General features: G+C 41.7%; 3 protein-coding genes across 5 annotated transcripts in view; 2 read left to right on the plus strand and 1 right to left on the minus strand.

Annotated features, from left to right (window-relative positions):
• Window positions 1-704: 704 nt before the first annotated feature.
• On the plus strand, window positions 705-32,066 carry osbpl11 (oxysterol binding protein-like 11). Of its 3 annotated transcripts, none has more exons than XM_063006024.1 (13): window positions 705-916; window positions 3,897-3,965; window positions 4,617-4,792; window positions 7,337-7,416; window positions 8,334-8,507; window positions 9,460-9,658; window positions 11,334-11,521; window positions 17,419-17,559; window positions 21,329-21,782; window positions 25,262-25,448; window positions 26,452-26,634; window positions 27,671-27,824; window positions 31,355-32,066. In XM_063006024.1, the coding sequence occupies exons 1-13, from the start codon at window positions 813-815 to the stop codon at window positions 31,439-31,441; spliced, it is 2,196 nt and encodes a 731-aa protein (XP_062862094.1). In that variant the 5' UTR covers window positions 705-812; the 3' UTR covers window positions 31,442-32,066. The 3 variants fall into 3 exon arrangements, with proteins under 3 accessions (XP_062862094.1, XP_062862095.1, XP_062862096.1); XM_063006025.1 differs by having other exon boundaries at window positions 17,425-17,559; XM_063006026.1 differs by having other exon boundaries at window positions 11,382-11,521.
• Window positions 32,067-40,999: 8,933 nt separating this feature from the next.
• tgfbr2l (transforming growth factor beta receptor-like) lies at window positions 41,000-59,192 on the minus strand. The gene is made up of 9 exons (XM_063006643.1): window positions 59,134-59,192; window positions 53,389-53,412; window positions 52,923-52,945; window positions 49,239-49,395; window positions 47,389-47,591; window positions 45,293-46,122; window positions 44,217-44,358; window positions 42,814-42,941; window positions 41,000-41,376 (listed from the first exon to the last, which is right to left on the minus strand). The coding sequence occupies exons 1-9, from the start codon at window positions 59,190-59,192 to the stop codon at window positions 41,083-41,085; spliced, it is 1,860 nt and encodes a 619-aa protein (XP_062862713.1). The 3' UTR covers window positions 41,000-41,082.
• Window positions 59,193-61,104: 1,912 nt separating this feature from the next.
• The window catches only part of snx4 (sorting nexin 4), an 18,334-nt gene continuing 7,349 nt past the window's right edge, over window positions 61,105-72,089 (plus strand). The window contains exons 1-10 of the mRNA XM_063006425.1: window positions 61,105-61,197; window positions 62,879-63,003; window positions 63,832-63,970; window positions 64,091-64,240; window positions 65,125-65,172; window positions 65,966-66,021; window positions 66,130-66,202; window positions 67,868-67,929; window positions 68,082-68,147; window positions 70,929-71,018. Coding sequence (XP_062862495.1) covers window positions 61,108-61,197; window positions 62,879-63,003; window positions 63,832-63,970; window positions 64,091-64,240; window positions 65,125-65,172; window positions 65,966-66,021; window positions 66,130-66,202; window positions 67,868-67,929; window positions 68,082-68,147; window positions 70,929-71,018 — 899 coding nt within the window. The 5' untranslated portion in view covers window positions 61,105-61,107. The remainder of the gene's footprint in view (window positions 61,198-62,878; window positions 63,004-63,831; window positions 63,971-64,090; window positions 64,241-65,124; window positions 65,173-65,965; window positions 66,022-66,129; window positions 66,203-67,867; window positions 67,930-68,081; window positions 68,148-70,928; window positions 71,019-72,089) is intronic.

Genomic DNA, 72,089 nt, shown 5'->3' on the forward strand with positions numbered 1-72,089 from the left:
TTCCTCCCACAGACACAGTCCAAAGACATGCAGTCATGTTAATTGAAAACCTTTATTAATTGACCTTTGTTAATTGACTTTTTTGTCTGCGTTAAGTGTGTCCTCAGTTTCCAAACTGTTAATAAAGGGAGTGGGGGGCGGCATGGGTGGCTCAGTGGGTAGCACTGTCGCCTACAGCAAGAAGGTCATGGGTTCCATCCCTACGTGGGGTCTTTTCTGTGTGGAGTTTGCATGTTCTCCTTCTGTTTCCTCCCACAGTCCAAAGACGGTGCAGTCATGTTAATTAGAGACACAAAATTGTCCATGACTGTGTTTGACTTTAAAGCCTGTGATCTGATGAATCTTGTGTAACGAGTAACTACCGTTTCTGTCATGAATGTAACCAAAGTGTGTAAAACATGACGTTAAAACCCTAATAAATAAATAAATAAATAATATTATGCATTATGTTCCAGTAAACATGAGGCATTTTGATAGTGAAGCCACGCCCCTGACACTCACACATCACGTGAGCTAGATGCTAACGTTCAGACTGTCATGGTAGCCGGGAGCCCGAGAGGAGCAAAACATTTACTCTTATTATTGTTTCTGTGTATTAATGTAAAATAAAAATGTCGCTCCTCGTTAATATATCAGCCTTTATGTCGCCTACGAGAACTGTCTCTCAGTGTTCGGTTTGGTAGTTAAAAGTCCTGTATTGTTACTCGATATTTATCTAATCTAATCTGTGCTAGGCAGTCTTTCTCCGAGGCCACTGTAGCTAGCCGGCTAAGCTAAGCTAAACTAAGCTAAGCTAAGCTAAGCTAACGACAATGCAGGTTGAAACAGCAGGAATCCGAATGTCCGAGAGTGACGGCAGGCTGGAATTACACACACACAGCTCGTTCAGGACGACCTCCAAAAGCTGGCAGTACAGGTATGCTTTTATTTCTGACTGATATGTGGTTTAAAAAGTCCTATCAACACCAATAGGAGCACTTTGTAGTTCTACAATTACTGACTGTAGTCCATCTGTTTCTCTACATACCTTTCTAGCCTGCTTTCACCCTGTTCTTCAATGGTCAGGACCACTGACATGGTGGTGGTGTGTTAGTGTGTGTTGTGCTGGTATGAGTGGATCAGACACAGCAGCTCTCCTGGAGTTTTTAAACACCGTGTCCACTCACTGTCCACTCTGTTAGACACTCCTACCTAGTCGGTCCACCTTGTAGATGTAAAGTCAGAGACGATCGCTCATCTATTGCTCCTGTTTGAGTCGGTCGTCTTCTAGACCTTCATCAGTGGTCACGGGGCGCTGTTGGCTAGATATATTTGGTTGGTGGACTATTCTCAGTCCAGCAGTGACAGTGAGGTGTTTAAAGACTCCAGCAGCGCTGCTGCGTCTGATCCACTCATACCAGCACAACACACACTAACACACCACCACCATGTCAGTGTCACTGCAGTGCTGAGAATGATCCACCACCCAAATAATACCTGTTCTGTGGTGGTCCTGTGGGGGTCCTGACCATTGAAGAACTGCGTGAAAGGGGGCTAACAAAGCATGTAGACAAACAGATAGACTACAGTCAGTAATTGTAGAACTACAAAGTGCTTCTATATGGTAAGTGGAGCTGATAAAATGGACAGCAAGTGTAGAAACAAGGAGGTGGTTTTAATGTTATGGCTGATCAGTGTATATAAAACCTTGTGAACTGATAATACGCATAATAGTACGACACGGTTTGTTTGTAATCCCACATTTAGTGGTTGTTTTCTATTGCTGTGTGACGTGTACTGTACTTAAGAACATATGCTTAATTTGGTCACCCTTCTTGACCAGTGAACAAACGTACTAAAATGGACTTATACAAGTCATTGATGGTCAGATAGAATCACCACTGAAGTGAGACAGTATCTGATTTAAAGCCCAACTGCAAGAGATTTTATTAGAGCCATGTCATTAAAAAAAACATAAAATGAAACAGCTCAATAGCTGCTGCGGGTCAAACTGAAAATCATCCTGTTGTTGCTGCTACTGTTGATAATAATTCTCGTGGTGTGTTTGCTCTCAGTGCCAGGTCGAGAATTCCATCACAGCCTCACCTTCAGCAAACTTCTAGTTTCATAAGTACTGTTGTGCAGTTGGAAACGGAAAAGCACTTTAGGTACAGCATGGATCGTTCTGATTTGGATAAGTGCCATAAACACTAATAGCCCTCGTCGACCGATGTGGGACGAGTTCTAGTCCAATTTGAACAGTTCGGTGCATTTTTACCAAAAATAAATAGGTCCCGAACTGGGAATGTTCGTTCCCAGCGTCACCCAAGGAACAGTAGGTTTTCCAGTGAAGACATCCGTAGGCATGACAGGTTTTAGAGGAAAGGAAACGTCTTCTTATCACCAGTAGTTCATCCATGCTTGATTTTTGGATCAAACAAACACCTGTAACAACAGCACAAATGCTCACAGGTAGTTTATGTGCTCTGTCAGATTGCTACTACTGTTTACTTCTGGTGTGCGATGTGCAGCACCTTCGGTTGATGACGCATTCTTGGTTCCACTAAAAACTGGTGCAAATCCTCGACGGTTCTCTGAATAGCACCAGGATTCTAAGAAGCCTGAATGGAACCGGTTCAAGATTCAGAGTTGTTTTGGTTAAACAGGGCTATAAGAAAACAGCATGGCTTGTTTACATTCCTCCTGTCGGTCAAATTATAGAAATGCGTTCAGGAGACCTTCTGTCCACCTCCATCGTTACCAATCACAAATGATAACATGTTATGGTGGAGGGGTATAAAACATTCTGTCAATGTGGTTGAACCGGTTAATTACTAACATCCCTAGTTTTACTTTCTGTTCGTCATTACTGCTTCTACTAACGTTTAAATGGTCTGTGAGAATAATTAAATTTGACTTTCGTATTCATTATGGATCATTTAAAGACTACTTTAAATGAATTCTTGATCAGTATTCAACAGAAGCCTTCATATAGATCAGACCTGGGCATAGTAGAGCTCGGCCCACGAGACATCCCCAACCGGTCCCGCATGAGGTCAGTGGCAATTAAAAATCAGACGTCAATAAATGTACATCACACACGCCATATAACAGGATTGTATTTATTTTGACGGGAGCGCTAGTTCTTTAAACTTCCGCAAGTGTGTGTGAGACGAGTGTATAAAGCTTCAGCGTTATGTGTCGGCGAACAGAACCGAGTGTGATTGATAGAGATGGTCGAGTTTTTAACAAGACATGAACTTCTAAAGTATTTATTTACTAAAGTCAGATGTAAAGCTGTTTAAGGATCACAACTTATGCTTTAAATCGCTGTTACGGTACTAAACAGAGAAATACAAGAACATGAACGATGCGGAGCGTCACACCTGAAGCTTCTCTAACTAAACTGCAAAGCAACAAGGACCTTTTAATTAACACATCCAGAAATGAAGCAGTCAGGACCAGCTTAGTGATTTTAAAAAGAATATCCAACAATAACAGAGGACTAAAAAAAAGCAAATGAGGTGATTAGACTCCAAACAAAATAGCAAAAAAACTTTGTGTAAAGTTTAAAAACCTGCACATTTTGTTCACATTTGTTTTTGAGAAATTAGTTGATTAAATAGTGAAATAATGTTGATGTTTTTACTCTGCCTACTTTTCATTTTCTGATTGTAACATTTAAACAGTAACAGATGATCAGAACTGTATAATTTACTGCTTTTTATAAAGAGATCAAATTAAAATTGAGCAGAATGAAGTTCACCCCATTGGTTCGGCCCTCCACAACAGTCCCAGTTTCTTATGTGGCCCCTTGGAAAATTTAATTGCCCACCCCTGAAATAGAGACAACATATCAGTAAATTGCGTGTTATTAAAATAAAATTAACATTTAAAATTTCTGTATCTGTTTTTAGTGATCACATGGAAAATGTGGACGGGTATTTAATGAAGTACACAAATCTGGTGACTGGATGGCAGTATAGGTAAGTACTTTCTGAGAAGCATCAAATATTTTGCTTAGATTTGCATCATGTTTTGAAGTAAAACTGATAATACAACACATTTACGTTTACGAGATTCTCAACTCCTCGGTTCGGCTGGGTGCCATCTAGCGGGCATGATTGGCAGTGCCTGCACGGAGGGATGATCGGACTATGTGGGTGGGGTCTTCAAGCGCTGTGTAAGGACCCTGATTGGCGGATAGAGGCGCCCGTGCAGCGTGAATGTGTGGAATAGGGTTCTGTTAAGGGCTACCCACCTCGACTGCAAAAAATCGGGGATCCCCTGCAGCGGAAGATAAATTGACTACGCTAAATTGGGAGAAAAGCTCAACACATTCACGTAATAAACACTGAGGACCCCAGAATGGAAGCACCAAGTCAGGTGTGCAAACTAGCTGCTTTTTATTTTGATTTAGTCAATGAAACAGCCTATATGTGAATGTAAGCAAGAGTTTACACATTTGAACATTTAATGCAGCAAAAGACTTGACATGGTTCATGCCCTGCACATGTAAAGTGAACGGGTCACTGAAGTATTTTCACTTGTACTTGTGAGCAGACTGTTTAAGCAGATGTCAATACTGTACCAGATTTAAAGGTGACAACTGTTTATTTGCTCTCTATCCTGTCTAGATTCTTTGTGCTGAACAACGAAGCGGGTCTGCTGGAGTATTTCGTAAACGAGCAGTCCAGACAGCAGAAGCCCAGGGGCACGCTGCCTCTAGCGGGTGCAGTGATCTCCCCCAGCGACGAGGACTCGCACACCTTCACCGTCAATGCCATCAGCGGGGAGCAGTACAAACTCAGAGGTGCATTTCTCTTTTTATTCTACTTGCTCGCTCAGCAGGATTTTGTGCAGCTCATTAAGTTCCGGGCTGCACATAAGTGAAGCAATAATGGAAATGTCAATACTTCCCCTTTTCTATTACAGTAGAGCACTAAGTCTTACCCATAAGCTTCTCATACATTAAAGAACTTTTTTAAATGTTTATGCTGCCAAACTTTCACATAGACAGATAGACAGACAGACAGATAGACAGACAGACAGATAGACAGACAGATAGATAGATAGACAGACAGACATATAGACAGACAGACATATAGATAGATAGATAGACAGACAGACAGACAGACAGACAGATAGATAGATAGATAGATAGACAGACATATAGACAGACAGACAGACATACATACAGATAGATAGATAGATAGATAGATAGACAGACAGACAGACAGACAGATAGACAGACAGATAGATAGATAGACAGACAGACATATAGACAGACAGACATATAGACAGACAGACAGACATATAGATAGATAGATAGATAGACAGACAGACAGATAGATAGATAGACAGACATATAGACAGACAGACAGACAGACATACAGACATACATACAGATAGATAAATAGATAGATAGATAGATAGACAGACAGACAGATAGACAGACAGACAGACGTATAGACAGACAGATAGATAGATAGACAGACAGACGTATAGACAGATAGATAGATAGACAGACAGACATATAGACAGACAGACAGATAGATAGACAGACAGACATATAGACAGACAGACGTACAGACAGATAGACAGACAGATAGATAGATAGACAGACAGACATATAGACAGACAGATAGACAGACAGAGAGACAGACAGACATATAGACAGACAGATAGACAGACAGACATATAGACAGACAGATAGATAGATAGACAGATAGACAGACAGACATATAGACAGACAGACAGATAGATAGATAGATAGATAGATAGATAGATAGACAGATAGACAGAGAGATTGTTAGATAGACAGACAGATACTTTATTTGTTTCGAGGGAAATTACACTGGTCAACAGAGATTTTGTTTCTTGAACACTTTTGGGTGTGTCTTAGGTATTTTGAGCTGCTGATAACAAAAATCACCTCAAATTTTTCCTATCACCATTTTATTGATTCATGCCTCAAGGCTGTCTTGTTATACAGTGACAATGTCTATCCTTCAGTACCTGTTGGTATGCTTTACACATGAAGGAAACATACCAGGACATGGAACTGTTGTTGAAACACATCAAGTACAGCAACTACAACTGAAACAGCTGGAGATTTAGAGTGGCACTGCTTCTTGGATTGCAGCTCAGATATACCAAGTATTGCTGCTTCATTTGCAATTGGGACAGTCATAAGAAGAATCATATTACACTAAAAATAACTGGCCAATTCATCAGAATTTGACCCCAGGGCAGAACAATATTGCACATAAACCACTTGTGGACCCAAAAAAAAAAAGATATTCACTTCACTTAAAACTCGGGCTGATGAAAATTTTTATAAAGGCAACGAACAAATAAAAAGCAAGAAGAGTTCGCAAGAATAACTGATACCATGATTAGTGAAGGCATTTCTGTTGGTCCACAAATGTGACACATCATGAATGATCAGTTCAAAGAGCTGGTGGTGAGACCTGAGAAAATCACTTGGAAATCATTCCAGGATGTTGTTGAAATTTTTTTTTTTGCAACTATCGAGCGCCAAACTTCATCAAGCTGGGTGACAACCTTCTTCAAGCTTACAAAGTGATGAAGTGCAACGTCACTGAAAATTAATTTCCTGCATTTCTTCCCTAATCTTGGTGCAGTAAGTGATGAGCATGGCGAATGCTTTCACCAAGACATTGCCACAATGGAAAAATGTTACCAAGGCCACTGGAATCCGTCAGTGCTGGCTGACTATTGCTGGACACTAATACGAGATGCACCAGATGTTGAGTAGAAACGAAAATCAGCAGCAAAACACTTTTAGCTCAGTTGAACTAATGACACGTATAAGATTTAAATGTGTTATAATCAGTAAAGTTAATCTCATGTTTCTCAAAATTTCTATGTGATACAGACAATCAGAAACTACATTTGTGTTCAGATCAAATGGGTCTGTCACAATCACCAAAAAAATTCAAGGAAACAGAACTTATTGGTCTCCAGTAGTTTAACAAGCAAAAGAAGATAAATTAAAACAAATAAAGTAAGTAAGTAAATAGGATGTACAAGGTACTAGCAAATGTACAACTTGCATATATACAATCCTTAAAGAGAGTAGTCGTTCCCTTAAATAAACCTGTTTTTTGCCGCCCTCTTGTGAAAAAGTCAGATTCATGATACAAAAAGCGAGAAAAAGTGACACAAAATAAAGAATAAACACAATAAAAACGCAATAGAAGTACAACACCGATTACATGGCGGCGCCTAGATGGTACACATAAATTGAAGCACGATTTCGTATAACTCGCTGATCCAGCTCTCAGGGTTGCATGATGAGAGATTGTTTTTGTGTTTTGTTTGTTCCTCTCAGCTGCCAATGCTAAAGAGAGGCAACACTGGGTGAGCAGGCTGCAGATCTGCACCCAGCATCACACAGAGGCGATGGGCAAGGTGAGGACGCTCGCTTCTTTTACTGTTGGTACAAACCCCATCTCTAGAAATGTCGAGTCGACTTTTATTTAACTGATGGGCGACTCGGTGGGTAGCAGGTCCTGGGTTCGATCCCCAGGCAGGGCGGTCCGGGTCCTTTCTGCGTGGATCTCCCGTTACTGTTGTCACCTCACCCCCAATCAAGGAAGACCACGGTTGGCCCACTGCGACACAGACAAGAGGCCCACCCACCCTGCAGTAGTCACAACCGGCCAGCAGAGGTCGTAATTGCAGCAGCAACGAGGAACCCTGGGTTTCCTCCCACAGTCCAAAGACAGACGTGCACGTGAGATAAATTGTAGATACAAAATTGTCCATGACTGTGTTTGATATTAAACTTGTGACTACCTCTCCTGTCATGAACCAAAGTGTGTAAATCATGCAGTTAAAATCCTAATAAATAAATAAAAATAATTCATATTTGTCTGAAGAAAGTACAAAAGAATTACTTGGTTGTATTTTGTTAATATAAAGGCGTTTAATTTGGACGTTTGAAGCAGCGTTCCTCGTTGCTGCTGCAATTACGACCTCTGCTGGCCGGTTGTGACTACTGCACGGGGGGGTTGCTCATCACACATGGCAGTGCGAGGCTCTTTGCAGCCCTCATTGATTGGGGGTGGGGTGACAGCAGTGACGAGAGACAGATCCAGTTGGACACGACTGGATCGGGTGAATAAGAGAACAATGACAAAACAGTGGATAGAAGAAAGAAAAAAACAAACCAAAGGCACCATGACTGGTATAACTAACCCCCAAATTACTGGGTTAACTAGTTAGAAAGTACTATTTGTAGAATGAAGTGGATTTTTTCATGTCTGTGCCCGTTGGGTGCACTGTTTGTGGTGGACAGTTTTATATGATTTGCTTTCGTCCTGAAGACAAACCCACCACTAAAGACCCGCAGTCTCTCTGCGGCCTCGCAGGGCAGTACCAGTTCCCCGGCGTCCCAGCGCAGGATGAACCAGAACACTGGCTCGCTGTTCAACCGTGGATCCTCGACCTACGCCAGCAAGCGTCTGACGATACGTGACCATCTGGTGGAGGCTCGGGAGGTGAGTGCCACGTATATGCAGTTTACACCGATCAGCCATAGCATTAAAACCGCCTCCTTGTTTCTACACTCACTGTCCATGTTATCAGCTCCACTTACCATATAGAAGCACTTTGTAGTTCTACAACTACTGACTGTAGTCCGTCTGTTTCTCTGCATGCCTTGTTAGCCCCCTTTCACCCTGTTCTTTAATGGTCAGGACCACCACAGAGCAGGTATTATTTAGGTGGTGGGTCATTCTCAGCACTGCAGTGACACTGACACGGTGGTGGTGTGTTAGTGTGTGTTGTGCTGGTATGAGTGGATCAGACACAGCAGCGCTGCTGGAGTTTTTAAACACCTCGCTGTCACTGCTGGACTGAGAATAGTCCACCAACCAAAAACACCCAGCCAACAGCGCCCCGTGGGCAGCGTCCTGTGAGCACTGATGAAGGTCTAGAAGACGACCGACTCAAACAGCAGCAATAGATGAGCGATCGTCTCTGACTTCACATCTACAAGGTGGACCGACTAGGTATGAGTGTCTAATAGAGTGGACAGTGAGTGGACACGGTATTTAAAAACTCCAGGAGCGCTGCTGTGTCTGATCCACTCATACCAGCACGACACACACTAACACACCACCACCATGTCAGTGTAACTGCAGTGCTGAGAATCATCCACCACCTAAATAATACCTAAATAAATAATAAGAACAAAGCATGCAGAGAAACAGATGGACTACAGTCAGTAATTGTAGAACTACAAAGTGCTTCTATATGGTAAGTGGAGCTGATAAAATGGACAGTGAGTGTAGAAACAAGGAGGTGGTTTTAGAGGGTTAGACATTAGGTTAGACTAAAGATACTGGGGGTAACAGATGTTAAGTATATATAATATGATACAAACCTTTCATCCCTGCATTACTTATTATTAGTAAGTGATGTAATTACATGTGTATTTTTGTCGTGCAGATGATGAGCCAGGCGCAGGACCAACACAGAGACTTAGTGCAGTGCATCGAGCGCCTGCCAGCCAGCCATAACCCCTCCCCGCTGGATCAGGACCTCCTGCTGCTCAAAGCCACCTCCCTGGCCACGATGAGCTGCCTCAGTGATTGCCTGCACATACTGCAGCTGCAGCAGGTGGCTCGGCACAAAGTCCCTCTGGGAGGTAACGACGCACCTTCAGCAGTGTTAATCTAATCAGTTTACCATGTTTGTGTAGTCATAGACTCATAAAGTAATAGAGTGAATGTACAGCGCTGGATAGTACAGCGGGTATATCTGAATACATACGTAGACTACTTACACCGATCAGCCATAACATTAAAACCACCTCCTTGTTTCTACACTCACTGTCCATTTTATCAGCTCCACTTACCATATAGAAGCACTTTGTAGTTCTACAATTACTGACTGTAGTTGTTAGCCCCCTTTCACGCAGTTCTTCAATGGTCAGGACCCCCACAGGACCACCACAGAGCAGGTATTATTTAGGTGGTGGATGATTCTCAGCACTGCAGTGACACTGACATGGTGGTGGTGTGTTAGTGTGTGTTGTGCTGGTATGAGTGGATCACACACAGCAGTGCTGCTGGAGGTTTTAAACACCGTGTCCGCTCACCGTCCACTCTATTAGACGCTCCTACCTAGTCGGTCCACCTTGTAGATGTAAAGTCAGAGACGATCGCTCATCTATTGCTGCTGTTTGAGTCGCTCGTCTTCTAGACCTTCATCAGTGGTCACAGGACGCTGCCCACGGGGCGCTGTTGGGTGGCTATTTTCGGTTGGTGGATTATTCTCAGTCCAGCAGTGACAGTGAGGTGTTTAAAAACTCCAGCAGCGCAGCACAACACACACTAACACACCACCACCATGTCAGTGTCACTGCAGTGCTGAGAATGATCCACCACCTAAATATCACCTGCTCTGTGGTGGTCCTGTGGTGGTCCTGACCATTGAAGAACAGGGTGAAAGGGGGCTAACAAAGCATGCAGAGAAACAGATGGACTACAGTCAGTAATTGTAGAACTACAAAGTGCTTCTATATGGTGAGTGGAGCTGATAATTTGGAGAATGATAAATCCTGTAGCCCAGCATCTCATGGAAACATGGTGATGATTTCCTTTCACCTGTATTTGTAGAACGTGTGTTCATGGTAGCAAATCAGTTAATCCAAGGCCACGTTCTTGTAGTATTAATGACCTGTGGCTCGACCACGGAGTGGAATAAAGTTCCATAATGGATGAGGAACTGTATCCCTCTCGATAGGCCAGTGCAGGTAACCAGAGCTTCGAGGGCGTCGCTCGCGTGAGCCGTTCGCCGGCTTCCCCAAAATGTGCTGCCGTGCGTCTGTCGTGAATCTATTTTACTAATGAATCGAGCAACCTTCTGTCTCGGAGTCTCCGAGTGGCCAGTTTTCCTCCATCGACGTGTATTTTTGTTGCTTCAAGTATCTTACAAGCCCTATCATCAATGTTGCAAGCCACAATGCTACTCATAATGCTGCAGAGCTTAGTACAGGTGTACTTGAAATTCAGCACTGACGTTAAATTTGATCCTGTCGACAAGCATGCATATTTTATCGCTCGCTGAAAGAACGAGAACACACGAAGCGTCCAGCAGTCGGTGGGGTGGAACGGTATTTTAGCTGCTCCGTGGCTCCTGTTAGATTAGCAGGTCTGCGCTCGGATATAAAATGTAATGTAGCGTTTGCGATGAGTTAATCGTAGTCGGCGACTTATTCCTCCCGGAAAAGTTGATCTGTGTGCGAATGTGAACGTCTTGCCATCAGACACGTACGGTTGTGGTTCTAAGCTCTGGCTTGTTGCCCCTGCCGCACGTAGGGTCCGGTGACATGAGCAGCTCAGAACAAGGCTTCGTTTGCCCCGCAGGGCCGACCATCGAGTGGCTGGAGCCCAAACTGCCAGAGGTCCTGAACAATGGTGGCACCCTGGCCAGCATCGGAGACGACGGCAAGACGCGAGGCGAGGATTCAGAATCGGCCGAGATGGAGTCCTGCGACATTGCTGGGGTAGGAAACGTTCTTCTTCACTAACTGTTTGTAAGACTAAAATAGCTAAAATGTCCATAAAAAAAAAAAAAAAATGCTTATAGTGTAAACATCAGTTTAACACTTTAATGGTCTGCTTAACCATGGAGTCTAAATACTTGGGTAAAAATAAGCTGTATTTTGTTTGGGCCGGATCTACTGCTTGGTTGACGTGTGTTAAACTCAAAAATATTGGTAGATAACATTGTGGTAAACTTGAAGTTTCATCATTTTTGTGATCGTCTCAACTGTTTAGTAAAGGCTCATTAAAAAAATACAGTGTGCACTTATTAAAAACTATTAATTGGTTGTTGTTGGTATAGTCCCAGGAATAGTAATTTTTTAAACACTATTTACTTGGTGAGACCATTAAAGGGTGAACTGAGCTTACTAAGCTAAAAGTCTGCACTGTGTGACATGGATCAGTAATATAAAGATTTCCTATTCATACCCATCAACCGTTTATCCTAGTCAGGGTCGTGGCGGGTCTGATTTCCAGTACAGTCTATGCCAGTCCAGGGCTTGGGCCACCCCCTCCTCAGACACAGCCAATCGTGTCTATGTCGATGCCCGATCGGGCGGTAGCACCTCCGACATTCAAACTATTATAACCGACCTTATATTTCTTTTAATTTTTTAAGGAACGGGAGTTTCTTGGGAAAACAGACACATAGAAAAAGTTTAGTTGGAGTCACCTGTTACAGTTTAATGTGCACATGTTTGTTAAATAAAGGTCATAATGCTGTTGTCAGCAGATAATACTGCACAGAGTTGTACTAATACTGTGTGACAGTAATTTAACGAAGGTTTTTTTATCCAGAGCGACTTACAGTACTGTGACAGTATGAAGTCTGAGCGATTTAGGGTTAAGGGCCTTGCTCAAGGGCCCAACAGCAGCAACATGACAGTGGTGGGGCTTGAACCAGTGAGCTTTTGATTACATTTACATTTTTGGCATTTAGCAGACGCTTTTATCCAAAGCGACTTACAGTACTGGGACAGTATATTGTCTAAGCAATTGAGGGTTAAGACCCTTGCTCAGGGGCCCAACAGCAGCAACCTGGCAGTGGTGGGGCTTGAACCAGTGAGCTTTTGATTACTAGTCCTGTACCTTAACCACTAGGCTACGACTTTCCTGTTGTGACTAAATGGAACATTAGTACAATCTGACCTTGGCTGATGTGTTATTATCTTATTTAGTCAGATGTCCGGTCATTATTGTAAAGTCTTAATGAATAAGATCACCTGGCTTTAAAAAGCAATATTTAATGACGGGCGTTCTCTCAAAAAGGAACTTTATATGCTTTGTATGGGGTTCCAAGTAACGTACATCTATTTACTGATGACTTATACAGGATGAATATAAAACCGGACTTGCCGTGACCCCGACCAATATAAAGTGGTTGATGAAAACAAAATGAAAGTGAATTAAATATTAGTTTGTTTAAGGTTATTGTGTGAGTGAAATGTCTGAAGAATAACAGATTAAACCTGTCGCTCCTTTTTATAGCTCATATTAGTCATTCCTATTTATTCATTTATTCAAGTCTTTTTTTAGTTGTTTTGTCCTGAGGAAACGGGAACATCTGGAGTCAAGACCAGGGTGTGGGCACGAGCTGGATTTGGAAAGAATCCTGCTATAGTTTTTAGGTTACAGGAAATGTCAATAAACCAACCCAAGCCAAGTCAGAGCCGTAGATATTTCCAGCAGATTCTCCCGCAGTGGCTCAGAAAATCCAATGTTTATAGATTTACTGCTGTTATTAACAGCTACTCAGAGTGCATTACTGAAAAGGAAGAAAAACAAATCGATGAATAGATCGAGGAATAAAAAGAGCCACCCAGCCAAGCGTCCAGTTAGGGGGGGTGGCATGGGAGGTGTGTCACATGGAGCTTAGTCCACACACGATGGATTGGCGTCCTGTCTGGGGTGTGTTACTGCATTGCGCATAATAATTTTGGGGAAATCGGACCCACACAACCCTGACTAGGATGAAACATTAAAATGGAACATAAGAACGCTTATAAAACAGGACCCTTTAAAAAAAAAAAAAAAAAATATATATATATATATATACAGTGTATCACAAAAGTGAGTACACCCCTCACATTTCTGCAGATATTTAAGTATATCTTTTCATGGGACAACACTGACAAAATGACACTTTGACACAATGAAAAGTAGTCTTTGTGCAGCTTATATAACAGTGTAAATTTATTCTTCCCTCAAAATAACTCAATATACAGCCATTAATGTCTAAACCACTGGCAACAAAAGTGAGTACACCCCTTAGTGAAAGTTCCTGAAGTGTCAATATTTTGTGTGGCTACCATTATTTCCCAGAACTGCCTTAACTCTCCTGGGCATGGAGTTTACCAGAGCTTCACAGGTTGCCACTGGAATGCTTTTTCACTCCTCCATGACGACATCACGGAGCTGGCGGATATTCGAGACTTTGCGCTCCTCCACCTTCCGCTTGAGGATGCCCCAAAGATGTTCTATTGGGTTTAGGTCTGGAGACATGCTTGGCCAGTCCATCACCTTTACCCTCAGCCTCTTCAATAAAGCAGTGGTCGTCTTAGAGGTGTGTTTGGGGTCATTATCATGCTGGAACACTGCCCTGCGACCCAGTTTCCGGAGGGAGGGGATCATGCTCTGCTTCAGTATTTCACAGTACATATTGGAGTTGGTGTCCCTCAATGAAATGTAACTCCCCAACACCTGCTGCACTCATGCAGCCCCAGACCATGGCATTCCCACCACCATGCTTGACTGTAGGCATGACACACTTATCTTTGTACTCCTCACCTGATTGCCGCCACACATGCTTGAGACCATCTGAACCAAACAAATTAATCTTGGTCTCATCAGACCATAGGACATGGTTCCAGTAATCCATGTCCTTTGTTGACATGTCTTCAGCAAACTGTTTGTGGGCTTTCTTGTGTAGAGACTTCAGAAGAGGCTTCCTTCTGGGGTGACAGCCATGCAGACCGATTTGATGTAGTGTGCGGCGTATGGTCTGAGCACTGACAGGCTGACCACCCACCTTTTCAATCTCTGCAGCAATGCTGACAGCACTCCTGCGCCTAGCTTTCAAAGACAGCAGTTGGATGTGACGCTGAGCACGTGCACTCAGCTTCTTTGGACGACCAACGCAAGGTCTGTTCTGAGTGGAACCTGCTCTTTTAAAACGCTGGATGATCTTGGCCACTGTGCTGCAGCTCAGTTTCAGGGTGTTGGCAATCTTCTTGTAGCCTTGGCCATCTTCATGTAGCGCAACAATTCGTCTTTTAAGATCCTCAGAGAGTTCTTTGCCATGAGGTGCCATGTTGGAACTTTCAGTGACCAGTATGAGAGAGTGTGAGAGCTGTACTACTAAATTGAACACAACTGCTCCCTATGCACACCTGAGACCTAGTAACACTAACAAATCACATGACATTTTGGAGGGAAAATGACAAGCAGTGCTCAATTTGGACATTTAGGGGTGCAGTCTCTTAGGGGTGTACTCACTTTTGTTGCTGGTGGTTTAGACATTAATGGCTGTATATTGAGTTATTTTGAGGGAAGAATAAATTTACACTGTTATATAAGCTGCACACAGACTACTTTTCATTGTGTCAAAGTGTCATTTTGTCAGTGTTGTCCCATGAAAAGATATACTTAAATATCTGCAGAAATGTGAGGGGTGTACTCATTTTTGTGATACACTGTATATATACAGTGGAACCTTGACTTAAGAGTTTAATTAATCTGTTCCAACCCCCCAAAAACCACACCGATTTTTTTTCATTTTTTGTTTTTAAATAAGAAAAGTGTACTTTATAAATAACAAATAATGTATAAAAAATAATAACACATAATAAAAGAGAATGTAAAGAAATAAACTTGTTGTTGATGTTCCCGCCGTCTGCTGCACCAAATCCCCTTAAACAGGGCTCTAGACTAACGTTTTGCACTGGTTGCACTGGTGCGCTTAACTTTTTTTCTTAGGTGCACCAGCACAAAAGTTAGGTGCACCCAAATTTTTGACCGCATCGCATTTAACACCGCAGTTTTACAGGTTCACTTTTTTTTTTTTAAATCACTGTCCATACAGGCAATATTGACTTGTAAATAACTAACAATCTGGTCAACATGGCCTCGTCTGATGATCTGTTTGCTGCTGCCTGCCGCTGAAAGGCAGTGGGGAGAGGGGACACTTGGGCAGTGCATTTATCGCCACATGTAATGTGTTTTATAGATGCATTGGGCTTTTTCAGCCTTTCAATTCGAAATGTATTAGAACCAGTCACAAATACACTATTGCCGGCCATGGTCTTCCCATGCTCTTTACAGTTAATTATAGTATTATAGACTAATTATAGCACACTTATAAAAATTATAAAAATAATAATAGAGTAAATGTGTATGTGTGTATATCTATTTATGTGTGTATGTATATTTAAAATTATATGTATATATATGTGTGGGTTTGTGTGTGTGTGTGTGTGTGTGTGTGTGTGTGTGTGTGTGTGTGTGTGTGTATGTGTGTGTGTGTGTGTGTGTGTGTGTGTGTGTATGGGGCTCTAGAGTGTTAGAGTGTAATCTTAAATGCAGTGCATTATATTATCGGCTTTACTGAATCTTTTACACAGATTCCCAAAATCGCTTGCGGTGCCACTCACTGCGTATTTTGACTACATGTATTGTAATATATTTTGGTCTTTTAGTTATTTTTATATTTTACTTAACGAAAACATTGTCGTGTTTTTACTTTCACTATCGCCGCACTTTACCGCTAGCATTAGCCCCTTGCTACTGTAGAGGGTCGTCTCACCTAGCCGCTGTCCGGTGGGGATGCTGCGGGTCTTTTGCTGTGCGGTGGTGGAGGTGCGGGAATAAAGGCACACGACAGGGTAGAGTCACTTTAACTGTTTAGTCAGGACTTAAGTGAGCGTTACAACACTTTACACCGCCGAGCTCCAGAACCCGAACTTCCATTCTGGGGACATCCGGCGAGTCTCATATACAAAACTAAACTTACTGCAGAACGTCCGAACGCACGTGTATAAACCTGGTGCTGCATTCTGATTGGCTGAGCTGAATGTCGCTCACATATCACCGCTACAATAATGTCCCGCCCTTCACTATCTCTGATTGGTTTAGACCATGATATTGGCCTAATGTGTGTCTGTTGTTTTTTTTTTAGTCGCACCATTGAGAAAATAGGTCGCATGTGCGACCAAATTGGTCGCACTCTAGAGCCCTGCTTAAATGTCTCGCGCCTTCTCACAGATGATGCTTTCGGACACGGTATCTCCTGTGAGCTGCTTCTCCGTCAACCACACCAACAATTTGAAATTGGCGGGTGGCGTAAGCTCGCTCGCTCGCCCGCAACTCAGATCTCGGCTCGTATCACAAAGCAAAAAATTGACCAAGCGACGGCTCCTATCTCGACGGCTGTTCGCCATTTAGCGGGCATAATTGGCAGCGCCTGCAGCAGGTACTAATTGGCCACCGTATCTGCTAGGGCGGGGACGAACGGACTATGTGTGGGTGGGTGGGTGGGTCTTCACACGCTGTGTAAGGACCCTGATTGGCAGAAGAGACGCCTGTGCAGAATGCACGGGCGAGAAGAGGAGGTCTGTGCACGTGTCGGAAGATGCGTGAGAAGCGACACGCTCTCCTCGGATGCAATCGGGTATCCCAAATTGACTGCGCTTAATTGGATGGAAAATGGGGAGAAAATGCATTAAAAAAAAAAACAATATTAGAACCTTTTTAAGGTATAAAGATGACGTGCTATTATTTTAAGTAAACTTCAGTGCATCTTGTCAGGCTGAAAATAATCTATCCCACAAAAATGATCATATGACTGTAATGTGTCTGTAAGGAGCAGGAGGATATTGATACAGAAGAGGAACAGGAAGACACCTTATCGGTTGAGGAAGAGGAATTGGGAGCGGTAGAGGAAGAACGCAGCGTGATCCTGCACCTTCTCTCTCAGCTTAAACTGGGCATGGACCTTACCAGGGTGAGAACCACGCCTGCGATTTCCACGTCAACACATTTTCATATATTCGGTCATTTTAGTCACATAAAAATGAAACACTTTGAATTATATAAACATATTATTAGCACACACACACACACACACACACACACACACAGCTCATGTGAATAAAATGAACCTGATTAATGTAAGAAAATGAACCAAGTGCAGCTTGTAGATTAGGAAAGGTAGGCTTAGGTTAAGATAGGCTACCTTTGCTCGGATCTTGGTTTTACATTACATATTACACACATATGTAAATATATAGTGTATATACAGTGTATCACAAAAGTGAGTACACCCCTCACATTTCTGCAGTTATTTAAGTATATCTTTTCATGGGACAACACTGACAAAATGACACTTTGACACAATGAAAAGTAGTCTGTGTGCAGCTTATATAACAGTGTAAATTTATTCTTCCCTCAAAATAACTCAATATACAGCCATTAATGTCTAAACCACCGGCAACAAAAGTGAGTACACCCCTTAGTGAAAGTTCCTGAAGTGTCAATATTTTGTGTGGCCACCATTATTTCCCAGAACTGCCTTAACTCTCCTGGGCATGGAGTTTACCAGAGCTTCACAGGTTGCCACTGGAATGCTTTTCCACTCCTCCATGACGACATCACGGAGCTGGCGGATATTCGAGACTTTGCACTCCTCCACCTTCCGCTTGAGGATGCCCCAAAGATGTTCTATTGGGTTTAGGTCTGGAGACATGCTTGGCCAGTCCATCACCTTTACCCTCAGCCTCTTCAATAAAGCAGTGGTCGTCTTAGAGGTGTGTTTGGGGTCATTATCATGCTGGAACACTGCCCTGCGACCCAGTTTCCGGAGGGAGGGGATCATGCTCTGCTTCAGTATTTCACAGTACATATTGGAGTTCATGTGTCCCTCAATGAAATGTAACTCCCCAACACCTGCTGCACTCATGCAGCCCCAGACCATGGCATTCCCACCACCATGCTTGACTGTAGGCATGACACACTTATCTTTGTACTCCTCACCTGATTGCCGCCACACATGCTTGAGACCATCTGAACCAAACAAATGAATCTTGGTCTCATCAGACCATAGGACATGGTTCCAGTAATCCATGTCCTTTGTTGACATGTCTTCAGCAAACTGTTTGCAGGCTTTCTTGTGTAGAGACTTCAGAAGAGGCTTCCTTCTGGGGTGACAGCCATGCAGACCAATTTGATGTAGTGTGCGGCGTATGGTCTGAGCACTGACAGGCTGACCCCCCACCTTTTCAATCTCTGCAGCAATGCTGACAGCACTCCTGCGCCTATCTTTCAAAGACAGCAGTTGGATGTGACGCTGAGCACGTGCACTCAGCTTCTTTGGACGACCAACGCGAGGTCTGTTCTGAGTGGACCCTGCTCTTTTAAAACGCTGGATGATCTTGGCCACTGTGCTGCAGCCCAGTTTCAGGGTGTTGGCAATCTTCTTGTAGCCTTGGCCATCTTCATGTAGCGCAACAATTCATCTTTTAGGATCCTCAGAGAGTTCTTTGCCATGAGGTGCCATGTTGGAACTTTCAGTGACCAGTATGAGAGAGTGTGAGAGCTGTACTACTAAATTGCACACAACTGCTCCCTATGCACACCTGAGACCTAGTAACACTAACAAATCACATGACATTTTGGAGGGAAAATGACAAGCAGTGCTCAATTTGGACATTTAGGGGTGTAGTCTCTTAGGGGTGTACTCACTTTTGTTGCCGGTGGTTTAGACATTAATGGCTGTATATTGAGTTATTTTGAGGGAAGAATAAATTTACACTGTTATATAAGCTGCACACAGACTACTTTTCATTGTGTCAAAGTGTAATTTTGTCAGTGTTGTCCCATGAAAAGATATACTTAAATATCTGCAGAAATGTGAGGGGTGTACTCACTTTTGTGATACACTGTATAGTGTTTTCCTGTATAGATGTAATTTACTGCTGTTCCTACTGTTGTATAATTGTAATTGGCATTACGTAGTCAATATTTTAATTTTATTCTACTCTTCTTACTCTGTGCTGGAGCTTCTGTAACGCTCGAATTTCCCCCATGGGCGTCAATAAAGGAATCTTACCTTAGTAGGCAACAATTAGCCTCTAATTTAGATTTAAATCCACCAGTCAACGTCTTAAAGGAGACTTTGAATGTTTAGCATTATCATTAAGTTTGAATAGGACTTCAGCGATAAAACACGCTAGCACACATTTCGAACTCGTCGGTTTGAAACTCAGCTCTGCCGTCCGGCTGGGCCGGTCGCCCACGTGAACAACGATTGGCTTGTTATTCGTACAGGTTGGGAAAAGCCGGATAGGGACCTCATAACTGGTGTAATTGAGTTGAGGGATAATGCTGATCAGGGTGTGGCTCTCCGTACACAAAGCTGATCCGCATATGAACTCGTGACCAGTAAAGAGGAAGCATAACGCAATTGGGTAAAAATTTGACGCGCTACAAAATCAGGAGAAAAAGGGAGAAAATGCATAAAAGAAGACCTTCTTGCTCTCTTAGGATTTTAAATAGCAGCAGAACGGATGTATCTCTTAGATTCTATTTATTCATTTTCCCCTTTTTTTGCTTAATATCTCTCTTTTATCACTGCCCCACCCCATTCAAGGAGAGCCATGGTTGTCACACGCATGCAGCCAGAAATCACCTGCTAGGGGCGGGGTCTCACAGAGTGCAGTATTGCGTGTAGAGAGCCACATGCTGCCATCCGTGATTAGCCGCCACTTATGCAGCAAGACAGCCAATCGTGTGTCTGTATAGGCGCCCGGCCTGTCGATAGTACAGCCAGTATTTGAACTTGAGAGCTCAATATTTGAGCGGCAGTGGGCTAGAGAAATTTTCTTTGTCACGTTATGTATACATGGGTTTCTGCAACATTCTTTTTTTGTTTACTCTTAACTAGAGATGTACCGATCGGGGTTTTTGATGCCGATTTCGATCTCCGATTTCTTTTCAGAGCGATCGGCGCGAGTGCCTGACCAGGGGGTGTGGCGGCATTGCGAGATTTTTTTACTTCTAAAACTGAAGCAATTCATTTTTCACCCACGGGAGACAGATCTGATTAGTCTAACTGACCACGCTCACGCGCACGCAGGTTAGATGTGATACAGTTCAGTCTGAAAAAACCTTAAAAATAGGACGAGCAGTGAAGATAAACCGCTGACAGAAGCATTGACGTGTGTGTGCGCCTTTAAGAGAGACGCTCTGTTCACAGTATCGATATAAGTGATTCATGAGTCGATTCATTTTATGTGAAGCGTAAGTTTCTTTTCTCGGTTATCTCTCCGTGTTTACTGTTATTAATTAAATGTCGTGGTTTTAAATAAACACCAGCTACTACAGAACATTGTGTGACTCTCTTACATTAAAAAGCTTAAATAAAAAGCTTCCATTAAACTGCTATTAGCACAGATCTGTAACCGAGTCAGACTCGTTCCGTCTGTGGAGCTAAAAGTTTTCTGTCAGTCAGAGCAGATGATCCTGAACTATGTATGATGCACAACGTTCATCATGTTATTTTAGGTCATGAAGAGCTTTCACGATGGTTTCTGTACGATGGTTGATGAATGGTGATGTGATGGTTGGTGCTTCGTAGCTCAAAGTCTGGATCAATCCACTGAGCTGTTAAGCTTAACACGGTCTTTATATATCACACGATCGGATATTGATCTATAGCCGATCGATCGTTCCATCTCTACTCTTAACTAAATAACTGCTGCCCTCTGTTCACGCAGGTGGTCCTTCCTACCTTCATCCTGGAGAAGCGTTCTCTGCTAGAGATGTACGCAGACTTCATGTCGTACCCCGACCTTTTCGTGGCCGTAACCGACGGCTCCAGTCCCATGGAGCGCATGGTCCGATTCGTGGAATATTACCTGACTTCGTTCCACGAAGGCCGCAAGGGTGCCATTGCCAAGAAGCCGTACAACCCCATCATTGGCGAGACGTTCCACTGCTCCTGGAGAGTGCCAAAGAGTGTGCCGCCTCAAGAAGGCATTCAGAAAGAGGGTTCCGGTGCTGCTCAGGACTGCCACCATGTGCGCTTTGTGGCCGAACAGGTCTCTCACCACCCGCCTGTCTCGGGCTTTTATGCTGAATGTCCGGAGAGGCAGATGTGTGTAAACACGCACGTGTGGACAAAGAGCAAGTTCATGGGAATGTCTATTGGTGTTTCCATGATTGGAGAAGGTAAGGCCTGATGCACAGGGGTTTTTAAGGCTACTGTGTGGGTATAGCACCTGTCAAAAGGGGGCAAATAATTTTCCATCTACTAGATTCTATATTAAATATCCTAAACGTCATCTGCTTGTATGATTTAGTCTGTAATAGTGCAGCTTTTAGAAAGCAGACAAGCCAAGAAAGGATTTATTGACATTTAAATGTAACAGATGATGAGCAGTATGTTGAGCAAGCAAATCCACGTCCAGACAAACAACACTGACCAGATACTGGACAGTCAGCATCTTCCAGACAACAAGAGCCTCAGATTTATGGCTCACAAAACCCATCTGATGTTTGTTTCGAAACAGCCCCCTCCTTTCCCCATTTCATCAGGGTGGCAGCAGGTCCAGTTTTCCTGTAAAGCTCTACCCTGGACAGGGTGCCAATCCATTGCAGGGTTTAACCCCCCCCCCCCCCCCCCCCCCCCCCAAGAAAAGTTGGGATCTGTGATTTGTTCATTCTCTTGAATTTTTATTTAACTTTAATTTCCAGTGCTTTCACTGATCATTGTAGTTTTTAAATCAAAACGCTTGTAAGGCGCCCAGGTGGCGCTTGCACACCAGCACTGAGTTTCTGAACTCCCCGGTGCTGCCTCCGGTCGGCTGGGCGCCATCTGGCGAGCATAATTGGCAGTGCCTGCGTCAGATACGGAGATTGGCCACCGTATCTGCAGGGTGGGGGCTGGACTATGTGTGGGCGGGTGAGTCTTCATACGATGTGTAAGGACCCTGATTGGCGGATGAGACGCCTGTGCAGAATGCAGGGGCGAGAAGAGGAGGGCTGTGTACGTGTCGAAAGAGGCGTGTACAGCGACGTGCTCTCCTCAGATGCAATCTGGCAGCGGAAGACAAAATTGAGTCGCTAAATTGCAGAAAATGCATAAAAAATATATAAAAAAACGCTTGTAAAAATATTTTATGTCGCACTCAAAAGGATAGGACGGGTCACAATAAGAATAAAGTTTATAGAATATTCAAGAAACATTTTCTAATAAGCAGGCGAATTGATAACAGGTGAAAGAATCATGACTTGGTATGACATGAGGATACACCAAATCCTCAGTCTTTACAATAAATGATGGTCATGGCTCACCACTTTGTGCCCAGCTTTATGAGGGTATTGCCAATCAGATCAAAAGATTGCAAATAGTTTAACTCCTTCACCGTCTACTGTACATTATATTGTGGAGAGATTCAGGGAATTAACAGAAATCTCAGAAACCACTTTTGAATGTGTGTGAGCTTCGAAACCATCAGGCTACTGTGATTGAACCAGCTTCATGAGGGTATTGCCAGTCAGATCTAAAGATTGCAGATAGTTTAACTCTTTCACCGTCTACTGTACATAATAGGGATGTAACGATGCACCAATACACAGTTAAAAATCGATGCATTTTTGCCACGATTTAAATCGATAATTCAAGTAAAATGAATCGACATTCACTTTAAACAGCGAAGGGCACGTGCGCCAGCCACCTCGCCTGGTTGCCAAATCGAGCCTTATCCAAAATGGGTGAAAATTCAAAGGTTGCGGTGGTGATTTATGCCTGACTTGGCAACTTTAGAACTACGCAGTTCTAGAAAAAAGGTGAAGATGTGGAACTTGAGGATGCCCCCTTCTTTTTCAAATCAGAAGTGTGGTTTCCTCAAGACCGAAAATGATAAAAGATAATGGACAAAACAACAGGATACTGAACTACACATAGTGCAACGAACATGATAAACATAATAAACATATAAACCGGCACCACAGTGAGAAGCTCCGGTCACCCCGCGTCAGCGAAAATCAAACCAAGCGCGTTTACATGAGGTGCGCTGGTATTTTCGTGGCAAAAGATATGAGGCCATTTTCAGTAGTTGAAAATGAGAGATTTCGATTGCTGGTTAACACACTGGAGCCTAAATACTGCGTTCCATCACGCCTGCACTTTAGCCATACTGTAATGCCAGGACTTTACTTTACAGCACTTTACTTTACAGCACTTTACTTTACAGCACTTTACTTTACAGCACTTTACTTTACAGCACTTTACTTTACAGCACTTTACCAAGCTTGGAAGGAGCACAGGCAAAACCTTAGTTTATTTATTTGAGGTTACTTTCTTCTTTTTTTTTTTTTACCCCCTTTTTCTCCCCTTTTTAGCGCATCCAATTGTTCAATTAGCATCGTGCTTCCTCTCTGTCTATGCCGAACCCTGCCCTGACGGAGGTGATTGAAGCTAACCCGTATCCCCTCCGAAACACGAGCAGCAGCCAGATGCATCTTTGCCACCCACACATTGACGAGTTTGGCGCCACCTAGCGTTGCATGCGGAGAGACACACCCTAAGGGCACCCTCTCCCATCTCCGCGTAAGCGCCTCCAATCATCCGGCAGAGTACGCGATCGCATTCTGACAGAGAGAGACCCACATCCGGTTCTTTGTCCCACCCCCCACATGAGCAACCGGCCAATCGTTGCTCATATAGCCACTCAGCTTCGAACCGGTAAAGCAAGGCTGGATTCGATACCACGCTTCTCAGAATCCAGCCCTGGTTGCAGCGCGTTTCTTTTTACCGCTGCGCCACCTGAGCGGCGAGGTTACTTTCTTTGTTTGTATTATTTATTTATTTATTATATAATGTGGGATTTGTTTTAAAATTTCATTAGTTTTTTACACATGTGAAATGTGAGGGGAAATGTGCAGCATCGTTTTTGGTTTTGTTTTTTATTTAGATAAATAAAAGCTAAGCGCACATGCATTATTCTATTTTATTTTTTAAAGAGAAATAATGAAAGGAAACTTTGTCCTCATTTGTCTTTAATTTCATTTTGTTTAAAAAAATCGGGGGAAAATCGTATCGTGAACTCAGTATCGTGTATCGTATCGTGGGTAGAGTGTGTATCGTTACATCCCTAGTACATAATATTGTGGAAAGATTCAGGGAATTAGCAGAAATCTCAGTCCATGTAGAGCAAGGCCGGAAACCACTTTAGAATGTGTGTGAGCTTCGAAACCATCAGGCTACCTGATACATTTCTTTGCATATTTGCATGTGTTTCCTTCAGGTTTTTTTTTACACTTGGCAAAACATGCAGAAGGTGGTCTGGCTATTTTAAAATGCCCTGAAGTCCGTGTTGCTCTGCGATGGATTGCTAGTGTAGTCAAATAAATGCATTTTTTTTTTCATTCAGTTGTTAATTGATCCCCCATCACCAAATTGAAAGCACTGTAAATGCAGCTGACTGCTGTTGCAAGACGGCACTGCAGCGGTAACACGCATTCATTTCAGGAAAGATTAAACAAGCTCACCTTAAGATCTGTTTTATTTAACAGACTGTGTAGTGCATTCATTTTTCTATTACTACACCACGAGTGAAGAGATTTATTTATTACCTGGTTGTGGTTGATTTTTTTTTTTTTTTATATTTATTCATTATATGTTTGGTGTGGCGTTTTTTTCTCAGGTAATCTGCACTTGTTAGAGCACGGTGAAGAGTACACGTTTACTTTACCGTCAGCTTACGCCCGCTCCATCCTCACCGTACCCTGGGTGGAGCTGGGCGGAAAAGTCAACGTCAACTGCGCCAAGACTGGCTACAGCGCAACCATCACCTTTCAGACCAAGCCTTTCTATGGCGGCAAGCTGCACAGGTAAGGTGGCACAAGATGGCATTACTGTGGCATTAATAATTGGATCTGAGTCACTATTCGATTTCCCAGAAATCCATAACATTAAAACCACCTCCTTGTTTCTACACTCACTGTCCATTTTATCAGCTCCACTCACCATATAGAAGCACTTTGTAGTTCTACAATTACTGACTGTAGTCCATCTGTTCCTCTACATACCTTTTTAACCTGCTTTCATGCTGTTCTTCAATGGTCAGGACCACCACAGAGCAGGTATTATTTAGGTGGTGGATCATTCTCAGCACTGCAGTGACATTGACATGGTGGTGGTGTGTTAGTGTGTGTTGTGCTGGTATGAGTGGATCAGACACAGCAGCGCTGCTGGAGTTTTTAAATAGCGTGTCCACTCACCGTCCACTCTGTTAGACACTCCTACCTAGTCGGTCCACCTTGTAGACGTAAAGTCAGAGACGATCGCTCATCTATTGCTGCTGTTTGAGTCGGTCATCTTCTAGACCTTCATCAGCGGTCACAGGACGCTGCCCACGGGGCGCTGTTGGCTGGGTGTTTTTGGTTGGTGGACTATTCTCAGTCCAGCAGTGACAGCGAGGTGATCCACTCATACCAGCACCATGTCAGTGTCACTGCAGTGCTGAGAATCATCCACCACCTAAATAATACCTGCTCTGTGGTGGTCCTGTGGGGGGTCCTGACCATTGAAGAACAGGGTGAAAGGGGGGTAACAAAGCATGCAGAGAAACAGATGGACTACAGTCAGTAATTGTAGAACTACAAAGTGCTTCTATATGGTAAGTGGAGCTGATTTAATTATCTCAAATAACCAGTTTCTTATTAGTCTTAGTCTTATTTCTGTATATTTATACTTTCTGATAGTCTCTAAAGACTTTAGTAAGGCCAGAACGTGGATGGTGTACGAGCCAGAGAACCGCTCTACCTGGCATCCGTTTCCATTGTGAAATTTGAGCGTGCGTGTTGTAACAGGATCCTGTTTTTCCTTCCACAGAGTGAGTGCCGAGGTAAAGCACAACCCCACCAACTCAGTAGTGTGTCGCGTGCAGGGGGAATGGAACGGGATCCTCGAGTTCAGCTACAGCAGCGGCGAGACGCGCGTCATGGACGTCACCAAGCTGCCCATAACCAGGAAACGGGTGCGGCCGACCGAGAAGCAGGGACCGTACGAGTCCAGGTGAGGGTGCTGTCAGGCGCCCGCGCGGATGCAGACGTAATCGGCTATGTCTAACGGGGACGTGGGTCGATGAGGCCCCACAATGAAATGACGTCGTGTTTGAAGTGTATTAGTGCATTGGGCCCAGTGATTCCTAGGAAACTGGACCCACAATCTCCCTGACCAGTGTACATCGATGGTTAAACAGAGATATTACTTTAACCTATCAATTATTCTGGTCAGGGTTGCGGTGGGTCCAATTCTCCCAGAAGTACTGGGATTAAGGCCCCCAGATTCTGCACCAGTCTATCATGAGGCTTTGGCCACTTTATGGCCAATCATGTCTGATCATGTGTGGATGCCTGGCCGGCCAATAGCACCTGCTGAGATTGTCCAGGCATAACTCAAACCGACTAGGCATAACATTATGACCACTGACAGGTGAAGTGAATAACACTGGTTATCTCTTCATCACGGCACCCGTTAGTGGGGGGATATATCACACAGCGAGTGAACATTTGATCCTCAAAGCCGATGTTAGAAGCAGGAAAAATGGGCGAGCGTGAGGATCTGAGCGAGTCTGACGAGGGCCAGATCGTGAAGGCTAGACGACCGGGTCAGAGCGTCTCCAAAACTGCAGCTCTTGTGGGGTGTTCCCGGTCTGCAGTGGTCAGTATCTATCAGGAACAGTGGGTAACCGACGACAGGGTCATGGGCGAGCAACAGACGAGCTACTGTAGCTCAGATCACTGAAGAAGTTCTGATAGAAAGGTGTCAGAATACACAGTGCATCACAGTTTGTTGCGTTTGGGGCAGCAAAAGGGGGACCAACACAATATTAGGAAGTGTATATCATTGCATTCCTATCAGATAAATCGTGTGGTAGTGGTGGCTTAGTAATCATAAGGTTGCCAGTTCAAGCCGCCCGTGAGCAAGGTCCTTAACCCTTAATCGCTCAAACTGTATTCAGTCATAATCGTAAGTCACTCTGGATGAAAGCGTCCGCTAAATGCCGAAAATGTAAATCGTGACTAAACCTCGTTTTTCCTTTCAACAGGCGACTGTGGCGGCATGTGACCGAGTCCCTGAAGCAGAAAGACATGGAAAAGGCCACAGAGCACAAGCGCTTTCTGGAGGAGAGACAAAGGAAGGAGGAAAGACACCGCATTGAGACGGAAACCTCATGGAGGACCAAATACTTTGAACGAAAAGTAAACGTGATATTTGGCACCTAGTCATAAACATTTGCTACTCCAGCTTTAGATTTAAAAGACAAAGAATGCCTAGTGAGCTGCCTTGCTGTCTTACCGCCTACATACGCAGCTGCCTCAGTAGAGAGGATTCTAATAAGGCATCGACTTATAAGGCAGGTTATTCGAACGCGCTACTTATGCCTAGTTCACACTACACGATCTTTGCCCTGATTTTCGCTCGGCGACCGGTCGGCGATTGATTTTCCGGGTCGGGAGCAACTCAGCGTTCGCTCGGCGATCAAAACTCGGCTCTCGGTCGCTAAGTGTGAACTATCCAACAACTCGACCTGACCGGCTCGCCCGGATCGAGTTTTCTAGCACGCCAGATATCTGATCTCAGACGGGCAACTGGGAATGAGTGACATGTCGAACAGCCAATGAGAACGCAGGATACAGTGTGAGGGGAAACGCAGGAGAGGACAAGGGCTTAATTAATATAATTTATATCAGGATACACCGACACACATGCGTTTTTTACAGTATTTCTGATTTGATCGTCCTCTACAAAACATAATACCCACGCTGCATTGCAAAACTTACTACAGAACAAGCCATATACTGTTCGTGTTGCCAAATCCACTCAGATTCATTTATTTTTCCTCCTTGATATTACGCTGCACATCAGCGCACAAACCCTTCGATCTCTCGCTACTTGTTGACGTTCATTTTTTTGGACGTGGTGTCGTTAAACTTCTCGTCACTTCTCACGTGTGTTTTTGTAAAGAAAGAAAAAAAGGGAGAACAGAGAAGCTCGCCTGCGATTCCAGTTGGTGATGGATCGTGTAGTGTGAAACCCCCTATCGCCGATCAGTCGTGTAGTGTGAACTGTACAGCGACCTGACCACTTGGAAAGTCGTGTAGTGTGAACTTGTCATTAGACAGCGATTCCATCCGTTTTAGCCTCATGCCATTCAAACCAATGAGATGGGGTGGCACAACGCGCTAGCATGTCGACTAACATCTCCCTCCGTGTACCGAAAACGGTTAAATTCGCTGACGAGCCCGAATTTGCAAATAAACGCACCTGTGCAAGTTTATACAAATTAAAAATCAATAATAATTTATTTACGTTTGAGAATAACTTGGTTTCTCCGCACTGTTTATTTTTCTGTGAGGAAAGTTGTGCCGCACTGAATGCTGGGATTGCCTCCACCGCTAAGGCAGCATCGGATGCTCCCTCGTTCTCGAGTCGAAATAGAGTTGAGATTTTAAGATACCTTACTAGGGAGGATGTTAAGGCGTCTAGGAAATCGAACAGCCTACGTATAGATGACGTAAAATGCTTTCTATGTAGAGAGCGCACTAGGTTTTCGAATGCACACATAATATCAGAAAGTGCTGTTCCTTAAGCGCATCAGCAATAATGAGCAAGTAAAAGTAACCTGATTCAGAAAGCGTGTATGTTGTGCTCCTGATAGGTGCTCTTGATGTTACTTATGGTAGGATTAAAATATATTTCCCTCTGGGCGCTCTGATTCTGTGTTCACTAGGGATGTAACGGTGCACCGAAAGAAGGTTAAAAATCGGTGCGCATGTGCAGCGATTTGAATCGGTTATTCATTTAAGATGAATCGATATTCACTTTAAACAGCAGAGGGCGCTGGCGCTATATATTTTATTACAGAATAAGGGAAATGGGTAGCATTTATTTTGCATAGTTTGCACCTATCTAATAAATAAAAGGACATTCATTATTTAGATGAATTAATTATAAGCAGAAATACAGTATTTTATTTTTACGTAGAAGTACTAAAAGGAAACGTCATAATTTGTCTTCAATTTAATTTAGTTTAAAAAAAATCGTATCGTGAACCCAGTATCGTGAATCGTATCGCACCGTGGATAGAGTGTATCGTTACCTCCCTAGTGTTCACACAAACACAATTGGCTGTGTTTGACGGAGGTAAAGACGTCTGGGGTCTCTGATTGGGGCTTTCACGAATATTTGGGGGCATGGGCTCAGATGAAACTTAGGGTCTGTCCGAAAACCTATTGAGCTCTCTACGTAGACATATTTTACATCGTCCTACACTCCTGAGAAGACGGCTGTTCGACTTCTTAGATACTTTAAAATGCTGCCTAGTAAGGCGCCTTAATTCAAAGCGATAAACTGACCGAATAACGAGGGAGCGTCTGATGCACACGGCGGACGTTCTCTTTAAATGTTAATAAATTCTCATTGATGTTTAATTTGTATAAAGGTGTCGTTTATTTGTAAGTTCAGGCTTGTCAGGGACAGTTTAACCGTTTTCGGTACACGGAGGGAGACGTTAGCTGGCGTGCTAGTGGGTTGTGCCTTCTCAGCCTATCGGTTTGAACGGCCTGAGGGTAACTGTGTCAGAAAGTAAAATCTGCGGTGACGTAATCTGCATAATTTCTAAGTAGTGTGTCCCAAATAATCTTCCTCATGAGTTCAACGTCTTATTAGAATCCTCTCTACTGAGGCAGCTGATCAGGTAGGCAGTAGGCAGCAAGGCAGCTCACTAGGTTGTCGAGCAGACCCTTAGTGTTATTCCCTACATGTGAAATGGCTCAGTGTGGGACCCTAACACTGGCAGGTGATAAAAAGTGGCTGCAGATTAAACACGTTAGAAGGGGCGTGTGGTGATTCGGCTCCCCCTGATCAGATCGGGGGTCGGGCAAGCTGCAGCAGATTCACAATGGGGAATAAGAAATGACTAAATTGGGAGATATGGGGGTGAAATCTGCAGTAGTGAAGTTTCAAAATTCTGTGTTAGAAATATACACTTAATAAATGTATTGTAGTTTTTTACAACCGAAATAAAACATTTGACCGAATCTATCTATAAAATAAATAAATATTTTTAGATGCACAGTAGACCCTTGACTTACGAACGGTTTACGATACGAACATTTTGGGTTACGAGCGATTTTTTTCAACTTTACGAACAGAAATTCGCACGCGAACGAAACACGTGACGTCATGAACAAGTTGACTCTGATCATTCTCTCTCTCTCTCTCTCTCTCTCTCTATATAGATAGATAGATAGATAGATAGATAGATAGATAGATAGATAGACAGACAGACAGACAGACAGACAGACAGATAGATAGATAGATATAGATATATATATATATATATAGACAGTGAGCGAACATTTGGACAGCGGACCGCTTTGTGCAATTGTTAAATGACAATTAAAGAAAAGACAAAAACAGTCAACATTGGATAAGTTTGTCGTAAAAAAATCAAAAATGAAACCTAGTGAGTCCGAAGCAGGTCCCAGTGGTTTGCACATTTAAGATTTAAGAAGAAATATACTTGTATTTTTAACAAAAAAGACTTACATTACATAATTTCTTATGGGAAAAATAGATTTAACTTATAAACATTTTGACTTAAGAACAGCCCTTCAGAACCAATTAAATTCGTAAGTCAAGGGTCCACTGTAGTTTGCTTGAGTAACAAAAATGCATTCATTAATAAGCTTAAGCATGTTCTCTTCTTTTTCCCCCTCCTCACCAGGGTGAAGGCTGGGTATATCACAAGCCGCTGTGGAAGAGTGTTCCAGTGCGGAGTCCCTCCCCGGCAGCCGCCCAGCCTAATCCCTGACCACGGTTTGAACCCTGCTGATCCCTCACCTGCAGGATCCTGATTCTCCGAGCTGTTCCTGGGTTTAATTCTCCCTCTCTTACAAATGAAGGCACACACCCAGAAAACTCACGATTCCTTCTTAATGATTCCTTATATTACGTAATTATGGATGTAATTACTGCTCTGTGGACAGGAGCGGATGACCGGAGTGTTCTCCACCGGCAAGAAACTGATGTTCATAGTCGGCGTCCCTGGTTTGCTAGTTTTTTTATGTTCAGTATAACCGTGAATGATTCAGATCCACAAGGGGGGTCCTGGTGTGCACTGATGTATGTATGTGGTTGATGTTGCCTTAATGGGGATGCTGACAGCATGTGGAAAAATGTTCATGATGATGATGATGCCTAATCTGTGAAGATCGTGTTGGAGAATGCTTTATTAAAATCACTCGATCTTATTATAGAATGCTGTTATCTGACCATGTGGTGGGTCAGAGGTTTTCCAGTTTGTGTAAAATCTTATTTGATGTGCTGTGATGATCAGCAGAAAATACACTGATCAGCCATAACATTAAAACCACCTCCTTACCATATAGAAGCACAATTACTGACTGTAGTCCATCTGTTTCTCTGCATGCCTTGTTAGCCCCCTTTCATGCTGTTCTTCAGTGGTCAGGACCCCCACAGGACCACCACAGAGCAGGTATTATTTAGGTGGTGGATCATTCTCAGCACTGCACTGACATGGTGGTGGTGTGTTAGTGTGTGTTGTGCTGGTATGAGTGGATCAGGCCCAGCAGCGCTGCTGGAGTTTTTAAATACCGTGTCCACTCACTGTCCACTCTATTAGACACTCCTACCTAGTCGGTCCACCTTGTAGATGTAAGGTCAGAGACGATCGCTCATCTATTGCTGCTGTTTGAGTCTAGACCTTCATCAGTGGTCACAGGACGCTGCCCACGGGGCGCTGTTGGCTGGGTATTTTTGGTTGGTGGACTATTCTCAGTCCAGCAGTGACCATGTCCACCGTGTCGGTGTAACTGCAGTGCTGAGAATGATCCACCACCTAAATAATACCTGCTCTGTGGTGGTCCTGTGGCGGTCCTGACCATTGAAGAACAGCATGAAAGGGGGCTAACAAAGCATGCAGAGAAACAGATGGACTACAGTCAGTAATTGTAGAACTACAAAGTGCTTCTATATGGTAAGTGGAGCTGATAAAATGGACAGTGAGTGTAGAAACAAGGAGGTGGTTTTAATGTTATGGCTGATTGGTGTAAGTTGCAGCTTGTAATTCATCAATATTGCTTGATTGATGAAAGAACTTGGTATTTTGACTCCGGGTAAGAATTTCCTCCTTTTCTCTTTCTCATTCTGCCTGTTTATCCATCCGTTGTCGATCCTCAGGTAGAAATTTGCTCTGTTTACCTTTTCCTGATGATCTGAGAGCACAGATCATACTGGTTGAATTGCAGTTCTTTAATCCATTGCTTTTGGTCTTTATTATTCATCTAAGCTCATGTACAGATGTGTAAACCACCTTACAGTATTAAAACCCAAACGATTCACACACAGCTGTGATCTTAAACGCTCGAATTGCGTGCACTAAATGCTCTTTTATTTTTCAATAGAGGCTTTGCTCTGTGTTTTCACCTCTCAGCTGAAACTCTTCGTCTCGAATCGATCAACCAGATGTCAAGTGACGGTAGCTGGCATTTAAGATGTGGTGAAGAAAATATCAATTAAAAAATAAGCCTAACAAGGGTGGGAAGCACTTCAGTAAAGGGAGCAAACACAGACTGTATGAAACTGCACAGACAAAAATCTGTCGTCTCTGTGGAGCGCTTGCAATCCTGCCCAAATAAACAAGTTGTGTAACATGATTTATGTTTGGTAATATAGTGAATATAATATACAGTCATTAATCCTCATGGATTGATGCCCGAACTAGACAGTACTCGACTATTATGTGAATGTTTATTGACTTTCCATTTGCAACCGTCCTGTGCTGCACAACTGATGCTGCAGACGTATTCCTATGCAAACATTTGTACCGGTAAGGTCTCCATATGTGTCGATGCCCAAAAAAAGAAAACATAACATCATTTTTATAATACATTTTAAATAATAAGAGTGACGAGCTCCATGTGACTGAAATATTTTCTTATCTGCTCGTGGTCATTTAACCTGCTTCATATTTTTTGAAACGATGGATGATACAGTATGTAGTGATGCTGAGGTCACTGTTTCTACACTCACTGTCCATTTTATCAGCTCCACTTACCATATAGGAGCACTTTGTAGTTCTACAATTACTGACTGTAGTCCATATGTTTCTCTGCATTCTTTGGACCACCACAGAGCAGGTATTATTTAGGTGGTGGATCATTCTCAGCACTGCATTTACACTGACATGGTGGTGGTGTGTTAGTGCGTGTTGTGCTGGTATGAGTGGATCAGACACAGCAGCGCTGCTGGAGTTTTTAAACACCGTGTCCACTCACTGTCCACTCTATTAGACACTCCTACCTAGTCGGTCCACCTTGTAGATGTAAAGTCAGAGACGATCGCTCATCTATTGCTGCTGTTTGAGTCGGTCATCTTCTAGACCTTCATCAGTGGTCACAGGATGGTCCAGTGGGCTGGACATATTTTTGATTGGTGGACTATTCTCAGTCCAGCAGTGACAGTGAGGTGTTTTAAAAACTCCAGCAGCACTGCTGTGTCTTATCCACTCATACCAGCACAACACACTAATGCTGAGAATGATCCACCACCTAAATAATATTTGCTCTGTGGGGGTGACCATTGAAGAACAGCATGAAAGGGGGTAACAAAGCATGAAGAGAAACAGATGGACTACAGTCAGTAATTGTAGGACTACAAAGTGCTTCTATATGGTAAGTGGAGCTGATAAAATGGACAGTGAGTGTAGAAACATGGAGGTGGTTTTAATGTTATGGCTGATCGGTGTATATGCAGTAAATTATAAAGTCTGTGTTATTCCCTTTGCTAAAGTGTTTACCAAAAATCTGAGAATCTGATCTGAGAATTAGGACGGAGCACAAGTAAAGCCCCTCTCATATGAAACTGCTTTATCAGCCCTGGTCGGTCTTGCTGAGAATCTTGTGGTGCCTTATTCGTCCTCTCTCTCTTCATGTCTGCAACACTCACCACTTTCCTAATGAAATGCATTTCGTGTGTACATATCTGCTTTCGTTTCCCAGATTACTGTAACGTTTACTGCGGTACTGCAGACTGTACCTATACTTCTCTGGGTTGCTTTCATTCACCTGTCTTTCCACTCTGATTTTGGAAACACGGACTTAACCAAATCTGAAGCTAAGATGCACTTTTTCGGTTGTAAATCCTGATCCAGAATGAGCAGACTGATCTGTCTGAAAGCATTCCCTAACGTGTATCTGACTAAACTAAACTGCACTGATGTATTAATGATGCTCTCAGCAGCTCAAGAAAAGTCCTGATGAATAAACTAATAAAATGTATTAACACATCAGTGTGTTTATTTCTGTCATGTGTGTTGTGCATTGCTGAAAGAAGTGATGTAGATGGATCGAGATCTTAGCTCCTGTAGGCCCCAGGTGGAGCGGTCCGGGTCCTTTCTGTGTGGAGTTCGCATGTTCTCCCCGTGTCTGCGTGGGTTTCTTGCCACGGTCCAAAGACGTGAAGTCAGGTTAATTGGAGACACTGAATTGCCCTATTGAGTGTGTGTGTGTCTAAGACTGGCGCCCCATCCAGGGTGTTGCTGTGTGCCTTGCGCCTATTGAAAAGCTGGTATAGGCTCCAGCACCCCAGCGGCCCTGATTGGATAAGCGGTTAAGAGTGATGGATCTTGTGTAAGCACTAACTACCTGTCCTGTCATGAATGTTACCAAAGTGTGTAAGACATGACCTCCTGAAGGGACACGCATTGTTTCTGTGTTCTGACCTATAGCCCAACTAATAGAACCCAAACTGCCTCAAGAATTAGCCGACGCTTTTAATTAGGTGTTTAAAGTGCTATTTTTTGCAGTCATCTGACTCTGTATGACTGGACTCTTAAAGCATCCCTGGTTCAAAGTGGTTAAAACAGCCAGAACAACACCTGAGACACAGTGATGCATTAAAATACAGTACATACATTTTAATATATAGTCTGTACAGTTGTGACACCAGTTCACATCCAAATATAGACAAAATGGCTCAATGGATCTGGGTTTCAGTAACGTATACACAGCCCTATATACTGTATATATATATACAGTGTATCACAAAAGTGAGTACACCCCTCACATTTCTGCAAATATTTTATTATATCTTTTCATGGGACAACACTATAGACATGAAACTTGGATATAACTTAGAGTAGTCAGTGTACAGCTTGTATAGCAGTGTAGATTTACTGTCTTCTGAAAATAACTCAACACACAGCCATTAATGTCTAAATGGCTGGCAACATAAGTGAGTACACCCCACAGTGAACATGTCCAAATTGTGCCCAAATGTGTCGTTGTCCCTCCCTGGTGTCATGTGTCAAGGTCCCAGGTGTGAATGGGGAGCAGGGCTGTTAAATTTGGTGTTTTGGGTACAATTCTCTCATACTGGCCACTGGATATTCAACATGGCACCTCATGGCAAAGAACTCTCTGAGGATGTGAGAAATAGAATTGTTGCTCTCCACAAAGATGGCCTGGGCTATAAGAAGATTGCTAACACCCTGAAACTGAGCTACAGCATGGTGGCCAAGGTGATACAGCGGTTTTCCAGGACAGGTTCCACTCGGAACAGGCTTCGCCAGGGTCGACCAAAGAAGTTGAGTCCACGTGTTCGGCGTCATATCCAGAGGTTGGCTTTAAAAAATAGACACATGAGTGCTGCCAGCATTGCTGCAGAGGTTGAAGACGTGGGAGGTCAGCCTGTCAGTGCTCAGACCATACGCCGCACACTGCATCAACTCGGTCTGCATGGTCGTCATCCCAGAAGGAAGCTGACGCACAAGAAAGCCTGCAAACAGTTTGCTGAAGACAAGCAGTCCAAGAACATGGATTACTGGAATGCCCTGTGGTCTGACGAGACCAAGATAAACTTGTTTGGCTCAGATGGTGTCCAGCATGTGTGGCGGCGCCGTGGTGAGAAGTACCAAGACAACTGTATCTTGCCTACAGTCAAGCATGGTGGTGGTAGCATCATGGTCTTGGGCTGCATGAGTGTTGCTGGCACTGGGGAGCTGCAGTTCATTGAGGAAAACATGAATTCCAACATGTACTGTGACATTCTGAAACAGAGCATGACCCTTCGAAAACTCATGGCAGTTTTCCAACAGGATAACGACCCCAAACACAACCTCCAAGATGACAACTGCCTTGCTGAGGAAGCTGAAGGTAAAGGTGATGGACTAAACCCAATTGAGCACCTGTGGCGCCTTCTCAAGTGGAAGGTGGAGGAGTTCAAGGTGTCTAACATCCACCAGCTCCGTGATGTCATCATGGAGGAGTGGAAGAGGATTCCAGTAGCAACCTGTGCAGCTCTGGTGAATTCCATGCCCAGGAGGGTTAAGGCAGTGATGGATAATAATGGTGGTCACACAAAATATTGACACTTTGGGCACAATTTGGACATGTTCACTGTGGGGTGTACTCACTTATGTTGCCAGCCATTTAGACATTAATGGCTGTGTGTTGAGTTATTTTCAGAAGACAGTAAATCTACACTGCTATACAAGTTGTACACTGACTACTCTAAGTTATATCCAAGTTTTATTTCTATAGTGTTGTCCCATGAAAAGATATAATAAAATATTTGCAGGAATGTGAGGGGTGTACTCACTTTTGTGATACACTGTATATATATATATTTATATTGTTTATGCAATTTTCTCCCCTTTAGGGCGTCCAATTGCCCGATTGCGTCATGCTTCCTCTCCACCAAATGTCGATCCCCACTCTGATCGAGGAGAATGAAGCTAACCCACGCCCCCTCCGACACGTGGGCAGCAACCGTATGCATTTTGTCACCTACACTTTGACGAGTGCAGTGAGGGCGGATCAGCACTGTGTACGGAGAGACACACCCTGACAGCACTCTTTCCTCGTCTCTGTGCAGGCGGCATCAATCAGCCAGCAGAGGTCGTAATTGCATTGGTTATGAGAGAGTACTTATATGAACAACATGCTAATCTGTAACCACGGTTCAACAGGTCGGCAGACGGAGCTGAGACTCGATACGATGACCTGAGCGGCGATCACAACCTCACTTAATGCCATTTTAAACAGGGCATGATTTAATATTCTCTGTGGACCTCATTATTATTCTGATGATGTTACTTTCAGATTTGTTCTTGATTAGTTTTGACTCACGATTAATTATGTATCTGGAGCATATAGCTGGTTTTTCCTCTTACACTCATTATTTTGAAATGAGATGGTACTTATTCATCTTGTCATTCTAATCGAATGTAATAGATTGATTTAATTTCCGTCGATGAACGTCGTGTTCTTTCAAGATACTCAGTTTGTTGATTAGGTAATTTTTTTAGGGTAATTAAGGTCTGGTTCAGGCTCTTCCCATAACCTCTTGGCTGAAGCGTGCGTGACTGCTATAACTGGCTTAGACGATGTGCCTGACAGCAGTTGAAACAGACGAACAGCAGTTAAGTGCTCAATATAACAATGATCCCAACCCACAGGAACCTGGAATTAAATTAACGTTCGGGGCGGATTTGAAAATAACCATAAGTGAGTCGTTCCATAAAGACGTTCCTTGACGTGTGGACTGATCAGTTTAAAGCAGCAATAAAATGCCGTTTGATTTTCTTTCCTGTGAGAAACGCGGTGCTTCCCACTCGCTTGCGTGTTTGGTTTTTGACGCATACGCTTTGCTTCGAGGCCTGCGGTTAATCGCATTGAAACTCCCCCCAGAACCAAGCATGTGGAATGACCACATTGTTGTTTAAAGCAGAAGACTTGGAAGGGAATGGAAAATCTCAAATGAGAAAATGATGTGGTAAACAATTTTTGGAAAAGCTATTTACGCCAGCAGAGATGCCATGTATTCCACTCGGATGCTTCACTTGTGGATGCTTGGATGCTACGTTGTTCTGAATCTGTGTCTCTAATTTAGTCCGTGATGCTGCTGAGGAGTTAATAACAAACACAGACAATAACAAGCATTGCTGTTGCATATGGTAATTGTTCTAGATATCCAAATAGGTTTTCGAACACACCCCAAGTATACAAATAAGTGCTCAATGTTGACGAATCTAAAATGTTTCTGAAGCTGAAATATGTGGCTGCCGCACAGCTCCAGGACTCTGGGACCAAGGTTCGAACATTCCTTTTGTTCTCTGTCTTTAGGAAGTTTGGCCTGTTCATCCTGCACAGCACTTATTGAGCTTGTAGAGCTACATGATAAAAATTCACCAATATTTGTATCATCTGATTCTTTTGGTTTGTTTTAAAACACTAAATTAATAATTTTTTTCTCCAAATTTTCTCCCCTTATTTAGTCATATCCGATTACCCTGCGTTACGCTTCACCTCTACCGATACAACCGTCCACTGCTGACTGAGGAGTTCCGCAACTGACACACACACCCCCTCCGACACGATCAGCCTTGTGCTCCAGTTTAGAGGAACCCTGGTCCGGCTCATCCCACCCCTGAACGACAGCCAATCGTTGTTCATGTGGCAGCCCAGCCCAGACGGATGGCAGAGCTGAGATTCGATACGATGTATTCGAGATCCCAGCTCTGGTGTGCTAGAGTGTTTTACCTGGTATTTTTGTTTTGATGGATTTGTATTGTGATTTTATGATGTGGGTATTAATGTGTTTCATTTAACCAAAATATCAGCTTTAGTATTTAATTTTATATAATAAGCCCACCACTGCTTACATCCGGGTTCGAATCCTAGCTGTACTATGGCCGTACTGTACTGGGCATCTACACAGTCATGATTGGGGGATAATCAAAACACTGCGATGGATTGGCACACTTGTGTCCAGTGTCTCCTGGCAGGACCAGGTCCACTGCTACTCTGACCATGACAAAGTGGTTGATGAAAAGCAAATTGAATAGAAACAGGCAAGTGATTTTCTTGCTATTTTGAGGAGAAGTTTATGTAACAATTATGTAATAATTTATAGTTTGGCTGTAGCTGTGCCAACCTGCAATCGTAGCTGGATGTTTTTAACCCTTAGAAACAAATGCTCCAAATTTCTTAAGTACTTATTATGTCTTCATTTCTTAATTACTATGTTTTTACACAAACCAGCTATTAATACAGTGATTCTCAAACGACGTGTGCAGGAGCTGTTACAAACCTGTTAAGATCGAGATTTCGGTAGATAAATCTAACAGCAGACGGCATCGGGTCATTCCATAACAATTCAATTAAACACAACCAATAGAATAACAAAGATATATTTTTTATTATTTATAAAGTAAAATATGCCTGGAGCAATTAGTGGCTGTTTGTTTTGGATGAAGTAGCTCCTGTAACTGGTATGACATCAGATTTGTTGACAAGGCTTGTAAGGTTGGTATTAAAAACGGCATCTTATCGTCCATTTAAAACCAGCCAGACGTCCAGTTCAGTGGTACCTCACACAGACCAGTAAAAACCAGTACATACACTGATCAGCCGTAACATTAAAACCACCTCCTTGTTTCTACACTCACTGTCCATTTTATCAGCTCCACTTACCATATAGAAGCACTTTGTAGTTCTACAATTACTGACTGTAGTCCATCTGTTTCTCTGCATGCTTTGTTACCCCCTTTCATGCTGGTCTTCAATGGTCAGGACCCCCACAGAGCAGGTATTATTCAGGTGATGGATCATTCTCAGCACTGCAGTGACACTGACATGGTGGTGGTGTGTTAGTGTGTGTTGTGCTGTTATGAGTGGATCAGACACAGCAGCGCTGCTGGAGTTTTTAAACACCTCACTATCACTGCTGGACTGAGAATAGTCCACCAACCAAAAATATGTCCAGCCCACTGGACCATCCTGTGACCACTGATGACGGTCTAGAAGATGACCGACTCAAACAGCAGCAATAGATGAGCGATCATCTCTGACTTTACATCTACAAGGTGGACCGACTAGGTAGGAGTGTCTAATAGAGTGGACAGTGAGTGGACACGGTGTTTAAAAACTCCAGTAGCTCTGCTGTGTCTGATCCACTCATACCAGCACAACACACACTAACACACCACCATCATGTCAGTGTCACTGCAGTGCTGAGAATGATCCATCACCTGAATAATACCTGCTCTGTGGTGGTCCTGTGGGGGTCCTGACCATTGAAGAACAGGGTGAAAGCAGGTTAAAAAGGTATGTAGAGAAACAGATGAACTACAGTCAGTAATTGTAGAACTACAAAGTGCTTCTATATGGTAAGTGGAGCTGATAAAATGAACAGTGAATGTAGAAACAAGGAGGTGGTTTTAATGTTATGGCTGATCAGTGTATATCCTTATTTACTCTTCATTAGTCCTTTTTAGTGGTGCATTATGGTTATTATTTCCACAACAATAGCTAATAGTAAAAAATAATAAGTAGAAGGCAACCATGGAGACCAGCTCCACATACTAAACCAATATCATTATATATTACAAAAACAAGTCTGTGGGGGGAGTCCAGGGTGGGGGAGGACCAGTCACACTTCACTCAGTCCCCTCAGTGAGGTCGAGGAGTGGGTGTCGACCGTGGCTTGTGGTTGGGACGGGCATGTTAATGGGATGCCAGTTCCATATTCCGTGCTGATATTGGGAAAAGAGAAGTCCTGCTGCTCGGTGGGGATGGAAACGGGGTTTGATATGGAGATGGTGCCGCTCTCCAGTTCCTCTAGAGCCAGAGTGTTAAAGCGCTCCAGCACGCAGTGCGCAGTCAGACGGGCCTCTGGATCGTGGTCCCAGCATTCTGTGATGGTGGCACCTAACATCTGCATGCCCTGAAAGAGCACAGAAGAAACGGTCACTCATAATGAATGCATTTCATTTACAGAGATGACGAGATGATGAAATTTTAGACACTGTTAATACAAACTGTATAATAAATAGGGATGTAACGATACACTCTACACATGATGTGATGCGATTCACAATATTGGGTTCACGATATGATTTTTTCCCAATTTAAAAAAATAAAAAATAAAATACTGTATGAATAATGAATGCCCTTTTATTTCTGAGGTAGGTACAAACTATGCAAAACAATGCTGCACATTTCCCTTTTTGTGTAAAAAAAACTGGCATGAAATTTTAAAATAAATCCCACATTAAATAAATAAATTAATAATACAAATACAGTATTTCCACATAAATAAATTAGGCTGGAAAATTCCGAACCTGGCAACCCCGTAGTGATGTCGACCAGGCCAGGTGAAAAGTGCCAGCGCCCTCTGCTGTTTAAAGTGAATATCGATTCATTATGCATGTAAACTGATTTGAATCGTTACACATGTGAATCGATTTTTAACTGTCTTGTGGTGCATCGGTAAAACTATTTATTTTTGTTGTGTCTGCAGTCGCTGGTCACTATTTATACGTACAGCGGTGGATTCTCACATGGAGCTATACAGGGTCTAGAGAGTCACGTTATGCCCTTTTGCAACACTTGTGCTGGTGCCCTGAGCAGACAGAACTTCAATTTTCATAAATAAATATCAGCAAGGATTAATCATCCTTACTTTAAAATCTGCTGGTGTTTTCCTGTTATGGTTGCACAGTACAACAGCAGAAAGTTTAAACTAGTAGGGATGTTTGTCTCTCAAGAACTCAGTGAGCCAAAGCAACTCTGGAGAGGTGTAAAAAAAAGATATCGATATAAATTATAGATTAATGTACTGGACTGGACCATTCATTCCATTGTACATCTCAAAAGTGCTTCTCAGCTATTCCGGCATTAGAGGAACCGTTTGTTCTGGAGGAATGATGCAGAATTGCTCCATCATGATAAAAAAATTAAGACCCACACTAATAGACCAAGGAAAATAAAGGCTTACAATGGAGATCTAACCGTTTTCATATGTTTTCTGGGTAAGGTAAGGTAAGGTAAGGTAAGGTAAGGTAAGGTAAGGTAAGGTAAGGTAAGGTAAGGTAAGGGTAAAGGTAAAGGTAAAGGTACTTTATTGATCCCCTTAGGGAAATTAACTTGTTACAACAGTATGAAGACAGGAAAAAACAGAAAGAAATACAACTACGTGAAAATACTGCACACATAGTGTGTAGTTATTTACTCTAAAAAAAATATCTAAAAAATAATATATACATTCAGATATGTAAAATATATTCCGTATTGCACTTATTATAAATAAGTTAAATATTGCACCTCTTATTTCGCCATGAACATGTAAGAATAGAATGCTGTAAGGTGTAGTAGCACGTACTGAATGTATCGTCCAGCTGGGGGGGATGTCAGGTCGTCCTCTGTCCCTCAGCACCAGGTCCCTCATGCTGTCCACACACGGCTGCTCGCACACCTTCGACCCGAACGGAGGCTCGTAGTTTTTCACCTCTGCCCATGCAACATTATGGAAAGTTAATGTTTACATTTACTGCACATGTTTTACATTTATTATTATATTTGGAGGGCACAATTGCAGCATCACAAATCAGTAAATCAGTAGACATTCATATTTCTATTGGCTGTGTGACTCGGCCTAAGCTTGACAATTGCAGACTGGAGCCCTGTACCTGCAAGAATGGAATAGAACCCAGATGAACATGGTTTTAACCAAGGTAGAACAATATTGTGCCTAAGAAGACACAAACCAAAAAGGAAATAATTGGAAATATATAAGTTGGCCAAAATAACAGAAACAAATGAAAGACACAAAACGTCCACAGCCCACAATGGAGAAAATGGATTGAACAGGGATAGCGCAGAACTGTTCCGGCCGTCTGAGACAACTCTGTTCCCAAAAATAGGAGAGATAGGCGACCTTCAGAACCTGTACATGTGGCACCCTGAACCCACCATCTAGCACATCCTCCAGATACTGTGGATTTATGGTTGGGGTTTGAGCTGGAACAGGGACGTCACTTATGGGTGGAGTCCAATCTCGAAAAAGGGGCATCACTGTCCCAGGGCGGTTCCATTGTGAGTCCCTAAACATTTACATTTTATATTGCCTTTGGTGGACGCCTTTATCCAAAGCGACTTACAGTACTGTGACAATATTCAGTCTAAGCATTTGAGGGTTAAGGACCTTGCTCAAGGCCCTAACAGTGGCAGTGGTGGGGTTTAAAAAAGCGACTTTCTGATTACTGGTCCAGTACCTTAACTGTCAGGCTACTAAACGCTGCATCATCAGGGTGAGTTCCCAGAATCCCAGAAATGTCAGCAGAAAATCAGACCAGACATGGTTTCAGAGATAAGCAGGTTTGCCAGACAGAGAAACTGGCGCATCTAAGAGGGAGGAACCGTGATATATAGAAGAACTTCCACCTGGAGCGAATTAATGCTCTCAAGATGCAAGTGATTGATGTGTCAGCTTCTCCTAATTGACAATCATTCATCTGCGCATCTCTGCCCCCTCTGCCTGCCAGAATGGCAACACAGAAGAACACGACTCGAATTCATTCAGCAGATGAGCCACATTAGAGTCTGCTCACTAAACATTTACTATAAACAGTGGTTATGATGCTTGTATAAGAGAAACGACTTCTTCTTTCGAGCTGTTACACTGTGGCTTTGGCATTATAATGAAGCTGTGAAGAATTAGATTAATGTTTCACACATCATAACTATACACAGCATGAAACATATCATTCATCAAGTGTTTCTCACCTCCTATAACATCGCAGCGAGATGCCATTTCCCACATCACCAGAGCCATGGAATACACATCCATCTGTTTGAAAGACTCCAGGTCCTCCAAGTTTACTCTAGATTCAAGGACCTCGGGGGCCATGTAGCGTGCCGTTCCAACCTTGGAAAAACAGAACAGTTTAGTTTGAAGAAGGTGACTGTAAATGCAGACTTGAAGAACAGGAGACGGTTTACGAGTTAAACGTTTATATAGACTTTTAGGAAATACAAACTACAGTATATCATACATGATGTGGTCAAACTATGTGGACACACCATTTAAACACTGAGTTGCATAACTAACTAGTGTTAAGGACAGTGGGAGCTTAGTGGTTAAGTTAATAAACTAGTAATCAGAGAATCCATGGTTTAAGCCCAACCACTTTTAAGTTGCCATTGTTGGGCCCCTGGGCAAGGCTCTTAACCCTCAATTGCTTGCATTGTATTCCAGATTATATGGGCACAAAGCAAAGTCTTTAAACACATAGTCTGATGTGGATAGAGCCCTGAACTTAACCCCACTGAACACCTTTGGGATGAATCGGAACACTGAGAACCAGGTCCAAAATCTGTACCTGATTTCACAGACACTCAAGGGCAATTAAAGCCTAGTGGTTAAGGTACTGGACTGGTAACCGAAAAGTCGCTGGTTCAAGCCCCACCACTGCCAGGTTGCCACTTTTGGGCCCTTAATCAAGTCCCTTAACCCCCAAGTGCTCAGTCCTAGCGGACCCCTTCATTTACGCCCGTGCTTTGGTGGATTCGCACATGAAGCTCATCCACTTTCTGTACAGCCGCTTCAGTCTGCTAACCAGGGTCCTTGCACAGCGTTTGAAGACCTCACTCACTTAGTCTGGTCATTTCCCCACCCAGCAGACACGGTAGCCAATTTTTGTCTGCTCCAGGCACTGCCAATTGTGCTCACTAGATGGCGCCCAGCCGGGGTGTTCAGAATGTCTGCGCTGCATTAATACATTAATAACAACATGAAGCAATTTCTAGTTATCAAAATACTGTCACCAATCCTGAGACATCAGGATTTTTGTCTTTCTTACCTGCCCACTGTTGGCGTAGTCGTCCACGGTAAGAGCGAGGTCCAGCCTCAACGCCAGGCCGAAATCACACAGCGCACACTCGTCATGGCTCTTCATCACGATGTTGCTGCTTTTCAGGTCCCGGTGGGCGATCGGCACCTTGAACGTGCCGCACAGTGTCGTGTCGTTGTGCAGATGCGCCAGGCCTCGTGCCACTGAGCTCGCCATCGAACACAGCTGAGTCCAGCTCAGCACGTGGCTCACCAGAAAGTCCTGCAGATTCCCCAGGGCATGATATGCCATGATGAGCCAGTACTGCCTCTGGGGGGCAACACACTCCTCTGCAGTCAGAAACTGCACAATATTCTCATGTTTCAGGTTGGGGTCAGAGAAGATCGCCCTCTCATTGTGCCATGATGCGTATTCCACCTCAGGAAAGATTTTTACCGCTACCGGTTCATACTGGGTGCACTCGCTGTGGTTAAACCGTGCCTGCCACACCTCAGCGAATCGCCCTTTACCCACTAGTGCCTCCAGGTGGATGGGTAGATGCTCTGTGTTATGGTTTAGGTTGTTGGCACAGCTTGATGATATGTCTGAATCGGCGTCTTTGCCGAGCGATAGGATCTTGCCGTTGTAGTCACTGGTGTTGGCCTCACCAGCACAAACCTCTTGTGGCTCCAGCGACTGGTACTGGGTGCGTTTCGGTGCCCAGTTTTTGGGTTGTTTGCTGGGATGGCGTGTGCGGTAGAGGTAAAATGCCATCGTAGCTATCACAGCTACAAGCAGTGGAGGAACCAGACTGATCACCACTACAGGAATCACATCTTTACTCGTTAGCTTTAAGAAACCTAGAAGAGAACAAAATGTTAAGTGTTTGTCCAGGACCAAACGTGAGTGTTTTATTTCATTTTAGGCAATAAAGAGGAAGAAGAAATATTAGTGGGGGCACTTTAAATTTAGTGTAAAGCTTATGTACTATATACATACACTGATTAGCCATTAAATAAAACCACCTCCTTGTTTCTACACTCACTGTCCATTTTATCAGCTCCACTTACCATATAGAAGCACTTTGTAGTTCTACAATTACTGACTGTAGTCCATCTGTTTCTCTACATACCTTTTTAACCTCCTTTAACCCTGTTCTTCAACGGTCAGGACCCCCACAGGACCACCACAGAGCAGGTATTATTTGGGTGATGGATCATTCTCAGCACTGCAGTGACACTGACATGGTGGTGGTGTGTTAGTGTGTGTTGTGCTGGTATGAGTTTTTAAATACTGTGTCCACTCACTGTCCACTCTATTAGACACTCCTAACTACTTGGTCCACCTTGTAGATGTAAAGTCAGAGACGATCGCTCATCTATTGCTGCTGTTTGAGTCGGTCATCTTCTAGACCTTCATCAGTGGTCACAGGACGCTGCCCACGGGGCGCTGTTGGCTGGATATATTTTTGATTGGTGGACTATTCTCAGTCCAGCAGCGCTGCTGTGTCTGATCCACTCATACCAGCACAACACACACTAACACACCACAGTGTCAGTGTCACTGCAGTGCTGAGAATGATCCACCACCTAAATAATACCTGCTCTGTGGTGGTCCTGACCATTGAAGAACAGGGTGAATGGGGGTAACAAAGCCTGTAGACAAACAGATGGACTACAGTCAGTAATTGTAGAACTCCAAAGTGCTTCTATATGGTAAGTGGAGCTGATAAAATGAACAGTGAGTGTAGAAACCAGGAGGTGGTTTTAATGTTATGGCTGATCAGTGTATAAATGGCACAGTTCTGTTACTGACCATGTGCATTACTTCATAGATAGATACTTTATTGATCCCGAAATAAATTAAAGCCCCAGTAGTATTATTCAACAAAGAATTACCAGTACAAGTACAAAACTAAAGCAAACAACAACTAGAGGACAACGGTTCTAAACCTGTGAATGTTTAAGGAGTTATTCATTTATTAAAATTTTAAAGTCATGATTTACACATGACGCACAGGGAAAACTACACACAGAAAGGACTCGGACCGCTCCACCTGGGAATCAAACCCAGGACCCTCTTGCTTTTTACATTCCCTGGGTTTAACAGGTTCATGAAATGATTACCGTTTGCTCCCTTCTCGAAGATGAGCCTGTCGTTGCAGTCGTGCTCTCTGATACAGCTGCAGAGGAACATCATGCTGTTCTCTGAGGGCATTGGAGCCATCACACAGTCACTGGAGCTGTCGTTTGAGATCACGATGTTCTCCAGCTTGTGCTGAGGATTGTGGCATAAAGTCTGTACGCTCACACTTCCGTTCTCCTTCTTCCTGTAAATCACACAGATCATACAAACACGTGGTCATTTTTTACCAGTGTACTGAACTATAGAGTGCAGATGAGTGTTTGGAAACCTCACATTTTTATGTAGGTGAAACGGAGAAAACACGCTCAGATAAATCTTTTTAATGCTTAGGAATTCTAGGGCACAAGAGAAATGAATAACAAGTGCTGAGGGAATCCCTGCTCAGGAGTTTCCTTTGTATTTGTTGCCAAAGTCAGCTCCTTTAGAATGGTTATAAATGTCTTTTTCATCTCGTATCACTGAGGAACTGCGTTTTTATGTGACCCTTTTATCCGAGCTGTGTTTCTGTGCTCCTCTGTGTGCTGACGATTCCTTGGCAGTCAATCGGAGGTCAGCTTCATACACTTCCCAGAAAAACTCTTCAGGGGCCAAACTGGGTGGACCTGACTTTTTATAGAGAAAGAATCTATTATCACAGCTCAGCTAAAACCTTCGTTCCTTCAAACCATAAATCAGTGAGCTGCTTTTGTCTTGTGCAGATCTTGGAATATCCCGTGCACAGCTGAGTACAGACGTTTTCCTCAATGTTTTCTTGTTTTAGTTTTACCGGGTCACCAGACCTGGGTTAAAAAAGGCAGGGTATGAAATTTAATAAAGGGCTGTGTCAGGAATAACATCCACTCTGGCAACCCAGGGGCACCGTCATGCTGGAAAAGTATGCTTGTTTCTACACTCACTGTCCATTTTATCAGCTCCACTTACCATATAGAAGCACTTTGTAGTTCTACAATTACTGACTGCTGTTCTTCAATGGTCAGGACCCCCACAGGACCACCACAGAGCAGGTATTATTTAGGTGGTGGATCACAGTCCACCAACCAAAAATATCCAGCCAACAGCGCCCTGTGGGCAGCGTCCTGTGACCACTGATGAAGGTCTAGAAGATGACCGACTCAAACAGCAGCGATAGATGAGTGATCGTCTCTGACTTTACATCTACAAGGTGGACCAACTAGGTAGGAGTGTCTAATAGAGTGGACAGTGAGTGGACACGGTATGTAAAACCTCCAGCAGCGCTGCTGTGCCTGATCCACTCATACCAGCACAACACACACTAACACACCACCACCATGTCAGTGTCACTGCAGTGCTGAGAATGATCCACCACCTAAATAATACCTGCTCTGTGGTGGTCCTGTGGGGGTCCTGACCATTGAAGAACAGCATTAAAGGGGGCTAACAAAGCATGCAGAGAAACAGATGGACTACAGTCAGTAACTGTAGAACTACAAAGTGCTTCTATATTGTAAGTGGAGCTGATAAAATGGACAGTGAGTGTGGAAACAAGGATGTGGTTTTAATGTTATGGCTGATAGGTGTGGTTGAAACACCTAGACGGAGGTGTGTCCACATACTTTTGGACTTTGTACAACTGCCTAAATCTTATTTTTCACATTTTTGTATTTTACATATTTGCGTGAGGCAGGAAGGTCAAGCTAAGCTCAGTGGGCTGCGGCTGTGGGACGACGTGAATCATCCATAACTTCCACGAACTCGACCGTTTCCAGATTAGGCCGCGGTCTGCTCACGCTCCAACACAGTGGGAAAGTGTGGAGGCTCTGCTAGTGACGTCACATTTCTAGAAATAAAAAGCGGTATTGGCTAGACTTACCATACGGCCACGCAGACCTCCTCAGCTAACAGACAGAAGGAGCTGAAGTTGCAGTTGCTCATGCAGATGTTGTCCTCACACACAGGACTGGACTGGTCGCACCACTTACAAAGGTTGGTCGAGATGTGAGTAAAAGCACGAGTCTGAGATACTAAACGTGAACAGACAAGAACATTCATTTAGTACAATGTCTTAATGTAATACAGGTTCATTTCCATGTCTACTAACATGTCTATCTCCTCTACGTCCACTGATAAAATCCTAAAGGTGGACTCATCAGACCACAGCACGTTTACACCTTGGGTGTGTTCGAAAAGCTAGCTCTCTCTCTACATAGGCAGCATTTTACGTCATCCTGTGCTGCGCTCCTGAGAAGGAGGCTGTTCGAAATCCTAGATGCCTTAAAATCCTCACTTCTGAGGAATCTTAATATTTCAATGTTATTTTGGCTCAAGAACGAGTGAGCAGCCGACGCTGCCTTAGTGATCAAGGCAATCCCAGCATTCATTGCGGGTCGGGTGCGCTTCTCTCTTCTCTCTGACGGGGCGGAGAAACGAATGGAGTTATTTTCAAACGTAAATAAAATATTACTGATTTTTAACTTGTATAAACTTGTACCGAGTGTTTTTATTTGCAAGTTCGGGCTCGTCAGGAAATGTAACCGTTATCGGTACATGAAGGGAGATGTTATATTGACGTTAGCGTGCTGTGCTTCCTCATCCATTGGTTTTAATGGCAAGATGCTAAACGCGAAATGCGAAAGTAGTGCGTTCGAATAACCTGCCTTTTAAGTCATTGACTTATTAGAATCCTCTCTACTAAGGCAGCTGCCTATGTAGACAGTAAGACAGAAAGGCAGCTCACTAGGTTTTCGAACACACCCCTTGTTTCAGTCTATCTATGAAGTGCTTAACCCGGAGAACTTGGCTGCGTTTCAGGATGTTGTTAACGATTGGCTACCGATAAGACCACAGGCATTCTGTATCCTTTATCTCTATGCAAAGAGATTTTTCTGGGTTTTCTAACTCTTTAATAATTTAATAACGTTTTGGACAGTAGATGGTAAAAATCCCCAATTTTTGGCATGCTCTAATTCAGGGGTAATTTTTTCCAAAAAACAACAGCTATAAAGGAGCCCTTAAAAAATAAAAGAAGTTAGATATTTAGAGATACTTAAATTTACAGTATTTAGCAGATGCTTTTATCCAAGTACTGTGACAGTATATATTGTCCAAGCCCAACAGGGCAACCTGGCAGTAGTGCAGCTTAAACCAGCGACCTTCCAATTACAGCAGTACCTTGTAACTCAACGTCCCCTAAACTCAAAATCTTTGAAACTCTTTTTAACTTTTTTATGTATTTAATTTTAACTTAACAATGATCAGCCACTTTGTTCAGCGCTCGGCTTGAGCGGTAAGACATCATCAAAGTGTGAATATGAGACGAATCTGCATTTGTGTGGAATAAGCGTCAGATCCAGGGTTACAGCTCCACATGTATCTGTGTTTATCTGGATTTTCCTCCCTGTTTCACTTTTAAACTTGTGTTACAGCTCGAGCTTCTGAGAAATGGTGAGAATCAGAATCAGCTTCTCCCAGAGTCTAAAACGCTTCTGGTTGAAAATAAAGCTTAACGTGGTTTAATGTAGTAAAAGAAGGAGACAGGAGCACTAAACTTCTCTTCATTATTACTGCTCATAAGTTCCTCCACTAATCACATTCCTCACTCGCTGTTTTACTACAATAAGTCACGTTAAGTTTTGTGCACCGCCGTCACACTTCATAGGAAATAACGGCACAGCGGCGCAAAAGCGGTTTTGCCACTTCACATGTGAATGCGCCAGTACTGAATGGAATACGGTATTCCAAGATCAAGCATCTCCACAATTAAGAAGCATCAGGAAACAATAAAGAAGTCAAACTAAAGTGCAGCTTTTATTGATTTTTAACTGTTTTCAATTGTATTTCAGTGTCTTTATATTATATTTGTGTTATTTTGAGTGTATAAATCTAAAAAACAACCTCATTATTTTACATGAGCCTAAAATATATGCAGCTCCACAGGACCGTGGAACACATTAACAGGTTTTCCAAACATCCTTATGGGAAAAAATACCTTAAAACTCAACGTCACTCCCAGAAACAACTGACGTTGAGTTTCAAGGTACCGCTGTACTAGTCCGGTACCTTAACCGACTACAACTGCTTTAGATATGATATTAGAATCATGTATCATCCTTAATTTTAATACCAACAACCTATTCATTAATTTAAGGAAATGAAAATACTTTGAGATAAACATATTTTAAGAAAACAAATATTATAATAACTAACTAATGGTTAAACTTGGATATCTTCTCTAGATATGATAATTCACGGGCAGTGAAAGTTAATAAGATGATCTACAGCGTCTTTGTGCCGGGATGATTTGGGTGTGTGTCCGTGTGTCGAGCGCCTGTGTTCTGTCGGTTGTGGAGATCACTCGGTCCCACGCATCTGCCTTCCGCTTATCCATATGCTGCCACATCACAACAATATTAATTGCTGATTGAAAGCAGATGAGGGCTGAGCTAGTATGACTCTCGGAGCGCGGTGATCTAACAGCACTGAGTAAACACGAAGAAAAAACAGAGCTGATATTTCACAAAGACTTCCAGATGTTCGCTGATGCCAACCGTCCAAACATCCGAGCGAGTGTGAGAGAAAGAGAGAGAGACGGAGGGACAGAGAGAGGGAAAACGAAAAGGGCGGATAAGCGAAAAGGCCCTCTGCGAAGTTAAAAGTAATTAAAATCAGCAGTGACTGTTACAGAAAGAAATAAGAGCCAGAAGTCTTCGTTTTGGCCGAATTTGAAGCACGGCCCCTCCATACTTTTGGGAAATCCAAAGGCCGCATGCTTACATGAGGCCCCGAGATGTTGGCCTGTGGTTATTTGCTTTGCAGTCAAGCATGTGTTGCTTTTCATTCTCCACTTATTAGTTGAACTTGCTGCAACCACGAGTATCAGTTTTTCTTATGATCGTGGTGGGTCAGTAACAGAATACAGTTACTGACACTAAGTATATAGATTATATATTTACAACACAAAAAGTGTTTGTACTCAGATTAGGAGCTTTTTTCATCTTTAGGAAAATTTTAAACTGCTGTTTCAAATGAAAACAGAATTGTTAAAAATATATAACGGGGGTTTTGGAGTCGGGGCCGTGTTGTCTGGTGGTCCAGTGGCCCAGTTCCACAGGTTGAAGTAAAGCCTTCCTTTGCAATGTCATTTTAAAAGAACTAAATCATAGATGGACGGATAGATAGATAGATTTGTTTGTTTATTAGGGTTTTAACGTCATGTTTTACACTTTGGTTACATTTATGACATTAACGGTAGTTACTCATTACACAAGATTCATCAGTTCACAAGGTTTTGGGACTGTGGGAGGAAACCGGAGAACCCGGAGTAAACCCATGCAGACACGGGGAGAACATGCAAACTCCACACAGAAGAGACTCGGACCGCCCCACCTGGGGATCAAACCCAGGACTTTCTTGCTGTGAGGCGACAGTGCTACCCACTAAGCCACCGCGCCGCCCGATAGATCACGTTAATGTGTTCAAATGTAATTTTAAGTCAGTTGAACACATCCTTGCACTGACTGGTTGTGGTTGCATTTTGCCTGCCAGCAAAGTGGAATATATGGACAACATAATAAGAATGAACTAGTAAAAACAATTAGATCAAAGAATTTATGACCCCCAAAAAGCCTTCAGTCCAGCACAACTTTTACTGAAAACAGTAAGGCTCTAAGTCTAAGTACACTATATGGCAAAGGGTATTTGGGCACTGACCATAAATGATTAGCAACCCTGTATTATTATTATTATCATCATCATCATCATAGATGGAGGATAGAGTGCTCTCTCTGTTAGTGCTTGAGTTTGTACCAGTTGCTCAGAAATGCCCCTAGAGGAGAGAAGTAAGTAGATGAGCTACCACATCTGATTTTCATGTTTTACCACCACTTGAAACTGGTCAGGGTTGCTGTGGGTCCAGTTTTCTCGGAATGAATGTGGGCATAACATTGTTAATAATGAATGTGCATAACACACTCGGACGGGACGCCAATCCAAAGCAAGATCTCGGCCATCCTATAGCCAATCACGTCTGTGTATAGACGCCCAACCAGCTAATAGCACAGTTTGGGATTCAAAACCTGGATCCCAGTAGTAGTGGCCTAGTGTAATTCCCAACTGCACAACCCGAGTATTATCATTACCCTATATTATTATGATTGGTTTTTCCTAGGACCTTCAGTTTTCTCCTACATCCCAAAAATAAGGGGTGGGGGGTGGTATGTAAGTAAATGAACTACCAATGTACTTACTTCTGTTATGCTGGTGTAATAGTTTTACAAATCTGACCATGTAAATAAAATATAATGGGTCTTTGGGGTCCTGAGTTTGGTCCCCGTTTCTGGGGGTCCTGATTTTGTTCCTCACCTCCCGTCATTTTCTGTAATTTGTATGGAATATTTGCTGTTCTAGGATGCTCCCAGGTTTAAGTTAATAAGTAAACGGGTGGATGGGTGTTTCCCTGCTTCCCCTGGATTGGCACACTGTCAGGGTATATTCCTTCTTTCCTTCCAGTATTTCTGTGTGACCAGGATAAAGCAGTTAATATAAATAAATGATGAATAAGTGGTTTTCCCACTTGACACTGTCTGGATAATGAAATTAATAATGAATTTATTATATCTATTTAAATGATATAAAGGAAATACTACTGGTTTTAGATCATCCCTAAATATATAAAAATAGTAATAGGAATTTCCCATATTATTGTGTCAGTGTGCACTAACGTGGTTCTTGAAGTGCTGGGTTTGATCTTTGCTTCCTGTCAGTGTTCATGAGGAGTTTGGCATATTACACCCATGTCTGGATTGAGCACTTCTGTTTTCTCCCACCTCCCAAAACATGCAGAAGGTAAATCAGTGACTTTTTATAGAACCAGAGTGTGTATGTACTGCATATGTGGGGCGGCACAGTGGCTAAGTGGGTAGGTCCTGGGTTCTTTTCTGTGTGGAGTTTGCATGTTCTCCCCGTGTCCGTGTGGATTTCCTCCGGGGCTCCGGTTTCCTCCCACAGTCCAAAGGCATGCAAGTGAGGTGAACTGGAGACACTAAATTGTCCAAGACTGTGTTCGATATAACCTTGTGGACTGATGATCCTTGTGTAATGATTAACTACCATGAATGTCATGAATGTAACCAGAGTGTAGAACATGACGTTAAAATCCTAATAAACAAACAAACAAACAAACTGTATATGTTTGTGCCTAAAAATGAATACATCAGGTTTCCCCACCTGGGTGCACTGGTGTTTTTCTGGTGCAGTACTCATTTTAGCCACTATGTGGCATGCTGACCCCAGATCAGCATTTCTGACCTCGTCTCTCTGAAGGCACCTTTGAAATTACATCAATAACAGCACAATTATGCTCCAGATGTCTTCAATACTTCTCAAAAGCTCCAGCTTCAATACTGATCTATTGTTTTACAGAGTAAAAGGTGAACTGATGAGCTTCTTTCCAAGATGGACAGAAAGGATGCAATCATCTTCATCATTACTCAAACCGTCACTCCATTAGAACCTGAAGAGAGAGTTTGTTTGTAGCCAGATCTGTTCTTACAGCTGCCAATACATGTCCAGTTTAATCCATGGTAAAAAAAAATAAACAGATGTTTATTTTGCAATGATCGTCGTTATGCTCTGCTTAAATTCACAATGAAAGCATTTGCACGCAAGAAAGCAATTTCTCTAGAATCAGAGCACAGAAACCCGACAGTTCTTTTGAGATCTGGGCTGACTGGGAGTCCTGAGCATCATCTCTCGTCTTCTAATCCAGACAATCTGAGCATTGTGTGAAATCATGTCATCAGGGCCGAGCCGAGACTGTCACAGGCACATGACACATGACCCCTGTCCACTTTTAATGTTTACTCATGTTATTTTTAATAGGCAGAATTTCAACAGCAGATGAAGTATCGTGTGAGAATGAAGAGCTTTAGGATTTTTGCTTTCCGCCTACACTGTAATATTTCATAATTGTCGGTGAAAGCAAAACTGCTTGTTCAAACACTCGATCCTTTTAAGGGGCCTCGGCTAAGCAACAACGATCATCTGGAGCCTCAAAATGGATCTGCTGCTGGAAATGTTCATTGTTTTTTTGCATTGCATGATGTTTTTGCACGGTCGCAGATAAAGCATAAATCTTTCTGCAGGGATGAGATGATAAACTCACTGTGTACAACGATTGAAAAAAACTGCATGTCCATTTTATCAGCTCCACTTACCATACAGATGCACTTTGTAGTTCTACAATTACTGACTGTAGTCCATCTGTTTCTCTACATGCTTTGTTAGTTTGCTTTCACCCTGTTCTTCAATGGTCAGGACCCCCACAGGACCACCACAGAGCAGGTATTATTTGGGTGGTGGATCATTATCAGCACTGCAGTGACACTGACATGGTGGTGGTGTGTTAGTGTGTGTTGTGCTGGAGTTTTTAAATACCGTGTTCACTAACTGTCCACTCTATTAGACACTCCTACCTAGTGGTCCTTCATCAGTGGTCACAGGACGCTGCCCACAGGGTGCTGTTGGCTGGATATTTTTGGTTGGTGGACTATTCTTAGTCCAGCAGTGACAGTGAGGTGTTTAAAAACTCCAGCAGCACTGCTGTGTCTGATCCACTCATACCAGCACAACACACACTAACACACCACCACCATGTCAGTGTCACTGCAGTGCTGATAATGATCCACCACCTAAATAATACCTGCTCTGTGGTGGTCCTGTGGGGGTCCTGACCATTGAAGAACAGCATGAAAGGGGGCTAACAAAGCATGCAGAGAAACAGATGGACTACAGTCAGTAATTGTAGAACTACAAAGTGCTTCTATATGGTAAGTGGAGCTGATAAAATGGACAGTGTGTGTAGAAACAAGGAGGTGGTTTTAATGTTATGATCAGTGTATACACTTGTGACGTATCAGATTTTAGTAATTTTAGGCGTGATTGAATGTTTGGAACACCGTTCAAGCTTCTTGGTTTTCTGAGACAGTTTTCTTCTCAATCTTGGTGAGAATACACAAGAACAAAGAATCTACTTACTTTTTAATATGTGCAGTCAAACTAGACCTATTTAGAAGGTCTTAGAGATGTATCAGCTCAGTTAACTGACATTGTTGAACACTTACTCACTCACTTTCTTAACCGCTTATACAATTAGGGTTGCTGGAGCCTATCCCAGCTTTTCAATGGGCGCAAGGCACACAGTAAAACCCTGTCCATTGCAGGGCAGACACACATACACTTACACACCCATCCACCTATACGGCAATTCAGTGTCTCAAATAAACCTGACTGCATGTTTTTGGACCGTAGGAGGAAACCGGAACTCCCGGAGGAAAACCAAGCAGACACGGGGAGAAAATGCAAACTCCACACAGAAAGGACCTGGACCGCCCCGCCTGGGGATCAAACCCAGTACCTTCTTCACTGTTGGATATTTAATTAATAATCTTTTGAGAACTGCAATAGTAAGCAGAAGGTTGCTGGTTCAAACCCCATCACTTCCAGCAAAGCCCTTAACCCTCAGTTGCTTAGATTGTATTCTGTAAGTCGCTTTGAATAAAAGCGTCTGCTAAATGTTAAACATGTAAATGCATTTTTAAATGATTTTGTCTTAGAATAACAAAAAAATCAAAGAAATCACCTAAATGTAACGACAAACATGTTTCTTACAAATGTATGTACATTTTTGTCTTCAAGCATGTAAGGGAGACATCATGAACAGAATTAACAAGGACAAAAGTCTGACAAAAATAAAGTCCAATTAACCTATAAGTGCTCTTGTCTAGAAATCCTGATTATTACTTTTATCTATAATAAAGTTCTTTTTACACGAAACATTAAATCATGGCATCAAAACAAATTAATAAGACCTTTGTATACAAAAAAAATACAAAATTATGCTGACATTAACTCAATACAGACTGATGCAAAATACTGTTACAAATGTTATTATATTTATGTATTTTGTACAATATCCCATGTAAATACGGTACCTTGAAACTCAACATCAACTAGTTCTGGGAGTTTAAAAGACATTAAAGTTCAAGGTATTTTTTCCCATAAGGATGTTTGGGAAACCTGTTAATGTGTCCATGGTCCCGTGGAGCTGCATATATTTTAGGCTCATGTAAAATAATGTGGTTGTTTTTGACACTTATACACTGAAAATAACACAAATATAATATAAACACACTGAAATAAAAAGTGGATTCTCTGAATTTCTCAGAACCTGTGAAACAGGGAGGAAAATCCAGATAAACACAGATACACGTGGAGCTGTAACACTGGATCTGACGCTTATTCCACACTAATGCAGATTCAGCTCATATTCACACTTTGATGAGGTTTTACCGCACAGCTCAAGCCGAGCACTGAACAAAGCGAGTGTTCATTGTTAATCTGAAATTAAATAAATAAATTTTTAAAAAACAAACTGAACACGTTGAGTTTAAGGGTAAAAATTTCTCGACGAAGGGCGTTAAGTTTAAAAGATTTTGACTTTAGGGGACGTTGAGTTACAAGGTACCGCTGTCTATACTATTTTATTGAATAATAAATGTTGCTTCAAATAGTACTAAATTAGTAACTAATTCATATTGATCAGAGCTGTGATGGATCCAAAGCCACCTAAATTAAGCTCAAGGGACAAGCTCAAGCTCAAGGATACCCCATGAACAAGACCTTAATCCATTTCATCCATCACAGAGCATTTTTATCAAGGGGTAGGTAAGCTTGGCCAGTCCACTCTTTGTGTGTGAATGTTTGAGTGCCAACAAAAAAAAAATCCACTAAATTACAAAGAAATTAGGCTAAACCCAAGTGTGGCACCCACAATACCTGCGGCACCAGCTTGCTGCCCTTTAAAACAGTCAATGTCTATAATACTAAATGAATCATATTCTGTAGTAGTAAATAGTATAGTATAGTATATATAATAGGGATAACGATGCACTCTACCCATGATGCGTTACGATTCACGATACTGGGTTCACGATATGATTTTTTCCCGATTTTTATTTGATTCATCTTAAATGAATAACCGATTCAAATTGTGGCACATGTGCACCGATTTCTAACTGTCTTGTGGTGCATCGTTACAACCCAAATATCTAAATACTACTGCGTAGAATAATGTATATGTAGTATAAATAATGCTACACATTACAACAAAATAGCACTGTATAGTGTTTCAAAAATACAAAAAAGAACTATAAAATAGGTCTAAACTGTATTAAAAGAGGCATCAAACATCATGAATAATGTGAGGGGAAAATACTAATACTAATAAAATAATAAAGCACAAAATCTGCTTTGGCAAGACAAAGTAAAGCTGATTAAAAATACTTAACAGTGTTAGATAGTGTGTCAAAACACTTTACAATAAGTCAACAAGACAACAACTTGTATACAGTCTACTAAACAATAAATCCAGATGTATTAAGATGTATAATCACAACTGAACAGTGTATTAAGGAGCAGTAACTTAATGTAAACATTATACAGCCAAAACCTCTGTAAAAATAATACCAAGCAGTGTATTAAGTAGTTCTAATAATGTCAAAACACGCAGCCATTTTTATTATATGAAGCCACTTATACACATCATATCCAAAATAATCACTTTGGTACTAGACAGTATGCCAGTGTGAGTGAGTAGGTTAGGTACTGTGTAGTAGGTTAGTATACTAGTGTTAGAGGACTAGTATATCTAGTATATGGCAGGCTGTGTATTATGGTGAACACAATGGAAAGAGAAGATAAGAAGTTTGTACTCACGGAGCGACAGCAGGGCGCAGAAGTGAAGCGTTAATCTCCCAGTTCTGCTCTCCATCTTCAATCCTAAACTCCCTCAAACACGACCACTACTCTTCCCTAAGATATCTCACTGTCTGACGGTAAATAAACTTCTCATGGAGTAAAGTTTTACAGTTTATTCCTCCTCTATGTGCTGTGAGAACTGAGACTCTGTTACTGGAGCGCTTCTGGCCTCGGAGGCGGATCCAGATGTTTTCAATCCAGCTGTGGCAGGAGGCCCGCCCAGAAACTGCAATCTACCCCAAACTACCCTGCATGAGTGATCAAAATTCTACAGTCATCTTCCAAAAATAATAATCAAAGCATTTAAAAAACAAGGATGTACAACAGTTACAATGTTTTTACATTGTTTAATTGTTTGTTATTATTATTATTATTATTATTATTATTATTATTATTGTTATTATTATATAACAATGTTTAATTGTTATTATTATTAGTAGTATTATTGTTGTTATTATATTACAATGTTTTACAATGTTTAACTGTTTGTTATTATTATATTACAATGTTTAATTGTTTGTTATTATTATCATTATTATTATATTACAATGTTTAATTGTTTGTTGTTATTATTATTATTATTTTACAATGTTTAATTGTTTGTTATTATTATATTACAATGTTTAATTGTTTGTTATTATTATCATTATTATTATTATATTACAATGTTTTACAATGTTTAATTGTTTGTTATTATTATATTACAATGTTTAATTGTTTGTTATTATTATCATTATTATTATTATATTACAATGTTTAATTGTTTGTTATTATTATCATTATTATTATATTACAATGTTTAATTGTTTGTTGTTATTATTATTATTATTTTACAATGTTTAATTGTTTGTTATTATTATATTACAATGTTTAATTGTTTGTTATTATTATCATTATTATTATTATATTACAATGTTTTACAATGTTTAATTGTTTGTTATTATTATATTACAATGTTTAATTGTTTGTTGTTATTATTATTATTATTTTACAATGTTTAATTGTTTGTTATTATTATATTACAATGTTTAATTGTTTGTTATTATTATCATTATTATTATTATATTACAATGTTTTACAATGTTTAATTGTTTGTTATTATTATATTACAATGTTTAATTGTTTGTTATTATTATCATTATTATTATATTACAATGTTTAATTGTTTGTTGTTATTTTTATTATTATTTTACAATGTTTAATTGTTTGTTATTATTATATTACAATGTTTAATTGTTTGTTATTATTATATTATTATTATTATATTACAATGTTTTACAATGTTAAATTAATTGTTAGTTTTTTATTATTATTATTGTTATTATTATTATTAATATTATTTTATTATTATTATATTATAATGTTTTACAATGTTTAATTCATTGTTATTATTATTATTATTATATTACAATGTTTTACAATGTTAAATTAATTGTTAGTTTTTTATTATTATTATTGTTATTATTATTATTATTATTATTATTTTATTATTATTATATTATAATGTTTTACAATGTTTAATTCATTGTTATTATTATTATTATTATATTACAATGTTTTTACCATGTTTAATTAATTGTTATTAATATTATTGTTATTATTTTATTATTTACATATTTATATTTTTCTGAAGATGAAACTGAAGCATAATTAATACAGTAAAGTTTAGTAACCGCTTTATCCTGATCAGGTTTGTAGTGGGCCCAGAGCCTACTCAAAAACACTGGGCACAAAGAAAGAATACAATGTGGACGGTTTATTAAAAGACATCACACTTTTACCCATTAATTCACACTTGTTTATTTGTTCCATGCATTCTAACTGTATGTTATTAAACTACAATGCTTGCTGAGTTTTCAACATGCAGCTCAGATTTAAAAGTGTGAAGTGCGCATGCGCATAGGACCAACTCCTGTCCAGTCAGAACGATGGCGACGGATAATGGAAGTAAAGAAGCTGCAGTGATTGGAAACACTGATTTAACTCCTTCTGAATCAGAAAGTGACGTTAAAAACATGGTAAACGTGCAGTTTATTACTCTGGCAGGACTGTTATTGTGTTCTTATAATGAGTGTAGTCGAGCTTTCTGTAGGGCTGGAATGAATGTGTTAGCTCAGGTGCGTTAGCCTAGCTGTGCAGCTAATTTAACTTAGTCTAGTAATTCAGTCACAACACTTATCATTAAACGATGTATAAAGTGACTATTGTGAAGATTGTTTACTAATTTAGGATTTAGTTTAACTCTGACAAACCCTTCAGTTATTATCTGTGCTGTCACAACATCGCCAGTAGCTACACAGTTAGCTAGCTAGTAAACAGCTTATTTTTTCTTGCGTCTAAAAACTACGTTTCATCTCATCAGCAGTTTTTAAATATTAATTAGGATTAATGTTTAACAATAATGCATTTAATCCTGACTTAATTACAGTTTATTTATTTATCCTTTGGTCACAGGGCGCGTCACGTGATCTGTCGTGGCTTTAAGGAAACTTTTATCACAGTGTTCCGCACACACATCCAGACTCATCATCACAACTTTACTATTAAATTTAATCTCTGAGATGGTCTTTGAATTAAAACATTAACATTAAAACCACTGTCCATGTTATCAGCTCCACTTATCATATAGAAGCACTTTGTAGTTCTACAAGTACTGACCGTAGTCCATCTGTTTTTCTGCATGCTTTTTTTTAACCTGCTTTCACCCTGTTCTTCAATGGTCAGGACCCCCACAGGACCACCACAGAGCAGGTATTATTTAGGTGGTGGATCATTCTCAGCACTGCAGTGACACGGACATGGTGGTGGTGTGTTAGTGTGTGTTGTGCTGGAGTCTTTAAATACCGTGTCCACTCACTGTCCACTCTATTAGACACTCCTACCTAGTCGGTCCACCTTGTAGATGTAAAGTCAGAGATGATCGCTCATCTGTTGCTGCTGTTTGAGTCGGTCATCTTCTAGACCTTCATCAGTGGTCACAGGACGCTGCCCACGGGGCGCTGTTGGGTGGATGTTTTAGGTTGGTGGACTATTCTCAGTCCGGCAGTGACAGTGAGGTGTTTAAAAACTCTGATCCACTCATACCAGCACGACACACACTAACACACCACCACCATGTCAGTGTCACTGCAGTGCTGAGAATCAAGGGGGCTAACAAAGCATGCAGAGAAACAGATGGACTACAGTCAGTAATTGTAGAACTACAAAGTGCTTCTATATGGTAAGTGGAGCTGATAAAATGGACAGTGAGTGTAGAAACGAAGAGGTGGTTTTAATGTTATGGCTGATCGGTGTAGTTCCTTGTCACTGTAGAAGTTACCTTACACTCACCCATTCATAGTTTAGTTCATTTAAATGTGTTAGGTGGTAAAACACACATGTAAACAGAAGTGCTTTAAACCCGGGTCTCCAGGACTGATGCTGTGCGACTCCCACACTACCTGCTTTTGTTTCAGTTTCATTAACACCCTGTGATTAACTTTCTTCATTAAATAAGGTTATTCAATACAACAAAATGTCACATGACAATCTAGGGTCTTGTGATGTTACCGGTAAATGCATCTAATAGTGTTTTTGGTAATTACTCACATTATACGTTAAGTGATGTAACCAAAGAGTTTAAAACATGATGTTAAAATCCTAATAAATAAAAATCTGGATAATGTTTTCTTTTTTTTATTTTCACTTTATGTTTTGCAGATGGTGGACAAGGAGGCGACTCTGTTAAAGAAAATGGAGATAACCGTAACCGAGGCGGAGAAAAGAACCGGAAAGAATGCAGTCAGCATGCAAGAAACCTACACGGTTTACCTTATTGAAACACGGTAAAATACAACATTCACCTACTTGTTTTTCTCCTTAGTATAAATATGGTTGTGCCCCAAACGTCCATAAACCACAAACCACCTCCTCCTCCACCATCTACCATATAGAAGCACTTTGTAGTTCTACAATTACTGACTGTAGTCCATCTGTTTCTCTACATACATTTTTACCCTGCTTTCACCCTGTTCTTCAATCGTCAGTACCCCCACAGAGCAGGTATTATTTAGGTGGTGGATCATTCTTTGGTGTGTTAGTGTGTGTTGTGCTGGTATGAGTGGATCAGACACAGCAGCGCTGCTGGAGTTTTTAAATACCGTGTTTACTCACTGTCCACTCTATTAGACACTCCTACCTTGTTGATCCACCTTGTAGATGTAAAGTCAGAGACGATCGCTCATCTATTGCTGCTGTTTGAGTCGCTCATCTTCTAGACCTTCATCAGTGGTCACAGGACGCCGCCCACGGGGCGCTGTTGGGTGGTGGACTATTCTCAGTCCAGCAGTTGCTGTGTCTGATCCACTCATACCAGCACAACATACACTAACACACCACCACCATGTCAGTGTCACTGCAGTGCTGAGAATGATCCACCACCTAAATAATACCTGCTCTGTGGGGGTCCTGACCATTGAAGAACAGCATGAAAGGGGGCTCTAGCATGTAGAGAAACAAAAGGTGAGTGTAGTGGACACAAGGAGGTGGTTTTAATGTTATGGCTGATCCGCTATCCAGGTTTGAATCTTAGCGCTGTTCTTACATCTAATACTGGTGTATCTGTAACTGTGTGTTTATCTGTAGCTGAACTGTTTTCTGTTATTAAATTACAGGTCAGTGGATGCTGCAGCTGAGGGTACCAGTCCTGCCCCCGACTCTCTGTGGAGACGCTACAGCGAGTTCGAGCTTCTTAGAAACTACTTACTGGTCACCTATCCTTTCGTAGTCGTTCCACCTTTGCCTGAGAAAAGGGTAAAGTGAAAGAAGGAGAACACACACACACACACACACACACACACACACACACACACACACACACACACACACACAGTTGTTTTTCAGACTGTGTTTGACTGTTTACTGTTGTTACAGGCTGAATTTGTGTGGCACAAGCTGTCGGCAGACAACATGGATCCAGACTTTGTCGAGAGGCGCAGAGTCGGCCTGGAGAACTTCCTGCTGCGGGTTGCTTCCCATCCTGTTCTGTCCAATGACAAGATCTTCTACTCCTTCCTGACTGAGGTGACAAAATCAGTTTGATCAGTTTATCATGGGATACGTTTTGACATTATCAACTGAGTGCATGATGGAAAAAAAAAAGTGTTGTTGTAGACTTTGCTCAACTGACACTTTATGGTTTCAGTCAGTGAGTCAGTCAGTCATTTATTACTTTTAAATTAATATATTTGACATTTATCCTGTTTAATATCAAACCAATCAGACTAACCCAGCATTTAGGACAGGTGCTCAAGCTGCTGTGTCGTGACACTCATATGTACTAGTAAAGATTGTGCGGAATCACTGTGACCTTATGTTCTTTTAATACACCGACCAGGCATAACATTATGACCACTGACAGGTGAAGTGAATAACACTGATTATCTCTTCATCACGGCACCTGTTAGTGGGGGGGATATATTACACAGCAGGTGAACATTTTATCCTCAAAGTTGATATTAGCAGCAGGAAGAATGGACGAGCGTGAGGATCTGAGCGAGTTTGACGAGGGCCAGATTGTGATGGCTAGACGACCGGGTCAGAGCGTCTCCAAACCTGCAGCTCTTGTGGGGAGTGTCCCGGTCTGCAGTGGTCAGTATCTATCAAAAGTGCTCCAAGGAAGGAACAGTGGTAAACCGGCGACAGGATCGTGGGCGACCAAGGCTCATTGATGCACGTGGGGAGCGAAGGCTGGCCCGTGTGGTCCGATCCAACTACTGTAGCTCATGCCGAAGTTCATGCTGGTTCTGATAGAAAGGTGTCAGAATACACAGTGCGTATGGGGCATCAACAGGGGGACCAACACAGTATTAGGAAGGTGGTCATAATGTTATGCCTAATCGGTGCGTGTGCTTTTGAGGTCTCTATGTTATTCATCAGTGTCAAACAGCATCCTCTTTGCCCCACAGGAACAGGGTTGGAAAGAAGTGGTGTTTGAGACTGGATTTCAGGCAAAGGTAATGTGTTTTATTGTGTGATTTGTCTTTTAAACACTTTAAAATACTTTAACTGTTTTGCTGGATCAGGTATGATTGAGTCATATCATTAAAATCCTGGCTGAAGAGGCTTTTTCGTGTGTGGGTGGATAAACGTGCATCATTACTGTATTGTAATTTTTTTTACCATGACTCTAAGTGTGAAAGCCTTAATGTGTCAGGACAGTTAAAGTGCTTCTGCAGTAAGAAAATGTTTGTCAGGTTACATAAGCAACCACTGGCGGCACGGTGGCTCAGGTCCTGGGTTCGATTCCCAGGTAGAGCGGTCCGGGTCCTTACTGTGTGGAGTTAGGCGGCACGGTGGCTCAGTGGGTAGCACAGTCGCCTCTCAGCAAGAAGGTCCTGGGTTCGATCCCCGGGTAGAACGGTCCGGGTCCTTTCTGTGTGGAGTTTGCATGTTCTCCCCGTGTCTGCATGGGATTCCTCCAGGAGCAACGGTTTCCTCCTACAGTCCAAAGACGTGCAAGTGAGGTGAACTGGAGATACTAAATTGTCCATGACTGGGTTTGACATTGAAATTGAACTGATAAATCTTGTGTAAACAGTAACTACCTGTCCTGTCATAAATGTAACCAAAAGTGTGTAAAACATGACGTTAAAACCCTAATAAATAATAAATAAATAAATATAAATAAGCCAATAAGTGCATCTTTTTTGTTTCTATTTTATTAGCTGTTCTGATTGCTGTTGTGTATCACAAACATTCACAAACACAAGTCCTAAATATTTAATTACATGTTTTAAACGATTGCAGGCAGATTCGAGGCTAAAGGCTCTGAGTGCTACATTCCGGGTGAAGAATACTGACAAGTAAGACATTTTATATGATTTGTACATCATCTTTAATCTGACTTTTATTTACTTTGATATTTACAGCATGCAGTATTGTATTTAAGCCACTTTCTCTTTCTCTGTCAGGAGGTTTGCAGACATGAAGCACTACGGAGACGAGCTCCAGAATGTTATATCGCAGCTGCTGCGTGTGCGTGCGGTGAGTAAGACCAACTGTTTAGTATTAAAACAGTAGTCAAGTTGTACAGTGGAGTTTGCAAACGTTGTTTTATTTGTTAAAGGGAGAGCGAAGGGTAATTGCGTGTTTCTTTATTTGTATTTTTCATTTATTTATATAATGTGGGATTTGTTTTACAATTTCATTTTAGATTTTTTTTTTATACAAAAAGGCAATGTGCAAAAGGTCATTAATTATTTAGATAAATAAAAGATAAGCACAAATACAGTATTTTATTTTAATTAAAGAAATAATAAAAGCAAACTGTCATAATTAGTCTTCAATTTCATTTTGTTTAAAAAGACGGGAACAAATCGCATCGTGAACCCAGTATTGTGAATTGTATTGCATCATGGGTAGTGTATTGTTACATCCCTAAAAATATATGACTCTGTACAGCACAAAATATAAAGTATTTACATGATGATATATACTGTATATACTGTATATATATATTAGAGATGTACCGATCGGGGTTTTTGGCACCGATTCCGATCTCCTTTCAGGGATATCGGCCGATTTCGATGGGGGGGGCGGTGTTGCAAATTTAGCAGTAAATAAAGTACATCAAACAATTATTTTTTTTACTCACAGGACACATATTTCATTAGTCTAACTGACCACACACACACACGCAGGTTTAATGTTATCCAGTTCAGTCTGAAAGAACCTTAAAAAGAGCCTCACAGTGAAGATAAACCGGAGCAGCGTGTGTGTGCGTGTGTGTGTGTGTGTGTGTGTGTGTGTGTATGTGTGTGTGTGTATGTGTGTGTGTTTGTGCCTTTAAGAGAAATGATCTGTTCACTGTATCGCTTAAAGTGATTCACGAGTCGGTTCATTTTATGCGCAGCGTAAGTTTCTCTTCTCGGTTATCTCTCCGTGTTTACTGTTATTAATTAAATGTCGTGGTTTTAAATAAACACCAGCTACTACAGAACATTCTGTGTGACTCTCTTACATTAAAAAGCTTCATTACACTGATATTACCACAGATCTGTAACCGAGTCAGACTCGTTCCGTCTAAGGAGCTAAAAGTTCAGCAGATGATCCTGAACTAACGAATTTGGTAATGAATAAACTTTTGCCTCTGATTGGCTCTGTAACGTTTTCTGTTCTCATCTACATCACAAGTAAGAACCGCTCACGATTTACCAAAGTGAACCAGGAGTTTATATAACGTGCTGATAGAATCGACTCAGATGTGACCGGGTTGAATTATCTTTTTAAAGTAAATATTACAATCAGCAAAATTACATCGTATGTTTGATGCACAACGTTAATGATGTTATTTTAGGTCATGAAGAGCTTTCACGATGGTTTCTGTACGATGGTTGATGAATGGTGATGTGATGGTTGGTGCTTCGTAGCTCAAAGTCTGGATCGATCCACTGAGCTGTTAAACTTAACATGATCTTTATATATCACACGATCGGATCGGCTACTTTTAGGAATATATATACATACATACATACATACATACAGAGTTTTAATATATATCGTGTTCTATTGGCTTAATTCTACGTTCATTCCTGTTCAGAAACAAACAGTGCAGACCCCCTTACACTATTTTACCAGATTTGTAAAGTATTAGTAAATTTGACTGTGTTAAAATCTGTGCTTACAAATAAACTGAAACTCTTCACACAGAGAGTGGCCGACCGACTGTACGGTGTCTACAAAGTACATGGAAATTATGGACGGGTCTTCAGGTGGGATTTCTTACACAAACAAATTACCCAATTACAGATTCTTCTTTTTTTTTGCATCTTATGGATTGTCCCAACATTTTTAAAGCTTTTAGCGCTTTGTGGCATAATAATAAATGAAGCCGACAGTAAAGTTATTGTTTTGTTGTTCGTAGCGAGTGGAGTGCCATCGAGAAAGAAATGGGAGACGGACTGCAGAGCGCAGGACATCACATGGACGCGTGAGTTTATGTTTCACCCACTGCTTTCCATCTCAATATGGGGTTGCTGCCACTTTTATGACCCATTCTCATGCAGCCTTTAAAGGATTAAAGCAGGCCTGTGTTTTCATGTGTTCCCTCAAACACCACATGCCTTCCCCCCCACTTTTTTGGAGTTCGTAGCAGCCTATCCGGTTACCCTCAGCTTTGAGGGAGCTGAAATCTGAAGGTGCTGCATGATGCCCTGGCGTGCGCTGATCTAAATCTTTCTACAGACCTGCAGAACATGAGTGCAGTTCTTTAGAAGTCCTCTCGAAACGTGTCTGCAGACAGAAGTCTGCAGCTTTATTACCACTTCCTTGAGATGTTAGAACATCATAATTGACCCCCTTGTGTCCATGTCACTCACATATCCGCGACTCACAGCCGAGGTACCGTTTTTTTAAATTTTATGGATTCCAACTTCACTCAGCTGCAGGGTCAGAGGTCACCCAGACCTCATCGTGGTATTGCAGAGCGCTGGCAGCTGCCGGTCGGACTCTGCCGAGAGGAAGACGGCCGGTCAGTCATAAGGCTGCTGTCGGCGGCGCTCTGTATGTCGTGTTTCTGCCATTACACCCCCAAACCCCAAAATTAATTCTGAGAATGCTGGCAGTAGGGCTTCGGATATCGGAAGGAAAAAAACGTGTAATCCGATCCGATACTACTGCTTAATGTAAATAACACTTACTGTAAATAACACTTAATGTAAATAACACTGTAAATAAGGCCATTGTTTGTGTGTAAAACAAATAAACACACGAAGATACGTTTCAACCGAGTGCCGTTTATTGCCAGCTTGCATCTCGATGACATCATTAACATGTGCCACTGATCTACAAGTCATCCGCAACACTGATCTGCTTCAACTTTTAGCATTCTAAAACACTGTTTAAACACAATAAAAATCGCTTGTAAATAAATGATAAATCGCTCACCTGAGATAAAGAAAACCTATCTTGTCCCGGCTTGGAAATCTCTCACATCCTCAACCATTAATCCATTAGTGTTATGAAATAAAACAAACTACACCGTTTCCCATTAAGCCACAGACGTCCTCTTCAAAATCCAGCAGGTTTTTTAATAAGCGCGCTTTGCTTTTTAATAATCTAAAAACGTGACAGAACTTTAACGGAAATTATAAAACGGATAGTTCCGGTCCTAAAATCTGATTGGCTGAGCCGCGTTCGAAGCCGTTGTAAAATCCCCGATAAACTCACACCTAGGACCACCTCACATCATTCCATATTAATACGCCACTGAATAGAGAAAGTTAATGTTATTTTCGCCCTCATGTTGCCTAGCAACACTGTTAATCGAACTATTTTGCGTCGCGGAAGAATGCTTTATTGTAAGTTTATACACAATAAATACATTTATGAATTAAACATTGTTGTACTTATTATATTTTATGTTGACCGCCGTTTTATAAAAGCAATAAGCCACTCGAGACCGTGCGTTACTGTTACGATTTTAGCACCGGGAAAGAAGTTTTAAAAACGTCATCCCCGTGCTAAAATCACAGTAATGCACGGCCTCTCGTGGCTTATTGCTTTAATCTCAACCAAAGAATAAATTGTCAATTCTAATTGGTCCATCGCGTTTAATTGACATCCACATCTTCCAATTGTAGACACTTTTGTTAAATAAGCCAAAAATGCTGCTAAATGTTGTGTGTGTAAAAGTGAAAATAAAAACAGCAGTTGTGTATAAGATAGATAGATAGATAGATAGATGGATAGATGGATAGATGGATAGATAGATAGATAGATAGATAGATAGATAGATTTAACTTTGTCATTGCTCAGTACAGGTACAAGGCAACGAAATGTAGTTCGCATCTACCAGAAGTGCAAATAGTAGCATTGTGCAAAGAAAACAGAGAATATTAGTAACATATACCTATGATTAATATGAATATAAGATTATACTATAGCTATTTACATATATGAAATTATATCTATGTACGTAGTACTATATACATAATAGCACTAATAACAATAAGCATATTAATAAAAAAATTAATATGTATTATAATAATAACAGTAATAATAATAATAAAGATTAGTTAGGTATATATTAGTAATAACAGTACTAGTAATAAAGGATGAGTAAATAGTATCTATACAGCTGTAACTATAACTATGGTGGATGGTGAAAAGAAAAGCTATAACTATACATATACAGTATATGTATGTATAAGTGTGATGTTGTAGCTTCTGTATTTATTCCTTTGGAATATTAGTTTCACAGTCTGAGCATCGTTATTTAGATAGCTAGTTTAACCATGGTGCATTGAGACGTGTATTATTACTGCTTAGTAGTTTAAGAGGAGTGACGTATCGGATTATAACAGTATCCACAGTATATTTAAAAGATAATACAATCGAGACAGCAGGCCACATTTCACGTCAGTCTTTAAATTACACTCATACATTGAATGATAGAATAAATTGAAGCTACAATCCCCGTCAAAACCAGTCTAAATACCCTTCTTTTCCAGCTGGCTTTTGGGTGACCCAGAACTGTGCCACATGTATAGCATTTTCATGTTTGTAATGTGTATTCTTATTTGTATTTTTGTTCTTTATTTTTATTGTACAGTGCCCTTGGGTGTCATGAAAGGCGCATTTCAAATAAAATATTATTATTATTATAATACACAGCAGCAGCTACCTAGCTAACCTAGAACATCCAGCGATGGTGCGAGGCTTCAGACAAAATTTCCATCCGTGTTTTGACAGAAATATCTTCTCTGTACAGGTATGCTGCTTCAGTTGATGACATACTGGAGGAGGAAGAGCACTACGCTGACCAGCTTAAGGAATACCTTTTCTACACCGAATCTCTAAGGTATAATCACCAAACTATAATTATATATGTTAAAATCACCTTAAATTCTAAATAATAAGTAGGTAGAAGGTTGGAACAACAGAAGCGTTGGTGTTACACAGCTACATTTTACTCTCTTTACCAGTCTGTGCAGGGCGGCACGGTGGCTCAATGGGTAGCACTGTCGCCTCACAGCAACAAGGTCCTGGGTTCGATCCCCAGGTGGGGCGGTCTGGGTCCTCTCTGTGAGGAGTTTGCATGTTCTCCCCGTGTCTGCGTGGGTTTACTCCGGGAGCTCCGGTTTCCTCCCACAGTCCAAAAACAAGCAGTCAGGTTAATTGCCAGGGTGTTACTGTGTGCCTTGCTCCCGTTGAAAAGCTGGGATAGGCTCCCAGGCTAATATAATTATTAAGATACAAGTAGTATGTTGTAAAAACTGAGTAAATGATGTCCTGTGACAGTCGGTTCAAGTCAATTTTATCTGTATAGCGCTTTTTACAGTGAACATTGTCTCATAGAATCCAGGACCTACAGACCAAAAACCCCAGTCGAGCAAGCCGAGGGCAACAGTGGCAAGGCAAAACTGCCTTAAATTTACAGGAAGAAACCTTGATAGGAACCAGACTCAGCAGGGACCCCCATCCTCTTCGGGTGGCCTGGAGGATAATTTGAATAAATAGGATTTACACAAATCATACAAACACAGAATTAAATTAAACTACATGTTATAACTAGCAAAAAATAATTGGATTTCTTCATTATTTGTTCATTTGGCTCAAACAAGCCAGGTTCCCATCACATCTAGCAGGAGCAGCATTGTTGGCACTGCAGTCTCGACTTGCCGTGTTTAACCAAATGTCAAATGTTTTAAGTACTATAGGTGACATGTTTTTATAAATTGGGTTTTTTTTATGGATCCTGGTTTATTCTTTTAAATAAGATAAATAAGAAACTCAGAATTTGGCATATTTATGGCTCAGACATATTGGTCTAAGAGTGAAAGCACCATCAAGGATCAGCTGCTATAAATGCACATAATCAGAATGCGTTTTCAAGATGGCCAGAGAAACAGACCTTGGATAAGCATCAAGT

Source organism: Trichomycterus rosablanca, chromosome 12, assembly GCF_030014385.1.
Source record: "Trichomycterus rosablanca isolate fTriRos1 chromosome 12, fTriRos1.hap1, whole genome shotgun sequence".
In the NCBI taxonomy this organism is placed as follows: Eukaryota; Metazoa; Chordata; class Actinopteri; order Siluriformes; family Trichomycteridae; genus Trichomycterus; species Trichomycterus rosablanca.

What these genes read in the sequence shown, in the direction of transcription:
- osbpl11 (XM_063006024.1), top strand. Translation starts at nt 813, where the DNA reads ATGCAGGTTGAAACAGCAGGAATCCGAATGTCCGAGAGTGACGGCAGG. An exon ending in TGGGCATGGACCTTACCAGG is followed by an intron (nt 17,560 to 21,328) that starts GTGAGAACCACG and finishes CTGTTCACGCAG; the next exon opens with GTGGTCCTTCCTACCTTCAT. An exon ending in CCAAATACTTTGAACGAAAA is followed by an intron (nt 27,825 to 31,354) that starts GTAAACGTGATA and finishes CCTCCTCACCAG; the next exon opens with GGTGAAGGCTGGGTATATCA.
- tgfbr2l (XM_063006643.1), bottom strand. Translation starts at nt 59,192, where the DNA reads ATGGAGAGCAGAACTGGGAGATTAACGCTTCACTTCTGCGCCCTGCTG. An exon ending in ATTCTTATTATGTTGTCCAT is followed by an intron (nt 49,396 to 52,922) that starts ATATTCCACTTT and finishes TTGTCTGTTCAC; the next exon opens with GTTTAGTATCTCAGACTCGT. An exon ending in TCGCTGCGATGTTATAGGAG is followed by an intron (nt 42,942 to 44,216) that starts GTGAGAAACACT and finishes TTGCATGGGCAG; the next exon opens with AGGTGAAAAACTACGAGCCT.